The sequence below is a fragment of the Anopheles merus genome, unplaced genomic scaffold (genome assembly GCF_017562075.2).
Source record: "Anopheles merus strain MAF unplaced genomic scaffold, AmerM5.1 LNR4000089, whole genome shotgun sequence".
Lineage (NCBI taxonomy): Eukaryota > Metazoa > Arthropoda > Insecta > Diptera > Culicidae > Anopheles > Anopheles merus.
The window spans coordinates 36,811-91,683 of record NW_024427669.1 but is presented as its reverse complement, the minus strand read 5'-3'; the positions used below and the strand labels follow the sequence as shown (position 1 = coordinate 91,683).

General features: G+C 42.9%; 7 protein-coding genes across 7 annotated transcripts; 6 read left to right on the top strand and 1 right to left on the bottom strand.

Moving 5' to 3' along the window:
• Positions 1 to 23,370: 23,370 nt before the first annotated feature.
• Positions 23,371 to 24,649, bottom strand: LOC121601423 (PSME3-interacting protein-like). The gene is made up of 4 exons (XM_041930239.1): positions 24,425 to 24,649; positions 24,250 to 24,348; positions 24,020 to 24,180; positions 23,371 to 23,943 (listed from the first exon to the last, which is right to left on the bottom strand). The coding sequence occupies exons 1-4, from the start codon at positions 24,519 to 24,521 to the stop codon at positions 23,533 to 23,535; spliced, it is 768 nt and encodes a 255-aa protein (XP_041786173.1). The 5' UTR covers positions 24,522 to 24,649; the 3' UTR covers positions 23,371 to 23,532.
• Positions 24,650 to 24,777: 128 nt separating this feature from the next.
• LOC121601424 (probable glucosamine 6-phosphate N-acetyltransferase) lies at positions 24,778 to 26,678 on the top strand. Its single transcript, XM_041930240.1, has 4 exons — positions 24,778 to 25,220; positions 25,458 to 25,668; positions 25,781 to 25,970; positions 26,042 to 26,678. Exons 1-4 carry the CDS (start codon positions 25,200 to 25,202, stop codon positions 26,259 to 26,261), a joined length of 642 nt encoding a protein of 213 aa, XP_041786174.1. The 5' UTR covers positions 24,778 to 25,199; the 3' UTR covers positions 26,262 to 26,678.
• A 1,225-nt stretch (positions 26,679 to 27,903) lies between these two features.
• Positions 27,904 to 30,500, top strand: LOC121601425 (tubulin-specific chaperone E-like). The gene is made up of 5 exons (XM_041930241.1): positions 27,904 to 28,259; positions 28,367 to 28,467; positions 28,646 to 29,020; positions 29,088 to 29,797; positions 29,887 to 30,500. Exons 1-5 carry the CDS (start codon positions 28,179 to 28,181, stop codon positions 30,180 to 30,182), a joined length of 1,563 nt encoding a protein of 520 aa, XP_041786175.1. The 5' UTR covers positions 27,904 to 28,178; the 3' UTR covers positions 30,183 to 30,500.
• Positions 30,501 to 35,969: 5,469 nt separating this feature from the next.
• On the top strand, positions 35,970 to 36,904 carry LOC121601421 (ficolin-1-like). Its single transcript, XM_041930238.1, has one exon. The coding sequence runs from the start codon at positions 36,005 to 36,007 to the stop codon at positions 36,818 to 36,820; it is 816 nt and encodes a 271-aa protein (XP_041786172.1). The 5' UTR covers positions 35,970 to 36,004; the 3' UTR covers positions 36,821 to 36,904.
• A 1,832-nt stretch (positions 36,905 to 38,736) lies between these two features.
• On the top strand, positions 38,737 to 40,799 carry LOC121601427 (techylectin-5B-like). Its single transcript, XM_041930244.1, has one exon. The coding sequence runs from the start codon at positions 38,766 to 38,768 to the stop codon at positions 40,278 to 40,280; it is 1,515 nt and encodes a 504-aa protein (XP_041786178.1). The 5' UTR covers positions 38,737 to 38,765; the 3' UTR covers positions 40,281 to 40,799.
• A 1,079-nt stretch (positions 40,800 to 41,878) lies between these two features.
• On the top strand, positions 41,879 to 42,923 carry LOC121601420 (ficolin-3-like). The gene has a single exon (XM_041930237.1). The coding sequence runs from the start codon at positions 41,913 to 41,915 to the stop codon at positions 42,873 to 42,875; it is 963 nt and encodes a 320-aa protein (XP_041786171.1). The 5' UTR covers positions 41,879 to 41,912; the 3' UTR covers positions 42,876 to 42,923.
• Positions 42,924 to 43,830: 907 nt separating this feature from the next.
• Positions 43,831 to 44,861, top strand: LOC121601419 (fibrinogen-like protein A). The gene has a single exon (XM_041930236.1). It carries the CDS (start codon positions 43,859 to 43,861, stop codon positions 44,825 to 44,827), a length of 969 nt encoding a protein of 322 aa, XP_041786170.1. The 5' UTR covers positions 43,831 to 43,858; the 3' UTR covers positions 44,828 to 44,861.
• The last annotated feature ends 10,012 nt before the right edge of the window (positions 44,862 to 54,873 follow it).

Sequence of the window (54,873 nt, the reverse complement as noted above, 5' to 3'; positions counted from 1 at the left end):
GGGCGATACAGGCGGCTAGTATAGTGCAAAAGACATAAACATAAAGTTTGCCCGCAACGACTGCACAAACAAATAACGATAAAGTTGCACGAAAAACGTATTAAATTGCGCTTTTGACGTGCGAGCGGATTGGGGCATGGAGTTGTCAATTTTTTCCTTGTTCCCGTTTAGCTACTTCAGTGTATAATGTAGCAAAATATACTTTACCAAGCTTTATTTGTTTTTAGTTCAACTATCACACTCTTGCATTAAATGTTCATCATTTAATCAACGCTAAACTCAATTTAAAAGACGAGATTTATCGTCTATCCTCTTTAAAGGCGTCTCCAAAAAACCCAGTTTGAATGCCACACGTGTCGGTGGTCACGGGAACAAACACCGTTTTCGCAGGGAACATAAAAATCTAGCCCAACAGCGAGGTAACCCAATTTAGTTCCGCTCACATTTATTACCCGCCAGAGAGCATCTTTTCATAACAAACCTTCTAGGTAAGTAAGAAAATCTTACACTCCATAAAAAAACTACTCAAAACACAGCACCACACACATACACAATGCTAACGAATCACAGCGAATAATTTACAGCACTGGAAAGAGCTGCCAAGGGAACTTTCCTTGCCATTCCCTTGCTGATGTTCGTAATTCGTCTTCTTCCCCCTCGCCTCTCTCTCTCTCTCCTCTCATCCCCTTTCTATCTCTTGTCCCGTTTTTCATCAACTTTTTTTTCACCAGTTTCCGATATCTCCGGTGGGAGCAATTTCTACACGGCAGCGGATGAAAGACACGAACGTTTCTACAAGGATAACGAGAGGACGACAACACTGGGACGCCTATAACACGCACCAGCCCTGGCGGCGGTTGCTGGTTGGCTAGAGGCTCCGTTACGGCAGGTTTTTATGAGCGGAATTTATGGTCACCCCCCTTCCGCTTTCCTTTTTAGTGAGCTGTTAGTAGAATGTGGAGAGCCGAAAGAAAAACAGAGCTGATTATCACCCTCCGCTCAGTGTCCTTTTGCTCTTTTCGGGTTTGCTTGCCAATGGTGGGAAGAAGGGGTAGTTGTTGTGGTAGTGCTAATTGAACACAAAATCATCAATATTTTGTCTAGCTCTTCCTCCATAGTACAATTCACTTTCATTTGCGGTCATTGGGGACAGTTTGGGATGGAAAACTACTAATAGAACAAAAATTATGGTAAAATTGATATTTTTATAGCAATTCATTTTATGGCAACTGAAATTTGCCGGAGTTTAAACCGCAAATAAGGACTCAACTTCCTCAACTTTCAACTTTTCGAGTCAATAATGACAAAGGGGTAAATAGACTTTGCCATAAAATCTAAGCATAAAAGAAATGATGAAACACGCATCATCATCGTCATTTGTTGACATAAAATGACAGATGATGCTGCTGAGAGTGGAAACACATACCCACACACACATACAAAACAGTGTGTATTCAAAATTCTCGATACACAGTACCGATACAAGCCGGCTAGAAACAGCAACAAGCATGCGCACCACGACGAGGATGCATTTTTTATCTTCCTCCTTCTTTTTAAAAATGTTGACATACGCGATTTGCGGCCAAAATTTCCCCTTACGAAGCCGGTAACCGTTTGGCGGTTATCCTGGTGTCTCATCATCATCATCATCATCGTCAATGTGATTGGTCGCTTCTCTCGCTCACTCACCGGTAGCATGCGTACTTCTTCACCCTCCCCAAAATGCGACCGGTTTTAGTTTCGATTGTTGACAAATATGTAGCCGGTCTATCCGCCTTCACGTGGTGACTCTCGTTTCCTATAAAACATGACATACCATTTTAGATACACCAAGAGAGAGAGAGAGAGAGAGAGAGAGAGAGAGAGAGAGATACTTTTTACTTTCTAATTTGCTTCCTATCGATGGTCACATCCCGGGCCGCGATTCACTTCTTTGCGGTCGTGGTGTACGGTTCTCTCGTACCTGCCTGTAGCACACCATCCCCCACGATCGTGTCTCATCCATTGCATTTCAGTGCAAGTAAAGTAACACGACCGTTCACCGTGTCCGTCATATGTGAATGGCAGTTTTTTTCAGTGTGTTATGGCCGTTGGCTTTGATTTGGAATTGATTTTACGTTCTTACACGGTTTCTGCCACGGTCTAAAAATATTTCACACCCCAATAAACCACCGGCTCTCGTGTGGCATCATACGGGCAGCAAGGCAAGCCGTTTTTCCATACACTGTGTGGTGTGTGTGTGTGTGTGTGTGTGTGTGTGTGTGTGTGTGTGTGTGTACGATCTAAAATATTTATTGCGACTTTTGCATTGACCGGAACCAACGGCATCGACACCGAGGACTGGTTGTGGACTGTTTTCCACCCGGCGGACGGTCAAGACTTTATTGCTCGTGTGCACGCTGTGGAATGAAAACCTAACAAGGGGCATTTAAGGTTTTCAAGAACAGTTTTCAATTTAGCATTTAAAATGAGCTGTTAAAATGTGAGTTTCAACGTGCAATCGCAAAACGACGTTTTTAACTAAAGCACACAGCATTTCTGGAAGTGTGTCAATAGGCCAATGTCGCTACTAAATATTTTACATGCCGCAAAGACGATCAGAGACGTCCAATGAACGATCTAGAAACACGTGTAGGAACTCTATACAAAGAAGCCAAGTAAAGGCGAGGCATGATGAATTTCGGACATCAAAGGTCGAAATAGTCTAATCAGCTGTGGACAAAAAAGTCACATAAAACAGAAGACTGTGATAAGAGCGTTGATTAAAAGCTGAGTTCGTGAACAAACAAAAAATGGAATTCTTCGCTCTTTCAATCAAAAGCTGGAAATAGTAGCAATTCAAACTGCAAACATGCTCTGTCTCCCTTTCCCAAAGCCGTAAAGGATTCTTTCTTGCTCCGCACTGTCATTTTTCATACAGCTCGTCAGATGAAATTATGAAATAATTATCTTCTTGTAGATGGAAAACCAACAGAAAAAAGAGAAAACATGATTCCAACTACCAAACACACGACCGACCAACACCGGTGGCTGCGTAAATGAGTGTAGCAGCAGCTTTTCGTTTGCTTTACGAAATGATTAAACGCCATGTGTCACAAACACACCTCCTCTCTCTTCTTGTCCACCTTTATCGTGAAACAAATGAAATCCAGCACTACACGCTGTTTATACCACCACTAAGAGGGCAACTTTTCTACACCATGGCCGGCGCCGGCGTCGCCGACCGCGTACGGAATTCGTGTCATTTCGCGGCCAACATAAAGCTTAACAACTCTCTCAAAACAAACGGCAAAGGTGACAACGGAGCACAACAACGAGAAGTAAAAAACGGGGACAGCAGGCACACTAGGTATCATCGTCTAACATACTGCCAGCACACACACACACACACACAAGCACGCAGGGAAGGTGTCATATGCTTTAGGGTTGGTTTTAGATTTTCTTTTGGGTTTACTAGGGTTCCTTCTCTCCCCGGTCTGCCGGTTGATGACTAAGGCCACACATTCCGGGAAGAGCACCATTTACCAACACGAGCACGGATGCCACCTACGACAACACGCGTGGCAAGAGTCGGTGGGATGTTACCACCTGCATATTTGTATCAACGATCGCTGTCGCTGTTGGATGACGAACTGCTCTCCCCCTCGTTCGAGTGCACTCGGCTGTTTCGCCGTCCACCAGCACCCTCCGCAAAACTTCCAAACGGATAACCAACAACACTTGGCGAGAGGGTTTTTGTGCACATTTTGCACAACCGACTTGAAAATGAAAACACTAATGTGCGATTTGTGGCTAAGTGTATGTGTGTGCGATGGAACCAAACAGAGCAATGCGAAAAGCGAAAACATTGTTTCGAACTAGCAAGAAACATAAAAATGAGAGTATAGCGTTCGTTGCCGTTGTTTGAAACACACCGGAGTAGATGTGTGTGTAGGTGTCACTCCCTGTTATTGTGTTTCGTTAGCACTGCTAATTTTATTTTTGTTGGCGAAAATTGAACGATGCAACTTGAGAAATCACAAGTCTTCAAGTTAAAATCCAATATCATGATAATTATCACAAACAGACTATCGAACCCTACAAAAGTCTTCAAATCGAGTTCGACAAGTTTCAGTGATAAAGATTTTCTAGATCCTACACCAGGGGTCTCCAAACTACGGCCCTCAATAGCTTGTAATGCGGCCCGCGACGACTTGGTAGTGTTAAAATAAATAGTTTATTTTGTTTACTAATTAATCAAAAAATATTGTTTTTTTACTTTTGAAAGACGAAAATTAAGATTTCATACGACGCTTTCTACGAGAAAAAGCTGTAGACATTTGATATATTCAGTAAGTATTTTCTAATCAAATCATGATTTGAACAATCACTCTTTCTAAAGGTAACGTCAAAACGGCCCTCCACAATGTTATTTGTGACGCAATGCGGCCCACGAACTGAAAAGTTTGGAGGCCCCAGTCTTACACCAAAACACAGAATTCGGTTACATCTTTCCATTTACAATATCGTTGGTTCCAACTTCTGCACTGAACTCGCAATACATCAGTAAACATCACAGAGATATATTCTATCCAGCTACGAATTCTAGTCACTTCACTGTTTTTTTTTTCAAAATCCTCGTGTTCAGATAGCTTAGTCGGATATCTTAGGATTACACACAATTAAGTAAATCATTCTAGGAATTTCACAGTTTTCTTCTAAGTCCTGGTGCCTGGCTATCTTAGTTGGCTATCTTTTTTTTTCAGGAGGAAGGTTAGATGATTATGAACGATCATGTTAGGCATTCTAGGCATTTCACTTTTTGTATAGGTCCTCTAGAATTGTTCGGAATTCAGAAATTTGCAGGTTATTTAACAATAAATATCTTAGCAACATAACAAAACAGAAATTATACTCAAACTTATAGCATTTTCGCAAATCCCCATCTCAAGACTGGCGCATGCTTCTTGGTTCCTGATTCTGAATGGAAATCGCAAACCATCAATAAACATTTTTGGGGCCAACTTAATAATTTTGGTAATTTCATAAATGTCTTAAAGGTCCTCATGACAGGAACTAGGCATCATCAGACATTCGTTGCAGAGATCCAGTCAGGCACGAAAACGAAATGATCTAACAAGAATCAAAGTAGATGACTCCGTAGCTTGCTTCATTCAAAAATCACAAAAAAATGACCATTTTTCTGCTTCCGATGAACTGATAAGCTTCCGGGACTTGCACATACACGATTGGCTGGCTGTGTTCATCGCCTCTTTGCAGCACGTTTCCGCATTGCCCGGCTTGCTTATCAAAATTCGCACTGTTCGCCGTTTGCTTGGTTGCCCTCTCTCGTGCTCAAGCCACACATCCCGACTCCCTTCCTTACACTCATCGACGATTCGTCCCGCAAGTCAAGTCAGCACATTTCACCCCTCCATTGCCGTTTTCTTTTCCACGCTGGAATTTGAAAACACTGTACTACTACACCACGCATCGCCACGCAGCAGCAGCACAACACAACCACACATACTTGCTTTTCCCGTCCCACACACAAAGAGACACACACCGCTGCACGGCTCTATTGGAATGTCGCCGTGTTCGCGCGCACAGTGTGTGTTTAGTTTAGTTTTTTTTTTGCGTGCGCGAGCCAAAGGTTTCTTCCCCTTCCTCGAGAAGAATTGAAAGATGGGGCCAATATAATACCAACCCGAGCGGGAAGATGATAGCAGAGCTGTAATGGTGCAGCATAAACGACTTCGATCACACACCAACAACCAAACGGACAACAACAGAAAAAAAACAGCGGAGAGAGTTCGCCACAGCGCGTCGTTGGGTATTGTGGGGCATCATCTCCACCGGCGGGACACGCATACATGTGGAGAAGGTGTGTGCAAAAAAAATCCAAAAACGGGGACAACATACTTCGAGGCTTGATTGTTATTTCCCCCTTTTCTTTGCTCGCTCTCACGCGCAAATCTCGCGACGTTCTCGCGCCGAGATCGAGTCTAATTTCTTTTGTTTCATCTTCCAACTGGGGAGGGATTATTGTGGTGGTGTGTGAAACTCGAGAGACAAGTCTCCTTTTGCACAACAACGTCATTTGAAAGGCTCTGCGCGCAGCAAGCTCTGTACGATAACTCTTTGGAGCATCCAACCTTCTCGATGCGGTGTGGCTATTTAAAAACAAAAAAAAACTCCCTTTTCTCAGAGATTTTGATGCATCACACACACACACATACACACACACGCGCACATGATTGTGTCTCTTTCGCTCCGTGTCGCAAAGTGAAGGCCCATCCAGAATCGAGGGCTTAAAATGGGAGCCACAATGCATGACACATGACATCAACAGAAGTCCTACAGTGTGCCTCCCTGATACGGCTCAAGCCAAGAGAGATCAAAGCAGCACACGGAGGATGAGAGAAATGGAATGTATTTAGACAAGAAAAAAAGCAAACTCCAACAACACACTCACCATTTCTCTCTCTCTCTCTTTCTCTTTACATTAAACAAAACCTCCCAACGCTGCGGCGAGCGTTTCGCGATCTTGTAACGCGATCGCGCACGCGAATGTATGCGTCAATCTTCAATCATTGTCATGCTCTCTCTCTCCCTCTCGTTGACTCTCTTTCTTTCTCACACATACACACATAGACGTGGCAGTGCAAATGCACGATGATTCCGGACAGTGCTGGTGACGGATGACGCCATCGGCCACCGTTGAACAACCTCTGCCTTACCTCTGTAATCCGCCGATTGGTTGGCCAAGAGCATGGACATGAAAAATACACACACACTCAGACAGACACAGCTGGCTTGCTTCCACGTTTTCTGCGGGTCAAGTGCTGTCCTCTGCTTCTACACGCTTCTCTTTATCAACCCCCTTTTCCCACCCAAAGTGACCACGCATTGTTTATAGTGGACACAACATTCCAATAGTGTGTTTTTTTCTAATGTTTCTAAATTTCCAGCACTCCGGTGCTGGTGAACGGTGGAGAGCATTATCGCTACGCAAGTAATTCGTCTTGAGTAGAAAATGCAGCTGACACACCAACTAAAGGTGTTGGACGCTATCACCAAGAGCATCTTATCTAAACAATGAGAGGTTCTTTTTTATTTACCAAATGAGACTCAATATAGGATTAAAAGTTTTCTCCCAGTTTGCACCGCATTCATTAATTTTGTTTTCAAATTAAATAACACAGTGAGAAAAAAAAGGAAAATCACACCTTATCTCTCTGCAGTGAGAAAATGGATTTCCATTTCATCTAGCAAAGAAAAGATAATTGAAAGCAATAAGCATTAGATAATGTTTTATTTACGAGTTGAGAGCTAGCTTTCCACAGCTTAAATAAAGCTTTTGAGCAACCGGAAGCAGGTAAGCTTTGTGGTGTAGTCGACAGCGTGCATGTTAAAAGTTACCGCTACTAGAACCGACCTAGGCTCTAAACTCAAACGATGATATGATATTTTCACAAATAGATTTTGGAGGCAGTTTTTCCAGCGGTAGAAAGTTAATCGAGAAAATCAAGCAATCAATTATACGTGTAAAAACTACTTCTTATCGTAAGAAGCCAATATAAAACGAAGAGAATCCATCTTGAATCTGCTACACACTCGGTTATACCTAGGTTTATGACCGGATGTAGATAAGCTTCTCAAACTGCTGCAAACATTTATTACTGAAATGCCGATACCCCCGGCCCCATACACACTTGATGTGAAATATTGCACTTATAACTGACCATGGTAACATTACAATTGCACACGAAGCGTAACGGACAGAGATACACAGGCGTGTAACGGACTGTGTAATATGCAAACGCTCGGTGATGTTTTCCCCCTCTCCTATTTCCTATCTACCCTTGCTTGCCTAGATGACATATAGATTAATAGAAGAATTGTGTCTGAATGACTAACGAGAGACGATTTTCAGATAGATGGGCACGACGACGACGACGTCGACGGCGATGGTGTGTTGCAATCTGTTGAGAAGAATTAAACGCTCCACATCCCAACGCGATCGTGTCACCGTTGACAATGTGTGTAACCCGCGGCTCCATCTTGGAAGATGATTATGTCACTTGGCTTGGTGTCGCCGACAACGGCGTATCCAATTGCCCCCGTTTAGATGATGAGCAGTGCTTACCGTTTTTTCCCCTTTTATCTGATACTAAGAACCATGCTGCTGGATATTCCGTTGTTTAGTATTGGGTGAAGTGGGTTTTTAAACATCTTCCCTTTGTTATTTGCTTATTTATTTGCTCTTCCCAGAGTTACATTTGATTATGCTTTTTTTGTTTCACATGGTTTGTGCCTGCTTGGAATTTTATATCTCCTCGAGGTCTGAATCCAAGTAAAAGACATTATGACTCATATAGAAATTCATGGGTGACATAATCTCTTTATAAACATCTGCTTTAAGAGAATAATGGTAGTTACATTTTAACATCTAAAATTGATTTAAAAATGTTAATTATTAGTTATTTAGCGCACCAAGGCATATTCATGCTGTAGGCTGGGTATGATACACCGAAAATTCTTAGTATGTCTAAAGGCCGGCTACATTGATCGTACTCCGCAGTGTAATTTCGATTTTCACTAGCGCATCTGGCGGCGGCTGACCGAAGCATTTTGCCAAACAATTTGGGACTGCTCCAGAAAATACGTTATTTTTCCATGTTTTTCACTTAAATCGGAGAAAAGTTTCGTAAAACGTAGATACACATGTTTTGCACGCATTGCATCCATTTTTGCAATGGAAAGCGATGGAAAATCACTTAAATTTGAGATCCGGCACGACCATTCCCCCGACGACCAAAAAAAGCTTCCACCAGCCGCCGCCAGATGCGCTAGTGAAAATCAAAATTACACTACGGAGTACGATCAATGTAGCCCGGCCTTAATGTGTTAACTTTTGTTACTATGGTGCCAATTGCCAAGATTTCAGCAATGTCCTTAAGGTTGAAGTTGAATATCCCAACATTGGACACAACAAAATTGGAACATTGCAGCATTTAATCATTATTTTAAGGTCTACTGCATTCTCTTAGAACCCTTTTTTACACTCCGAAAAAAAAATGAAATCGATCGACTCCCTCGCCACCTTTTAATATAACACACGCACACACAGAGTAATTGATGCGAGATATTTGACCCATAATGAACCTCATTTGAAGCGGAAGGAAGCGAGCATAAAATATCCCTCCACTATACACCTCAGGGTGTTCTCGCCCACTCCCTCTACCGTCTCTTTATATTGCTTTCCCTTTTCGCGATAGGGAACCGTGCACAGACCTCGGTCGGCGAACTGGGTGTGGTTGAGAGATAATGGCATGTGCTGCTGCTGCTGCTGCTGCTGCTGCCGTTGTGCGATGTTTTCCCAGAAACAAACGTCCATCGTCCTACATCGATACACTCATACACACCTAACGAACTTCCCTTTTCCACGTGGTTGGCGAGGGCCACCTGCTTTTCCACCCTCTTCAACCACTGAACCAAGGCAAAGTTGGAAATGGGGCACCCGCACTATCTAGCCCACCATTTGTCACTCCAGGAGAATGGCCCGTTTTTCGGCTATTACTGGTGCCTGCATTTTTTGTTTGTTTTTGGTTTGGTTTGCACGGGAGGGGGATTAGAGAGTGGGTGTCCAATGGCTCAATATATATATTCGGACGGTTCGATGGGCACCTGTACTAGGCGTTAGGGCCAAAATTAGGCTCACGGCGGTGCCATACGTTACGATGGACGCACACGCACCCGTAGGTTGCCAGGCAAGGTTACTCTTTGCGTCTAGTATCCGACGGTAGATATTGGAGATTGGAGAATCGAAAATTTTGTAGAGAGAAGGAAAGCCAAACGGGACAATTGTTACTTGCTTTTACAGTAATAAAAAGGAATTTAATGTGAAACAATTGTTTCAATTCTAGTGCGTCACATTGATATCAAAGCGTTTCATACTGTTTTCACACCTTCATGCAGTGCTGACACCTTCATCACTGCTAGTGCAAAGTATTAGCACCACATTATGGTGTCCTTTGGCGTGCTTGAGCGATGGCGTGAGCTTGTGCAAAACAACAAATATATGCTTACAGGGGACCTTGGTGTGATTGCTGGCTGTATTTCAATCAGTGCTGCCTGGCATGATTCATCATCTGGCCGCAAGCCTCAATCAATTCCTTCATTAAATGCACCCACCCCAAGTGTCTCCAATGCATACGGGCAACGGTATAGCGGAGTACAATATGACACCACAATAGAATGAGGAAGAGAAACTTAGACCACCGCACATCAACACACATCAGCACACATCGAAGTGCCGATTGTGACCTTATTTTGCATTCCTTTTTTGCTGGGTCGGTTGCTGGGTTAGGGCAAGAGAGTGTCGACAAAGAGGGGCTGGCAGTTTCTTTGTGCCTTGCCGCACAAGCCGCTGCGCGACGGGCACACTACTGGTGACGGTGGTGTGCGGCTGGAGAGGAACTTTAAAAACAATAACATAACTCATTTGCCGACACACTGCCGACGAATGGTGAGCACAGTAAGGGGCACCCCACACACGTGTAATTGGCATTGGAGGAGTGTTGAAACTGACCACGCGTTCCAACGTTCTAGATCGGAATGATAAGGAGAAGCTTATAGCCCTTCCCCAGACACTTACTGCTTGGGGCTGCAATTTTTAATACAAATATATAGTTCCAAATGGTTCCAAACAATGAGATAAACGTTGTGTAATGTAATGTTCAACAAATGTCTTCAATCACTATTTATTCCATCGAAGTTACAGCCTCTCTTGGTGCTTTTGGAAAAGCTACAAGCTTCGCTTTAAGACGTCAGCTGTTTGGAGACCGAACAAGGTGCGACCTGCCCCCTTCGTTTTTTATTACCATATTGCTAATTAATCTTCCATGTAACTTCCAGCAGCCACTGTAAGCTTACCGTTTCTACCCTACTTACCCTTTTCCAACACACCAGACACACAATCGATTAACACACCATGAACAAGGCAAGCAGAACCGGGCGCGCGCGATCATAATTGCCACTCTACTCTATCTCTCCCTTGCTCTCTTTTTCTCTCTCTCTCTCTCTCTCTCTCTCCCAGCCTCTATCGTCCGAGGGATCGTGTTCGGTGATGCATTTGTTTAACGTTTGCTCACGTTTTGCGCGGAATCACCAGTCCGCGAAATGGACCGTTCGTCGTCAGGCGTACATAACTTGCGTCTTCTTCTCAGCTCAGCGAAATGTCGCCACGCACACGTACGTCCATGGGGGAGCCCCCACATTCCGACCAACAGTGCTCAGTAATATCTGAACGAATCAGAGCCTCGCGGAGCGGAAGTGTCGCTGTAACTCGAATCGGTTGGTGCTGCTTTTCCTGCGCCAAAAGACAAGACAAGAATCTGATGACTCGGGCAAACAACAGGCACCGGCGGCAGTGATCGAATGTTTAATTCACAGCGAAAAAATTGGCTTGTTTGCACAAAAAGGGGTTGGGTGCCGTTGAACACATACTACCGAATAAATATTTGCACTTGCACCAGCTTCCTTCTTTCCGGTTGGGGCAATTCCAGAGCGCACAATGAAGAATTATGCATTTTTGATCGGCATAAAATAGCTCCCTAGGCCACATATTGGTGTGTGCTTAGTACACAGATTTTTCAGGCATTTTCTTGTCATTATGCTACAGTTTTTGGGATCGTTTTCTCCTTTTTTTTAAATGGAAATAAATACTACGTGTAAGTGAAAAAGAAATTTTACACTTTTTGGCTGACAATTCTTTAAAAAAAAATGCGCAAGTATTATGTTTTATCTACCATACTTGGGGGTTATTGTATTCTCTCGAATGAATAGATATTGTTTTCGAACTAAATAAATGCTTCACATGAAATGTTGTAGTCATTTTACAATAAATTTACACAAGCGACCGAGGTAAAATAATTATGCAATATGTAAGATCAGCTTTTATTTTCCTGAAAATGGAGTTTATCCAATAACCTATCGTTTTAAAACATTTTCACTCAGCCTCTAATCGTAGAGAAACTGAAGTGCGCTTTCGACATGAAAGCTCCAATCCATTAGGAAGGAAAAATTAGGTTAAGAATACAGCAGCAGACACATTAAAACCCTTTTCCAATAACGTACAGGCACACCAAACAACGTGAAGTCATAGTCCTAGAGGATTTTTATTTGCTTTTCGAACTTTCCAGCAAACATGACACAAATCGCCTCAAACTGAGCGGATGATCTCAGAGACAGAGTGAAACGGTGAGGCCACTACTACACACAATAAATCTTTACATTATATCACCATTCTTGAATTGTTCACCTTTTTGTTGTGAAGAAGAAAACAGAAAAAAAGTGCGTGATGGGAGCTGAGCGATAGTGCGCGCGATCCGATTTGGTGGTCATTTTTTTATTGACATAAACGCTGCTGCTTTTTGCGGTCAACCGATCTTGACACAGCGATTTGTGTGACTCATAGCGTGATGGTGGATTGGCTCTTTCCGCAAAAGAAACACACACAGCTCGAATCAATACACATTTTCGAATTAATGTTTTTTAGAGAATCTTTAAAGCTCCCCTTGCAAGAGCCTTCGAGATTTTGAAGAATTTGCCATACCGGGTAAGAGGTTAATCCACTCTATTGCTTTGCAACACACTTTACCCTCGGATGACTCGTTTTGAGCCCCCACGTTACTCACATTTTAGTTGCGTAAAAGGCGCAAGAATGTAAAATTAAACAGAAACAAGGTGTGATAACTACGCACACCAACGGTGAGTGAGCGAACGCACCATCGTCATCATTACTATCGCCATCAAAAAGCTCAGATTTTAATCGCTCCCGTTAGGGGTATCGTTACGAAACGGTCCGAGCAGGCCACTCTGCGGGGCTGTGTTGATGGTGGCCTTATCGGTGGCGATTGTAACGGACAATGGTTGTTTGTGGATTTGGAGGGAGGAGCATGGTGTAAAAAAAAAACTATAACAAGCAATGCGTAAGGGTTTTACATAAGGTATTATCTTATCGTGTACTGTGCCGAACGAGCGAGCGCCTGCACAATGCCTATTTGTCGATTGATCAACATCAATTTCACAAGTTTACCATTTCATGACGCCGTTTGAGTTTTTTTTTTGTATTTGCAACTACTACAGAGGATAGGGACAGTACAAGTTTAAATTTATTAGAAGAGTAGAGAAGTTTTAGATGGGTTTGAATTGAAGATCGGAACACCTCACAATATATTGAATAGAGCTTTAGATGCACAGCTCAGACATTGAGTTGTGAGAACTTATGAAAATCAACGAGTTTGTGGATCCTCGAAATTCATCTATGTGCAAAAGTCTTCAAACAGGAATTTGAACAGAAATGACATTGATATCAATCTTAATACAATAGATGTTCAGGACATGTGAAGCTCCTTTACTCTGAAACTTGCAGAGATTTACAGCTCTTAGAACATCGAGACAAGTTTGCCGACGTATCCAGAAATTGGTAGTTGATGAACCTATGAAATTCTGCTAAAAGGTAATGCAATGGCTCAAAGTTCTCATACATATTCAAAGACAATCTGGAACCTAAATATATTAATCCCTGGATCATGTTTAAGAGGGTACCAAAGCAATTATTATGGGTGTTAAAGCAATTCTAGGTACTTGCGCATTTAAAGAGTACCTGAGACCTCAAGATCATTGCCTGGATCTTAATCCAAGGTCTAGAATTGATTCTTATCAATGCGCGAATTCGGTTCCATGTATATGAGAGAGCAATGGCGTAATTCTGATACAGTAGATATTCAGGACATTAGGATCTCTACTATGCTCAGTTGACTCTGACAATTTCGGAACATCAAAACATATTGGACGAAGTTTCCAGTATCCCCAATTTAAGATCTCTTCTTCGACACGCGAATACAATGACAGTAGCAGATACCATGTACTAGTCCAGCTTCGTATGTTGTGCTATTTCTTCTAAAAAGCTCTCACTGACCTTGCTCGTTTTGTTAACTGAAGAAGTTGATGGATTGAAATGCTGAGCTTATCATCCTAAATAACTACTACACTATTAGCAACAGTAAAGAAATACATTATCTACGTAAGAAAAGTGCTTTTGTGCTAAAGTGCCTTAAAGCTGAAGAGGGCCAATGGCCAAAGTCCAAAAGAATGTTAACAGAGGGACGGGATAGGATATCAAAGCAATACAAACAAAACATGTACCTTTCAGGCGGTCCAGCGTTGGATGACAGATTGTTCTCCATGAAGCCTGCGCTCGCGGAAGACGCACCAATCCACACGGAGTTCGCACGGATTGTGTGGGCCCTTACGGGGTATGTTGACTCCCTTAATCTCACTCGCTTCCTCTGTTTCCCTCCGGTATAATCTCTAATTTCCGGTGTTGCTTTGCTTTGCTTTGGTTTTGTCAGTTCCTTTGGGGAAGAAGTTCGTGTTCCTTCCCTTCCTGACAAAAACACTCCCACCGAAAGGGCGGGGTGAAAGAGTTGGCTGGGGCGGCTTGCCTACCCAAGCGTACTCATGCGTCGTTTCGCGCGCGACACACACTCCCCGCCACTTCCACACATTCATGCACTGTTCCTCCCCGTCCGTCACTGTGTGGCATTCGCTGGCAACACTGGTTGAAACGGGAGGGGAAACAAAACCACCCCCTGCTTCATATGCGGGCGGTAGTCACTCATTCACGCACTTTACTGTACTGTACGATTTGCTCAAAGACACACACACACACTGACACAAACACCTGGATACCTGCAACAATTGGGAGGACACAAGAGAAATATTAGGATTACGCATACTTGGGTAAGAAATTAACATTTAAACACATTGATCATTCATGTTTTCGTGCTTCTCTTTTTGTCACTTCCGATCGCTCTTCCATCTGTCACTTTTGACAGTCACTGTCACACAAACCGGTGCACAAACACACATTGGAGGGAATTTCTTCTCCATCATAGGAAGAAGAGGCGACAGCACACACACACACACCCTCCAGCGCCTACTTCGATCTGCACACAAATACACACGGGGAACACTCAGACACGATCGGTGGTCGTCGGGGGGCTGTCTAATTTCACCTCCAGGGGCCACAGCTACTTTCGATTTCTCACCAGCACCATTCGACAGATTTCCATCTTAATCACATTTAATTTTTCACACTCACAGGGAAGGGGGGGGGGTGAAGCATGGGATGTTTTTCCCCTGGGAGAAAGAAGGAAAGGGAGGGTGAAAAACAAATACGCCTTTTCACTATCAGTACACACACACACCGACACATACAGTTTTAAGCGAAAACGTACAACACAACGCAACAATTTTGTTTTAATGGAAAACGTTCGCTGAGATGAGGTGGTGAAAAAGTGGGTGAGGAAAAGGAGGGGGTGAGGTTGTATCACTTTCCATTGCATTCGGGTGTAGTGGGGGGAGAGGCAGTAAAAAACGTTTGCCTCGCAGCACGCACGCACGCACTTTTCCAGCCTCGTTTCCCTCAAAGTCTCTCTCCCTCTCTCTCTCTGTCTATCTGTCAGCCTCTATTGATGTTGTTGCAAATATGCGGCGCACAAAACCAACCCCCCCCCCCCTCATCCCTCCTTCCCTTGCCATCTACGGCTTTGAATTTGCACCCGATTGGCAGCAAACCACTCCCTCCCTCCGTCACTCCTTCCCGGTGATGGGAGTTCAAACTCATATGCACACAATTGCCCGGCTGATGCTCTGGGCCTGCAAAAAGGAGGTGAAGACCCACAGATGACCCTGGGCGGTGATGTGTGTGTGTGTGGTATTATTTCTTTTCACCGAGGAGGTGTAGTTTTTTGCGGTTTGTGCAGTTTTTTTTCGCTGTTGTTTGCGCTTTATCTCAAGCCTACTACTAGACTTTCACCTTTGGCGTCATCAGCATTATCATCGTCATCGTCGTCGTTGTGTCTTGGGCGACGGTATATGATAGTGGATTCGGACCCAAATGGACAAGGGAAAGAGAGAGACAAGGAGAGAGATTGCGGGGAAAGACGCAGACAAGCAGGAACAGAGATTAGAAGAAGCAATTATTTTCACAAATGGTCGACGACGATGACCTCTCCGCTGCTGCTGATGATGACCGGTTGATCCGAACCGAGGGGCCATCTAATCTAATTTAATGTTTTTTTTTACTCCCGCGTGCCCAACCCCACCCCGCTTCAAGGTTTCTAATACACTATCAATCGAAAAGGAGAGACTGCTCGGGCGGTGGGGGGGAAGGGGCTATTAATTGCCACCCGTGCTGCTCTTCCGTCCCACTCATCCCACTCAAGCTCACCCTCACTTCATTTCACCACAGCGCGCGATCACTGTGATGACGTCTGATGAATGCTTTTTTTGTATAATTTTAACCACCAAAAAAAACCCTCTTTCGGTGGTCGGTGAGGGTGTTATTAATTATTTTTGCTTTGGAAGCAACTTTTCCATAAAAAACAGGAAAAAAAGTTAATATACGCAACAACCAACCAATGGCGCCGGTCACCAGTGAGGGTGAAAATTATGTGTGAATGAAAGCGTTTGCATTTGCATTTGCAGGTGAAGTAGAGATTATCGCATTTGCGTCGGTAATTTGGTATAATATTAATAACCTGCCCATAATAACGCACTCAGCGCTACTGCTGCTAAAGGTGTTCGCTTTAAGTGGGTCTTTTTGTAGCTCTATATGCATGTTTACTGAGGTATTAGGGCGAGAAATTGTTTGATGGAGATTTATTTGCTTATTACAAAGGCACAAAGGGAAAGAGGTGTATCCATAAAAATGGAATAAAAATAATTTAAGTAATTATCTTAATGAAGAAGTCGTTTAAAATGCTTCAGTGCAAAAATTCATTCAGAAGAATATCAAAATACTGAATTTAAAGAGTCGCCACCGTGGGGACAGAAGATATAAAGGTTCAATTAACACACCCAACGTGATGATTGCCTCGTGGTACCACGATAAGTGTCAAGTGTAATACGGTCCCAGCAGTGAGATCGAATCCTGGTGTGTGTGTTTTAGTAGCAGCACCAATTCCAAACGAAAAAAATTTACAGAATACATCCATCATTGAACAATGCAAATAGAGCCTTTTGGTGCAATAGGTATAACAATGATTTTAGATTTTATATTTGTCTTTAACAAAATTCAAAAATGTATTTTAACAAAATCAACAATTCTAAAATACATTTTTAGGATTTCAATTACACTGCCAAATGACATTGAAACAAAAATGCATTAATGTAGATCCTTTCGGACCCTTTTTTATACTTCTTTCAAACTTATGAGACGTATTAAATCTTCGCAATTAGTTACATCCAAAAACCCTCACATAACATAACAACTCAAGGCTGTGTAATGAAGTGTCTGTAATCTGCTGTAAAGCAGACATTTTCTATCGGTCTATTCTTTCTATCTTTTTGTTCCCGTTCGTTTAGACTGTAAAACCGTAATCTATCTCGCTTAAAATATGTTCAACCATTTAGCCCACATATGCATATTTTAAGGCAATTGCTTAGGGCACAGTTTCCTATTCCACATCCCAACCGCCACCCGCTGCGGGGGCAAGGGATCGTGTTCTGGGTGGCACGGCATGGCTGCAGCATATGTATCTCGAGGTTTTTTTCCCCCGGGGTCCCGGGGTGCTAAATTCGTATCCAATTTGCATACACGATCTTTGTCGTGCTAGGGCCGGAAGGAACGCACACAGTGGTGTGTGTGTATGTGTGGTATGTCTTTCCAGTGTGTCTTGTTTGCTGTGCGTGCTGTGCAGTCATAGTGTGAGGAGAAACATTATTTTAAAGACTACAAAAACGATCGTTCGCAAATAACATCAAAAAATATAACAAAAAAACATGAGAAGCTATTATTTTGCTTTCCACGTCAAGGACAAACCTCACAAACGATTGAGATTCAATTAGAAAGATTAAAGATCGTGCGAAAAAATGCACAACAGCACAACAAAACAGCTACCATATGCACCACACACACTCACACACATACAGACAAGCAGACGGTGCATAACAAAGTCCACCAGTTCGGTCCAGCAGTCACTTTATAGCCCTTTTGTGCTTGCTTGCTGGTGTGCGCCACCAGGAAGGAAGGGCTGAAAGCCGGAGAATAGAACTGCGCGCTAGATTGTGCAGCAACCGTGCTACACACACAGCCAAACATGGGCCTTTACGCAAAACAAACACAACGACACAACACCATGGAGAGGGAAACATGGACATGATCGGCGGGTTGTTTTAAATGTAATAAAAAAGGAGAATTAACCGTAGTAGCACACAATATCAAATACGATTCGCGAATCAGACAAAGAGAAGCAATTTTATGTGTTAATAGTTTGGTGTTTTTTATGCATATTCGAATAAGTAAATATTAGGTCATATAAAAAGAAAATAGCACACCACCAAGCACCACGCGAGATAATGCCCAGCGCGTTTGAGGGCTGATAAAACGCTCAAAGTGAATCATTCCCCATGCATCGGTTGCTTCTGTTTGTTTCCATTAACTTATGTTCTGTTCGAAGTTTTGTGAATTGTAATAATGTGTTTATATTGGTCTCTTTTTATAATTATGGTTATGTTTTCCATTCAAGTAAATTTAACTAGTAACAACAGAATAATTTAAAATTCATCATTCGATTATTCTTCATATTTTGGTAGCAATTTTACTATCGTGGTTTAATTTGTTTCAATAGTTTTGATTCGTCCAATCGAAGGAAAAAAATTTAAATATGGTTTAATTGATCAGTCGTCTCAAAGAATACTAGTTTAAAACAAGTAACTAAAAATATTCAAAAAGCTGTAACTATCCTTAGAGCACCTGGAGTCTTTCTGCATGCATTTTAGGTTTCTCAGTACAATTCATATGAATGTTGCACTCTTCTCAATGTCCCAAAGATAAAATCTTACTAAAATTACCGAAATGTTGCACAACAAAAAAATTAAAATAAAAAATACCTTATTCAAATACGTAAATCAGATCAAACAAAAACAAACAAAAACCTACGATCAAATGAAGACCAATCGATGCTAGGCGACAATAATACGTAATTTGATGGCAGTAAGTCAAACCACCAGTAAGCCATCCCAAGTATAGTAAGTAATTGAACTTGAACTTAAAAAAATAAACTGATCGTGATTTAAGGTTAACGTGATTTTAATCGATCAAACATTGAACTGAAAAACATTTTGCGTCGAACGAGTGTTTCGGGCTACTGGCTGGCAGGAAGTTTGTCTTTCCATCGATTCGCGCGCAAGTACGATGATCTAAACATTTCTGAAACATAAACCAGCAGCCACAGCCAGGCCAGGCCAGCCAGCATTACGCGCTGGTTGGAATCTTAAACACATCACGCAGATGGAAGCAGCAGCAACAAAAAAACATACAATCATCAAACATCAATGAGAACATCGTGTGACCGTGTGCTAGTGTGTGATTGTGTGGGTGAGTTCACTACACTAAGCTCGACACACACACACACACACACACACACACACATTGCCCTTCCGAAGCTGGGAAGATGTGGTGGTAGTAGTAGTAAAAACGACTCCATCCACTTTCGCAAACGGGGATTAGTGTGTAAACCCCTCTAACAAGCATCATAAACGCAGTTTGATCGATTCATGATCGAAATCGGTTGCCAAAATGTCAAACACCCCTACGGTGGTGATAGGAACGGGAAAGAGGACACGGTTTCTCCAATTCCAACTGTCTCCATGTTTGCGTATACGGGCGCGTGCGTGTGTGTGTGTGTGTTGATAGCTCCACACAAGGGCGGCCTGCTGACGATGATGATGATGATGATGATGATGATGGTCAACAGTACTCGACAGAACGCGCGCACACACAACCAAACCGCGTTGGTGGCGTTGGAGAATGTGTGTGTGTGAGAGAGAAAGAGATGCTAAACCGTGCAGTATAAGCTAAAACAGAGCAACAAATACCAGCAGCAGCATTCCCACACGTCTTATCCCACACACTCAAGGAAACAAACAACCACACACACACACACACACACACACACCACAGCATTGCGCACATGAAACTCCACAATAGATGGCGGCTAATACACTGCACGCATACAGACACTATACACACAACGCAGCAACGCAACGTTTCCATCGTCATGGGACATCACACGCTCGCGCGCTCGCTCTCTTTCTCGCTAGGTGCTTGCGCTCACTGTCTCGCTCAAGCTCCCACACAAGGCGACGAAATCCAAGCTGCTGCTGCTGCTGCTGCTGCTTTCTACGCTACCGATCACGGGAAGACATTTTAATTGAAGTGTTTTTTTTTTTTGTAAAAACCTGTCTCTCCTTTTATCACTCACTAACTACTGGAAGACCCGCTTTTAGTGTCACAAAAGGTTTTTTTTTATATTTCAAGCACAGAATCCATTCCCGTTCAAGCAAACCCAATGCTTCTATGAAGCTACTAATACACACACAGTCACACATTCACACACCTACGAAAGAGCACACAGAGGCACGTGAGAACTGATTTCACCTTTCGTCGCCCGTGCGCAGTGTCCTGCAACTACTTTCTTGTTCTTTAACACACTCCTCGTTCCCCCTACCACACCACACAAACTACCCCATCCTTCTTTTACCCCTGCCAGCCTTACCCTACAACCCAAAAAAAAGCAAAAACGGGGCTTATTAAATTGTGTAAAACTCAGCCAAGCTCTTCTCATCCTATCACACACACTCCATGTTTTCTCACGCACTGCTGCTCCAGCCAACCGAGTGTGAGAAGAAGCGCGATCCTCACGCCGTTCTACTCACGCCTCACTTGGGCCGATGAGCGAGAGACGATCACCACCGCCACACACACACACACACACACACCCACCACCATCTCTCTTCCACAACCCTTTCCATGGGAGATGGTGAAGAAGATCGCGCAATTATGATCGAACGGAGATTGGCCTCTGAACTTTTGCGTTTAAAATTGCTTCCATCCAAGGAGAGAGAGAGAGAGATGGGAAGCAAGGCAGGCAAACCAAACACTAAAGTAGGGAAAAGAGGTATTAACATTTTCACTCGTTACTCTTTAAATCCTAGAAGGAAAGTTAATAAGAGGGGGGAATAAATAAATTTAAAAAAAAACTTTCTTCATCGTCTCCAACTCGTACACACACACACACACACAACAACGCACAAAGAATGGAGCCACCACTACACCACCACCACACACCATCCATCGGCACAGTACCAGCAATCTGAGAACACTTTCGTAAACACCTTTTTTATTTTCTATTTAATTAATTAACCATAATTTTGTTATTTTGTCAAATTAATGAAATAGATGGAATTTTAATTCACTTTTTTAAGCTGAATGCACTTTTGCAAACATCTCTCTCGCTCTCTCCAGCCAGTAGTAGCAGTAGCAGGACAGACACACAGAGCAGGCACAGACAGCATCGACTGACACACACACCACGGATTGCTTGGATTGGGTTGGTAGGCGTTGCCTTCTTACAGTCGCCGCCGGAATTCACGGTTTTCACGACGAATTGCAGTACGCATACCACGATACACACACACACACGCGACGTTTGCTGCTTCCTGCGTGCCTGCCCCGCCGAAACACGCACACACAGCACGGATTAATGAAAGGGGTAAACGAAGGGAGAGGGAGGGGGTGAAGACCATGCTACGCTACCACGTTCATCATTCATTTGGGGCATACAATACAACACACAAATAAAAAAATAAAACACCGCTTACGGAGAAACTATAAACACACACCTACACAAACACACAGTTACAGACTTAAGGGACTTTTGGGGGAAAACCGTTTTTCCAGCTTCTCGTTTACCTTCCCGTTTTTTCACCCCGCAAGCAACTTTGTGGACACAGCTAACACACCAACAAATCGTTTCACACACGCGCGCGCACACACACACGCGCACACGCCCAACCACGGGGCCACGGAGAACGGAAACGGGATGATGTCAATATTATAAAAGAAACCTTTATACCTTCGCCTCTATCTTTACTCACACAGAAACACATACACACACAAACACGATTGGGGGATATGTGTAAACCAACGAGCACAACGGCAGCAGGCACGCACGCACAAATTGTGTGTATTGGGTGAACAATAGGGGAACAAACAACTGAAACTCGGCGGCAGGGCTGGTGCACGCACGGCTGCGATGCATTCGATCGCAACTCGCTTCGCTCACTGTGTCTGCTTAGTTGTCTCTATGTGTGTACCGTAGAAGATGTGCGTGAAGCAGCCCACTAGCAGCGACAGTGTGTACACGTCCTACCCGCTCGCGTGGTGCTGGGAAAATAACGGCGAGAAAAAGACAGCACCAGCGCCGGGCCCGATTCCGTCGTGCGCTCCGCGTGTTTCTTCTTCTTCTTGTTGGGTTTGCTTTTGCACAAGTCGCTTGCTATGCTACACAGGGAGTGAGAGCGAGAAAGAGAGAAAGAAAGAGAGAGAGAGAAAGAAAGAGAGAGAGAGAAAGATAATGAGAGAGAGAGAGAGAGAAACTGATGGGCAGATGTCGATGGGTTGGTGTTGGTGAACGCCGCCCGATGCCCATGATTGGACAGGTTTCGTTAAATACCCAAGCAGCGGAATTGCTTCACTTGACGAAGATTTACTTTTCAAAGCGAAGATTGTTTAATTTCTGTACCGTGGAGGGTTGTAAAAATTAAATTGAAGCTTTGGCTTTTTTTCTATTGCTAAACTGATGGTTGGAACAACTTTGGACAATAATTCATGAGAATAAAATGTTATATTTTAAATAAATTTTTATAAATTTACTAAAAACTCTCTATTCATATGTGATATATAAACGCCTCATTTTGGTGGCAAACATCAGAAAAAACAACAATGCAACACATTTAATGTAAAATATAATACTATGAAAACGTGTAAAAAATAATAATAAAATAGAATTCTCTTGTTCGGCCCATTTTTCATAGACGACGTTGTGCACTAAGGGTTACACATTCGTAGATTTATTAATTTAAAAAAACACTTCTATTCGATTTTGTATCATTCTTAGCCATTTACAGGTAGTCCCTGAGATACACGATACCTCTTATACCCGTTTTTCTAAATTTGACAGTTCTTTGAGTAAATTGTACTAATTTGACACATCAATTGTCAAATGTCAAAAATTTCCCTTTTGATCGAATGTTAAAAACCATTTCAAAAGGTTTAAAAGGTTTAAATTCAGTCAGAATCAAATCAAATAATTAAATAAGTGGCAAAAACCACCCCCAACTTGCAAAATTACACAAACATTAGTGATATTTAGGCTGGAAATCACGAGATTCGACTTACGCGGTATTTTGTGGCCGTTTTCAGTCCCCATTAACCTTGAGGACCACCTGTGCATGGAATTTACAACACAAACAGACGATACAATTGAACATTTATTGTTTAATCAACTGGAACCCGCGTGCTCGAAAAGGGATCTTTTAATAGGATAAGAACCTCACAATAATCCTTCCGCAAGCGCAACGCAAAACAAAATCCCCGGGATTTTTTTTAAATTTCAAGCTTCCCTCCCCTTACAATCATTTCCCATCGCAAGTCTTGCGGGTAATCTTTCGCCCTATCCAATCGTACTCCTGGCTGTTGTCTAGCTCGGAATCCTCCGAACTGTTGTCCGAGTCGGAATCATCCTCATCGTACGAGCCCATGCCCGGCAGTATCCCGATTACCCGCATGGCCAGGTTCGGGCCCTTCTTTGCAATGCTCGTTGTGGTGGTTGGGCTGGACGTTTCCTTTTCTTCCGGTGCTCCTACACCGTTGGTTGTGGTCGGTGCCGGTACTGGCAGCTTCTCGGCCGGCTCCTCCTTCGGTTCGTTGTCCGGTTCCGCCTTCCGCTTGCGCACCACGCCGGCTAGTATTTGCTTCTGGCTGAGCCGTGTGCTGCTGATCGGTGCTTTGGCGGGTTTCGGTTTCGACACTTGCTGCTGTATTTGCTGAAAAATCGAGGGCAAAGCATATGTTACACTCGAAACTCGGAAATTAAATTATAGCATTGATGCCCTGCTTTACCTCGTCTAACCGTTTTTCCTGCAGCGTGGCAACCTTGGCCCGAAACTCGTTCAGCTCTTTCTGTTCCTCCAGGTGGGCCTGCCGTTCCGCTTGCATTCGATTTTTGTCCACCAAATCTAGAAACTCCACCTCATCGTCGTCTAACCCTTTGATCATGTTCTCTGTAGAAGGAAAAAAATGGATATTCGTTCAAATTGCAGCCCCAATCTCCAATGCCAAACGTGACTTACTGAGTTTGTGCGCTTCCTCGAACTCGCTGTCTTTCTTTTGTTTCTGCTCCTGCAGCCTTTCGTACAGTGACCGCGGGTCATACTCATCCTCGGGAGCCTCTGCCGAATTTGGGGGGAATGGTGCCAAATGAAAATGTAATCCGAACAATCATCCACCACCAACCACAACACATACCTTCGGGCTGATCGGCTGTCCTAACCTTTTCCCATTCCTCTTGCCGTTTGCGACGTGCTTCGGCCAGCTCCGTCTCGGTCACGAATCCACTCGCCATGGTAGAATGCAGGGCAGATGAAAGGGTTTAGGCGAAAAAAACGGTGGAATAAAGCAGCACTAAATCCGGAGCAGCAGAGGGAAAGATGGACAGCAATCGATCGATTTGTTTATGTTTATCCCCAAGCAGCGGAGGACGGGACCCTGATTGACATGCGAAAACGTCAAACAAAGCGTTTCGTCAAACGTCACCAAATCTGCTACTTGGGACGTAAATGTAAACAAACTGAATAAGTTGCTTATCTTTCTACTGCAGGTTCTAGTTTCTGCGGTGATATTGTATTTTTAAGGAGAAAGATTATCATTGATTAGTCGAAACGGTTCCTGTTGTTGCATTCAACACAACATCACAAGACCACCCACCTTTAAACGAACGGTTACGTGGTTGACAAGCCGAGAACGGCATTCCATACCTGTCAGTCAGTGTCGGCTTCAGCCAAAGAGAAAGTTGTTTTGCAAGCCCAGTGCTAGCAAGCCGATTGGCCATTCTCTGCCCAAGTCGCGCTCACAGCACAGCGCATTCCACGCTGGCAACATATTAAGGCGGAAGTATCTGTGGCCGTAGAAAAACGGGAACCATTGTGTTGCCATCAAGCAAACCATGCTCTTCAAGTGAACGTGAACAACGTGGTTTGCCAGACATTTGCGCTTCGTAGTTTGAACCACGTTCTGCTCAACGATGGGTGGTCCGGTGGGTGAGGTGAGTGTAGCCCAGCAGTACGTGGCACCAAATGAAACCAAACATTAGCGAAAGTCACCAGCAACGTGATCCGGTCAAGGTCAAGCGAATAACTTCCCGGTTCAGTGGCCATCATGTTGTGGCTGGGTGCTCTTACTGTTATCTAAACAATGCCAGTTATCTCTAAACAATGCGTCTCATACGTATTTATGTATCTGTGTGTGTCTGTTTTCTCTCTTACTCTTCCCTTTTTTTTAGGAGGAACTGTCCCTGTACGATCCGGCACTGCTGCTCAGCCTAAACTTCTTCGATTCGCCCGCTAACTTTAACCCGCGCATCTCGGCGGCCGCACCGGGCGAAGTTTGGCTGAAGGTGCGACCCCTGCAAACTGGCGATTTCCATCGCGGCTTCCTGCAAATTCTGTCCCAGCTGACGAAAGTGGGCGATGTTTCGCTTACACAATTTCTCAGTAAGTGAAAGGGGGAACAACAGCAGCAGCAGCAGCAGCAGCAACTGTTGTTTCGTGATCATGACATTAAACTGTTTTGCTTCCTTCCTTCCTTTCTCCTTTTTTTGCACAGATCGCTTTGCACAAATGCGTGCCAGCGGCGACTACTACGTAACGGTGATTGTCGACACGCGGTACGACAAAATCATTGGCAGTGCAACGCTGGTGCTCGAGCGGAAGTTTATACACGGCTGTGCAACCCGGGGCCGGCTCGAGGATGTCGTTGTGGACGATACGTACCGTGGCAAGCAGCTGGGAAAATTGTAATTGCGCTTATACAGATGATTAATGTGCTAAGATTAATGTGTGTCTTCTTTCCATTTCAAATCCACAGAATTGTGGTCACGGTCAGCCTGCTGGCCAAGGAGCTCGGCTGCTACAAGATGTCGCTGGACTGCAAGGACAAGCTCATACCTTTCTACAAATCGATCGGCTACACGCTGGAACCGGGCAATGCCAACACGATGAACATCCGGTACGAGGCGACCACGCGAAGCATCGGGCGCAATGCAGCGGCCGCGGGCAACCAGCCCGAAGACACGGAACCATCCTGACAATTAGCCGCCAGTGCTGCTACCCCAAGTAAATCCAAGCTCTAGATTGCACCTGGTCGCGCTTTAGTTAAACATGGTTGTGTGTTTGCTTTGTCTGCACTTTGCCCGGTAGGGTGTGACATGTTTTGCTTTTGTACTTGCAATTGGATTTACTTTCGTACGGAGGGGAAGCGCATCGCTTGCTTGCTTGCTTGATTTAGCGCAAGGTTTTGTTACATTCTTTAAAAAGGATTTTAAAGAAACGTTATTAAAACGCTTTGTGCTGAGCAGCAAGTGCCCCTCGTAGCAGCATCTGGTACATAACACGGATTTGTTTTTAAATTTTTTTTTATCGTCTCATTTTATGTATTCTTTTCGGTGCTTGGGTTTCTGGGTAGTCAAATAAAAAAAGCTTTAAAAGCTGCTTTACACTTATAATTATGTTTGCTTTTACATTGAAGGGAAATGTGTCCAATTTGTTGGTTGTTTGGCTCTCTGATAGATTTCTTAGTAGAGAAAATTCCATTAGAAACTTGGCTTTCTTTCCAGCATATACCAATCATTAATAATATTATTTTCCAAGTTTTTTTAAATTGTTTTTTTTTGTCCATTTGTCTACGTCTTCGTCGTCATATATTTTTCATTCCTTGTCATTTGGTTGAGTTCAACGATGTTAGACAGATCACTGTTATCAATTTGAATTACTTTATGAATGAAGTCTTTATGGATCTTTAAGATCGATTCGCTAGCGAAAAGTGTGATGAAGTTGTTTAATTTTTTGCTAATAGTTTTTCAAAAGTAATCAATTTTGCTCAGACACAATGCTGCGCAATCAAATTTTAAGGATTCCCTCATACTAGTCGTGGAATTGATTCTGAACCCATATTGGTCCACGAACCATTTACGAACCAAAACCGATCCTTGAACTGATCACGAGCCTTTACCGGTCGTAGAACAGATCATTGGAACTGATATTGAACCTATACCTGCCGTCGAACCAATCTCGAACCCATACCAGTCATATAAGAACCAGTTATATAATTGAAACCGAATCCATACTGATTCTGGAACTGTTAACAAACCTATACGCTACTGGAACCGATCGAACAGATCACGAATTCATAGATGTCCTGGAACGGATACTAAACTCATGCCTGTCTTGGAACCAATCACCAAAAAATCCAATCGGCCTTGGAACTGATACTGAATCCACATCGGTATTGAAATAGTCCTCGATTTTATTACTTCCAAGCGTGAACCAGTTTCGATCCTGAAATCGGTACAGTTCGTGTACCGATCCATTTACTGATTCCATAGCAATTTTTCTTCCTCTTGAACTACAAGTTGTAGGGAAGAGAGAGAATTTTCATAATGCGAATAATTGTATCAGAAAAAATAAATATACATATATAGGCAAATATTTATTTAAAAAATTTTTATTTTACCTTTTTTGCCAGTAAAAGTATGCAAAAGAAAGAAAACAAATTCGTTTTTAAATCGATTCATTTTTGCAACCTTTCCCAGATTGTCCGAAACACACTGCGCTATCAAAACAGTAGCAAATTTGTTACTTGGGCGATAGTTGCACAATGTCAACTTGACAGCACACAGCCTGTCTCGCTCTATCAACCCTACAGCATATCGTTCTGCTCGCTCCGACATACGGGCCAGTTCGCCTTGACTGCAACGAAAACAATTCCTCGCGCCTGCCTCTTATTCCTTCCCTTTACTCGTCTCTTCCATCATTCAACACAACCATCCATTCCGTCATTGTGTTGATTGCTCCACTCACAACAGAGTAAAAGTCATCGTCGCGCCGTGGTGCAGCGGAGCAAACGATAGATTTGGTGTTTTTCCCCAGCAAGTGCACCAACAAATTTCCTCCGTGCACTAGTCGCACGGCTCTGTGAAGTACAAATTCAGGTTGTCCCGGCCGCCATGATACTGCAGAATCATCTCGAGCACGGCGTGCGCGTTAAAGTGGGCCAGCACTTCGGAACGGTTCGATACGTGGGCGAGGTAAGCAACAATCCATCCCCCCCGTGCAGTGTGTGAAGCAACACACGGAAAATTTGCAGATGTGTACAAGTTTCCGTTTTTCTCGGTCCATTTTCACCCCAACACAGGTGCCAAACACGGAAGGCGAATGGATTGGCATCGAATGGGACGATCCGGAGCGGGGTAAACACTCGGGCTCGGTCAACGGGGTGCAGTACTTCCAGACGAGGTAGCGTATGGGGCGACGGTGGTGGTGACTCATCGACGTCACCATACTGTAGCCATCGACCCGTAACCATTGGTGACGGGTTGATCAAGCGTAAACATTTGCGACGGTGAACTTGATACAGCGTTTGTTTTTCTCATCCATCTCCCTTATATGGCTCCGGGTTTTTTTTTATGGTCAGATCTCCCAAGGCAGGCTCGATGATCCGCAGCGAGAAGCTCGCCAAATTCCAAACGCTCGAGCAAGCCATCACGGAGAAGTACATCAGCACGGAGGACACGCTGCGGCTCGACTCGGAGATGATCCGGGCGGTGCAGAAGCAACTCCATGCACCGCTGTTCGAGATCGTCGGCATGGAGAAGGTGGGCGGTAAGCAGAGCAATCTGCAGCAGCTGGTTGACGTCTCGGTGCGCTACTGTCCGGTGAATGCGGCCGGCGATCTGAGCAGCTTCGTCAACCTGCAGATGCTGGACGTGTCGTCGACGCTCCTGTGGAACTGGACCGTCGTGGCGAGCATTGCCGAGCAGATACCGACCCTGCAGGAACTAAATCTATCGTGAGTGAAGGAAGCCTTAGCCGTGTAGTGCAATATTAACAAAATTTCGTTTTCGATCGGCCCGCAGGAACAACCGGTTTGTCGATCCGTACGAGGAGCAGATCAGCATGTTGGCGCAGAAGTTTCAAAACATTCGCAAAATCATTCTACGCAGCTGTGCGCTTGGATCGTGGAGTGAGGTCGTACGGCTGGCACGCATGTGGCCCGCGATCGAGTACCTTTCGCTCGAGCAGAACGAGATCGGGTACGTCGAGGACGAGGCACCGTACATTGTAGCGCTCAGCCGGCTGAAGCATCTGGATCTGCAGAACAACTCGGTGTGTGACGTCGAGTCGGTACGCAATCTGGGCAAACTGCCCGCCCTCGAGGAGCTGCTGCTGAACGGGAACGGTATCCGGGAGGTGCGCTTCTCCGAGGACTGTCCGCACAACGAGAAGGTGGACCTGTTTCGGCAGCTGCGCACGATCTATCTGCGGGAAAATCCGCTCCAGGACCAGTGCAGCACGTTCAACGAGCTCGATAAGCTGGCCCGCCTCGAGCACGTCACGCTCGATCCCGATCCGTCCGTCAGCTACGAGGAGACGGTGGCCCGCATCGTCGGCTCGATCGCTGGCCTGTGCATGTTCAACCGGTCCACGATCAGCGAAAAGCTGCGCCGCGACTCCGAGTGCGACATGTGGAAGCTGTACGCGAACCAGTGGGCGGAGGTGCGCAACGATGCGCAGCGGCTGAAGGCGTTCTTCAAATCGCACCGCATGTATCCGCGCGTGATGGAGCGTAAGTGATTTTTGATTTTCCTTTCCTTTTTTATCAACAACCACCGGAAACAATCGATTCACCATTTTTGTTGTTGTTTTGCTTTTCAGGGCTGGGCAGTCCGGAGCAGTTTCTACCCGACACGCGCAAGGTTACGAACATGATCCATCTGCAGCTGCTGAACGAAACGACGGCCGAGCGGCGGGACAAGAAGGTGCCGAAGCGCATCAACCTGCACACGCTGCAGAATCTGATCGTGAAGCTGTTCGGGCTGCCGGACAGTACGTCCTCGCTGCGGCTGTACCTGCTCGACCGGAAGCGGAAGGTGCGCATACCGCTCGAAAACCATGGCAAAAGTTTGGACTTTTACTCGGTGGAGGACAACGATACGATCGTGTTTGAGTAGATTGTCGAATCTGTGTTGTTCTCTCGTGGCGTCTCTGACGCTGCAAACACTCCTTTCTGATAGTCTGTTTTTGATGTACCGTCTTTTTTTTACACATATATGTTATCTTTGCTCGTCACGTTTAAATGCTGTTAAACACACTCACTCACTCAAATTGTGTCCTGCGCTCGTTTGGCAGGATGCGCTTACCGTTTTTAACGTAGAATGCAAACGGTTCTTCTATTCAAACAGCCCTTTTTTTATTTAACTCTAATAAAAATGCGCGCACACACACAGCTGCTTATTCAGTGTGATGTGTAAGTTATGTTTAAAACAGGATCGATAGTACTTATTGTAACGAAACGGGACGAAAGAAACATTGTTTACTTCTTAGTAAATTTGCGTAGCTTGCATAAATCTCTCTCAAATCCAAATGATGGTTTTCAATCATCATATTTTCGATTTTATGGACGCTTTACCATACAAATAATGAAGGAAGTCACTTGATGCTGCAAAAACTGCTCCAAAGGCAGTAACGAAAGATTATGGAATGGCAACAAATAACCTGATACGGTACAATTCTGTTACAGAAAAAGTTAAGGTTTAAAAGATCAATCTTAATCACTCAATCGTTTGTAAATCTGTTTGCACCGGGAGGGAAATTTCTATTTCGTGGTAACGAGTTGTTTGAATGAATTAGTGATAAAGAAAAGCATATGCAATCACGGTTTAAAACCGTCTTATCACCAACAAATCAATTAGCTGCCTAGATCTTTTTCATTGATGAAGATTGATCAAACCGCTGGATGCGGCAAAGTACTAAAATTTCACTCGTAGCGAGATGGTAGTGTCTAAGGAGGTAGTTGAGCTTACTACACGGGGGGATTAATGAGGTACAGCATCGCTACGGATGCGTTGCGGCTTTAAGAAATGTTGCATTCATGCAGAAATTTGTTTGTATAGGGTGGAAAATCCACTATATATTTTGACGAATCATTTTGACAGCACTAGAGCATAGATCATTTCAATAACCAAGAATAGTGAGATCTTTGTGAGATTGCCTTTACTGTATAGACTTTTTTCAAAGAGATTTTGCCTTTAGAGCTGTTGGCGAATTAGTATTTACGAATATTAATCATGATTTTGATGTAATCAGTAATCATTGCATCATGAAAGTCTTTAGCAACAATAATAATAATAAATCTGATAAGTTCTTCGTTCGTTGTTTTTTCTACAAGTTCTTCTACTCTAAGCTAGTTCAATATAAAAGCAAGGCAAGGCTGGCTGTTTCCCAGTATCAGTATGATACTCTGTGTGAACTAGTTATCAACTTAGGTCTTGAGTTTTGTTCGAGATGATCATGTGTACAACTTTGTTATACGTTGCTGTGCTATTGATATTCCATGTGGAAACTGATGCTCAAAACGTTACAGTACCTTCTCGAGATAGAGTTGAACACCGGACAAAGGAAGTCTGGCTGCAACAACTACTGTTACGAACTTACAAGATCAAACAGAAACAGTCCTATATTACTGAGATCATTAACCAAATATTGCAGCAAATGAAACGCAATCAAGAGTCCATCGAAAAGAAATTTACATACAAGGAGAGGCTATCGAAGAGATTACAAATGACCATAAGCCTACTGAGGGATATGATAGGCCAGAATCTTACCGCTCTGGAAATTCAATCAAATCTCGCGAAAAAGAATGTTGAACCAATGATCGACAAGAAGGAGCATTCAGAAGGAATAACATCAACCATCATCCGTAGCATCAGTCATCACAGCGAGGCTTTGGCTCATAAACGTGCCTCGCTGCAGAGTTATTCGTCTACCATCCTGAAGGAAAGACAGTCCCTCGATCACCAGTTATCACACCTGGAGGAGCAGTCAGAAGGGTCAACATCAAGTATCAGCGAAAGCATCAATCATCAGAGTAAATTTTTGGCTCATAACAGCGCCACGCTGAAGAGTCGTTCGTCTACCATCCTGAAGGAAAGACAGTCTCTTGATCACCAGCTATCACACCTGGAGGAGCAGTCAGAAGGAATAACATCAACCATCAGTCATCAGAGTGAGACTTTGGCGCATGACCGTGCCACGCTGCAGAGTTATTCGTCTACCATCCTGAAGGAAAGACAGTCTCTTGATCACCAGCTATCACACCTGGAGTAGCAGTCAGAAGGGTCAACATCAAGTATCAGCGAAAGCATCAATCATCAGAGTAAATCTTTGGCTCATAACAGTGCCACGCTGAAGAGTCGTTCGTCTACCATCCTGAAGGAAAGACAGTCTCTTGATCACCAGCTATCACACCTGGAGGAGCAGTTAGAAAGATCAACATCAACCATCAGTCATCAGAGTGAGACTTTGGCGCATGATCGTGCTACGCTGCAGAGTTATTCGTCTACCGTCTTGAAGGAAAGACAGTCTCTTGATCACCAGCTATCACACCTGGAGTAGCAGTCAGAAGGGTCAACATCAAGCATCAGTCATCAGAGTAAATCTTTGGCTCATAACAGCGCCACGCTGAAGAGTCGTTCGTCTACCATCCTGAAGGAAAGACAGTCTCTTGATCACCAGCTATCACACCTGGAGGAGCAGTCAGAAAGATCAACATCAAGCATCAGTGATCAGAGTGAGACTTTGGCGCATGATCGTGCTACGCTGCAGAGTCATTCGTCTACCGTCCTGAAGGAAAGACAGTCCCTCGATCACCAGCTATCACACCTGGAGGAGCAGTCAGAAGGGTCAACATCAAGCATCAGTCATCAGAGTGAGACTTTGGCGCATGACCGTGCCACGCTGCAGAGTTATTCGTCTACCGTCTTGAAGGAACTAGAGTCTGTAGATCACCACCATTTGTCCCTGAAGTACCATTCAGAAGGGTCAACATCAAGCATCCGCCGACGCGTCAATCTGCAGAGTGAAACTATGACTAAGACACAGGAGAGTCAATCGTCTACCGTAATGAAGGAACGACCGTCCGTCTATCAGCAGCTATCACAGTTGAGAGAACTATCACAAGAGTCAACATCAAGCATCAGTCGAAGTATTTTCCGAAAGAATGAAACTATCGCTCAAAACCTTCCAACGCTACAGAGTCAATCAGTGTCAACCAGCTGAGTGAAATTTTGAATCAAACCCATACAGAGCTACAGGCACAAATGCTGCTATGATATGAAGTGAAGGCCATTGCTAGCGTCACTTTCATGCATTCACCCAAAACAATCTCTATAGGTATGGTCACATCTATCATGCTCAAGAATGATTATTAGCATCCTGAAAATTGTTTACCAACAAAAGAAATAAAAGTCGATTAAAAGAGATTTGAGGGGTTGGAATGGTTGATTTCTCAGACAACGTTTACTATTATCACATGCATGGTAATTTTTTAGCGTTCTCACTGGTCACTACCGCAGTTGTCCATGCAAACACTTGATTAATTAAATTCAATCATTGTTTGGAGAAACGTTAGGGTAAATTGGTATTGAACAATCAAATTTCATCAAATCTTCCAAAAGCAGAAGTAAAAGAAGAAGAAGAAGATGATGATGATGAATAAGTAAGGCAAAAACGTCCTTTCGAGGTTGACACTTACACATTTGATTGTACATTAGTACTATTCAGTTGAATGCGACTTCTTGTAGAAGTGATAGCAATTCTGCAAGGTATACCTTTAAATAAATAAATAAATAAATGTTTATCTATTTATTTAATTTTGTAGATTGTCCGCCTAAGGGTTAACAATTTTTGGCTTAAAAAACTAAGTAGAGGAAGGAATGTCCGGGTTAACGAATTATGGAGTGGGACGGATGATAGTGTTGAGAATGAGGAGCAGAAACGGAAAGGTGGGATATGGTAGTCGAAGAGATCGGAGTGGTCATTTTGGCCGTAACGGGCTCGGCGAAATTCAATGTAGAGGGGAGCTCTGGAGCGTAAGGGCCGAGACGGAACATAAAGCGAGGTATAAGCGACAAGAGTTAGGGGTTATCGCAAGGAGATCCAAATAATTCAAGTTTAAAGGAAGTTGTTTCACGACAAACGAACCAGCACGGGTAAGCCTGGTAATAGAGTATTTTTAACCTTTATCTCTGCGACCGGATACCCGTGTATGATTTTCATTTTCAAACTGATATAACTTTTTATTGAAAAATGGTAGCTACCTTTTCTTTGACGTATCTTTAGGAAACAAAATGTTTATAAAGAGAATAGAATAAACATATTTTGTAAAAAATCCAAAATATATATATATTTTTTTATATTTTTTATATCCCTCATCTGGACGACCGGCATACCCCGAGTATCCTATACATTTTGTATGGGAAGTGATAGCTATTCATTTTAAAGTTCAATAATTTTTAATGTAATGAATATCAAATAAAAAAAATAATGGCATTACTTTAATTTTTTTATTATTAACTTTATTTCATAAAATAAAACATGAAACGTATAAAATACTGCGTATTTTATTTAATTATACATTATGTTCTACTTTTTACTCAAATGTGCTTATCTTCTTATCATATTTCAATTATGAAAAAAATATCAACAGAGAAAGTGTTGTATTGTTTATGTAATTCTTCTTCTTCTTCTTTTTTTTCTCAACAACCGTTGTCGGTCAAGGTCTGCCTGTATTACTTATGGGGTTGGCTTTCAATGATTTTTGGATTACCCCCCCCCCTCCACAGCAGGGTAGTCAGTCCTACATATGGCCGCACGGTATATTTGGGGCTTGAACCCATGACGGGCATGTTGTTAAGTCGTACGAGTTGACGACTGCACCATGAGACCGGCTAGATGTATGTAATGTAATTCTATGTTTATGAAATTGTACATTCTAAGCATATATTTTGTATAGTATTAACTTTAAAACAATATAAGACAATTAAAAAATGAATATTTAATTAAAAATCGCCTGAAATATGAATGGAAAAATGTACTTTCACTGTATTTTACAAAGAACAGCAGAAAAAAACATCCATTTAACAAGCGGATTGTCAAACTAAAAATATATATGTTAAATAGTAAACGAGAATTAAAAACAATCCCATTTCTTCACTTACGTAAATAAGATTAATGTACCTAACCTTTGTAACATTTTTGAAATTTCAACTTTCAATACAACAAAAGTTATTAAAGTTTTAGTTTGAAAAAATAATTACTTCTCTTACAAAATGTATGGCATACATTTGTATGCCGGTCGTAGAGATGAAGGTGTAAATTTGGTCATAGAGACAACGGTTAAATGTTCGCCACCAGCCTTCCTGCTCATAGCTCTCGCAAGTAAGCACACCGAGGACTTACTGACGTGCAGTCAAGGTACAATTTTGTTACATATGGAGTATGGCTTTACGAGATAATTTAATCCATCGCTTAGTAGCTTGATTCGTGCGGGAATTTCCTATTTCTTGTTTACGTGTCGAGCGAAGTTGAGAGATAGTGCTATAGACAAAGGCGCAGAGATATGGGGTAAAGTTTCTTGTACAAGATGGGCGGTACCTTTATAATTTAATTCCTGCATCTGCATGCAACGAGCGGGAATTCCATGCCCGTTGTTGATGATTTAGTGTTGACGAATTTCGATCGCAATAGTGATACGCTTGCAATGTTTAGCACATTTGTTGCCTAAACTGATATTTGATGTAATCAGTGTTATATTTTACTAACTGCTGTAACTAACTGCTTGTTATAAAACCGACTAGCTCTTCTGCCCTTGTTTAAAATTGTAAAGTAATCTACTCCAGACTGGACATCTATAAAAGTAAGCAGCATTAACCGTTGCTCAGTATTATTGGTAGGAACTAGTGAATAGAAACGTTGTGCATTATTTTAGTTTACAATGAACGTGTGCGAAGCTTTATTGTACATGGCGGTTGTAATGATATGTACGCAAGGAACGCAGGTTGTTTGTTACGGAAAATCCGTTAGATATTCGTTTCTGCCAAGTGTTGAGTACCACCTGATAGTATCCAGGTTGGTCAATTTCTATAAAATACTTGAGGTACTAGAATCAGGAATGAAGAAAAGTGTTGCGTTTGAGTCGTGCAAAGAGATTCTATCGAAGCGATCGGGCAAATACCTAATAAAGCCTAGAAAAAACGATGAACCTTTCCTGGGATATTGCCAACAGACTGCTTTCGGAGGAGGATGGTTAGTGTTCCAGCATCGTTACGACGGATCGGTTGACTTTTACCGCAACTGGACCGAGTATCGGAATGGGTTTGGCAGCATGGATGGAGAGTTCTGGCTTGGGTTGGAGCATTTACATCGCATGACATCGGCACGAAAGCACGAGCTGCTGGTAGAGCTAAAAGACTTTGATGGAAACTATAAGTACGCACGGTATGATGAGTTCGCGATCGGGAGTGAGGCTGAACAATATCCGTTGGTGAAGCTGGGATCGTACACGGGAACAGCCGAAGACGCTTTGACTTTCCACAAGGACGATACGTTCTCCACGAAGGATCGGGACAATGATAGCTGGGTCGGTGGAAACTGTGCAACCATTTGGAAGGGAGCATGGTGGTACAACAAATGCGGTCATTCTAATCTTAACGGAGTTTATGTCAATAGTTATAAGAAAGAATCCATGCATTGGTCCCTAAAACATTTTACAGGAATGGCGTACACAAGAATGATGATACGCGAAATTTAGCGACCGGAGCAATGTAATTTGTATCAATAAATGAAATCGAAAAAAAATCGATTGAATTAAACTACGTAATAAGATTTTAATAGTTTTGAGACGTTTAATACAAAGTGTATCAGCAAAAGATGCGAAGCATTTCAGTACCTCGAATCATTTGATTGTTTGGTTGTTTATTGATTATTATCATCCGCCTGACGGTTTAACAACATTCTTATCCTACACGGAAACCTAAGCTATACCTGACGAAAGACCTTAAATAAATTACCACAATGCCTGTACTAGGAAGCGGACAAGGAAGAAGATTGAATAGAATGTAAGATTAGCGAACGGAAGGATAACAAAGAAGAGTTGTAGTCAAATAAGTGCTATAAGCTATTGTAACGACGTAACGCCATAATTAACTCAAGAGTGTTGCTTACTTGGGCGGTCCCGTGGTACAGTCGTCAACTCGAACGACTCAATAACACGCTCGTAATGGGTTCAAGCCCGGAATGGACCCGTCTCCCCGAAGTAAGGACTGACTATCACGCTACGTGGTATTTTGAATAAAGTATTGAAAGCCTGTATAGGCCGGCATGTCCGCGTAGGACGTTTACGCCAAATAGAAGAAAAAGTGTTGCTTACTTAATGTGATTGTTTCACTTCTCATAAACTGGTAACTGCAAGACTTTTGATAGACTTTTAATCGTTAGTGTTAAACTGAGTTGTTACGTTGTATTGTGTGTGGTTTATTATTTGGGAAATTATAAATGATTATTTTACGTTAAAATAGAGCTGGTCCTGATGTACAATCAAGTTGCAAAACTTAACAACATATCTGTCTTGGGATCAGGTCTAGAATGGATCGTCGAAAGCACATATACGCCGTCATTTCCACGTGGGACGTCAAATATCGGAGCACCACCCAATCCAATTATTATTCAGTAAAAAAAAACACACAACGACTACAGTACGATCGCCTAGCCTTGTAGACTGGTGAGGTACAACTTTATTGCATACTACATGTTTTACCCAGTTTCACACGGGATTGCATAACTTTCTCGTTTTACCCATGCACCAGGATAAACGGTCTTGACGGTCAAGGACCCAATTCATTCATTATTTTGATAAAAAAAGAAAAAAATGAAACGCATCAATTCAAGATGGTTCTTTTTCAAAGTTTTTTGTGTTCTTTAGTACTGTTTCTTTTTCATTAACGCATTAAAATATCAATTATAACAATTAAATATGACACGTTAAAAGGTGGTCTGTTCTGTCCGAACGGACAACGATCAAGAACCCTCTAGAAAAAGGAAAGGGAAGGAGCGGAAAAGGGTGTATGGGTAAAAGGAGCTCAAAAAATCATTGTCTATGTGCTAAATTTGGTTCAAACCAACACTGTAGTTATTGCGTGATGCAAAACTGTATATGCGGACAAATACAATACAAAACAACCGCTCATTTTTATTTATAAACGAAGAATAAAAATAAGAAGAAGAAGAAGATGTGATGTAGCATAAAGATCATCGTTCATAAATCTGTTTACATTCCGCGGGAATTTCCTATTCGTTGATGACCTTTCGTCGAATAGACAAATTTAATCATACAAGAGAAAGAAAGAGCGAGAGAGTTTCATTTTCTTTACCTGATGAGCTTTGATTTTAAGAGATTTCGTACTGCTCTTCCATCTACATGAATCGAGTTGGAATTCCCTTCCCTGTGTTGACGATTTAGTATTGACGAACTTCAATCGTAATTATGATACGCTTGCAATCTTGAGTACAGCGGTTGTCTAAACTGGTATTTGATGTAATCAGTAATCAAATTGATAACCTGTTTTATTTTGTTGTTTTGCATAAAGATTATCTAGTTCAGGCACAACTATTATAAATACGAGTGGCGAGAGTCGTTTCTTAGTATCAACTAGTGCTTTGAATGAACAAGTCATCTCAGGTTTAGTGATTAGATCACGATGATCGTTTGTAACACTATTGTATATGTTGTTGTGCTATTGGTATTCACAGTGAAGGCTGATGGTGATGAACAAAACGTTACTATTCCCTCTTTTGCCGACGAGGAGTACCGCACAAAGGAAACCTCGCTGGAACAGTTGCTGTTAAGAACTAACGAGATCGAGCAGAAGCAGTCCGACGTTACTGAGATGATCAACAATATGTTACAGAACATGGAACACATTCGAGAGTCGATTGACGAGAAACTTGCCTTTCAGGCGATCCTATCCGATCGTTTACAGCTGACTATCAGTCAGATGGGGGATATGATAGGCTTGAATCTCACCGCTCTGCAGATTCAGTCCAGTATCGCGATAAAGAAGGTTCAAGAAACAATCAGCCAGAAGATGTTGCACCAGCAGAAGTTATTCGAAGGGTTACCGGCAAGCATCAACCAGCTGAGTGAAACATTGGCTCAAAACCTTACTGCGCTACAGATTCAGTCGTCTACCATAATGAAGGATCGAGAGTCAATCGATCAAAAGCTATCACATCTGGAGAAGCTGTTTGAAGAGTTACCGTCAACCATCAATGGAAGCGTCAACCAATTGAGTAAAACTTTGGATCAAAACTTTACTGCGCTACAGGCACAGGTTAATGCCACCATAAAGCAGGATCGAGAGTCAACCGATCAGATGCTGACTGAGATTAGTGGTGCCATTAAACAACTAGTTAAAACTATAAACCAGAACTACATGACGCTGGAGACTCGGCTGAATAAACTACAGTCTGAACAAAACGCCAGCAAAAAATATGCGCAGATGCAGCTGGAGATACAACAACAAGAATCAAAGACAGATTTAGAAATGTTAGTGCTAAAATCTGGCTTGAATCTTCAAGGTATTTCGTTTCGTTCGTGTTATGAGAATCCATCAAAGCGATCGGGAAAATATGTTATACAGCCAAGTAACAACGATGAGCCATTTCTGGGATATTGCGAGCAGGCTGCTTTCGGAGGAGGTTGGCTAGTGATCCAGTATCGTTGCGATGGATCGGTGGACTTTTTCCGCAACTGGGCCGAGTATCGGCACGGATTTGGCAGCATGGATGGAGAGTTCTGGCTTGGGCTGGAGCATTTGTATCAGTTGACCTCTTTGCGAAAGCACGAACTGCTGGTGGAGCTGAAAGACTTCGATGGAAACTACAAGTACGCGCGGTATAGTGAATTTGCCATCGGCAGTGAGGAAGAGCAATACCCGCTAACGAAGCTGGGATCGTACACGGGAACGGCAGGAGACTCATTGTTGTATCACAAGGGCAAGAAGTTTTCGACGAAGGATCGGGACAATGATCCATGGCAAACTACGGATTGTGCTAACCAGTGTCAAGGAGGATGGTGGTACGGGTTCTGTGCGCATACAAATCTTAACGGAATGCGTATAGATAATGTGACTGAAGAGTCAATGACCTGGTTCCACTACAATAAATCTTGGCAGGGTATGGCACACTCAAGAATGCTCATCCGCGAAACATAGCGATTTATGTACCGGATATTTGCGTACCGTATGCGTTAGTTAATCCACAAGACTTACGACTTGAATAAGCTTGATGTTAAAACGTCTGTTGTTATGTTTTGCGGACAAAATAATTCATTGCGAAAGCTTTGAAATGTGGGGAGGGGGAAGTAGGTGTAAATTATTTGCCAGCCTCGGGGTCTCAACGTCCACCCTTCCGGAGTCCCTTCGAGCTGTCACTCTCTGTCCACTTTTATACACACAACATACTATAGACTACCGATTTACGGGGCCCCAGGCGATCGTCTAGTCCGCCTACCGTTAGATCCTCCTCAGTTAATGATGTATGATCCAATCTACAATTGTGTTCGCAGTTTCCTATAACAACAGTCGAGGTTACATACTAAATATTTTATCTCTCTGGCTTGTATTAACTCTTCTTTCACTTTCACCCTCTCTAATTTGAATCTCCCTCTTATTTGAAAGTCCAATCGGCTCTCCACAATATTTAGGAATAAAAAAATAAAAGGACAGAAGAAAATTTATCGTTAACGAATACAGGATGAGATGTTTGTTCTTTAAAATAAAAAAAAATAAAAAAAATAGGAACAGAGTAACAGTTGCAAAAAAGGGTGTATTTTAGCGAATTTTAAGGAAACCATTGAATGAAAGCGCTTGAAATGAAACTGCGCTGGATGTTTACACATCCCACTTTGCATACATTTTGGGGGACGATTTGGGGCCCCATGTCGAACCTCCGCTTAGGGGCCCGAGATGGATAAATCCACTACTAGCGTCACAGGCAGGCCTTGACCGGAATCGAATGTTCTGCCCAAAAGAAGAAGAAGCTGAAGGTCATTTGAAAAGAATAAAAATTATATTCTAGTAACTAACGTAAAAGACCGTTAGGCCGGTCTCGTAGTACAGTCGTCAACTCGTGCGACTTAACAACATGCCCGTCATGGGTTCAATCCCCAAATGGACCGTGCCGCCATACGTAGGACTGACTATCCTGCTATGGGGGGAAATCAATTAGTCACTGAAAGCCAAACCCACAAGTGGTGCAGGCAGGCCTTGACCGACAACGGTTGTTGAGCCAAAGAAGAAGAAGAAGAACTAACGTAAAAAGTAAGCTAACTAAATCATACGCCATGTCATTATAGCGGTATTATCGAGCTAATTGTGTGTGTTTAGTGTTTTCGAATAAACCTCATTCCACATTTTAGAAGTCCCATTCCACATTTTAGAATTCTTTGGGGGCTTGGTTGTTATGTTTTGATTTGCAAGTGGTATGGGGCAGGGGTGAAAAAAAACTACCTTTTTTAAAAAATAACTGTACTGACCTCTAGCGTGGGAATTTCCAAAAATAAAAATAAAACATCACGAAAAAAAATGAAACCGTTCCATTTGCATCAAGATCGATTTGGTACAGTACTGTGGATCATACTTTTTTTTCTTTTTGTTTCACGTTCACTGTTTCATTTTGTTTGGTAGGTAATGGAAATGTGTTTTTTTTGCTACCATCACTTGCATCACATGCAATACCGATAAGCACTTTTGCTGCCCCACTTGGCCAGTATAAAAGAAAGCTTCATTAATCGTTGCATCGCGGAGTTATTCTATAGACAGTGAAGCAATCGGCGGTTGAGCAAGATGAACGTTTTGAAGGTGATTATACCAGTAATGTGGGTGCTTCTTACATCTACAGTCCAAGGCGACGATCATCATAACGCCACAGATAGGTTCCTCCCAGGGTTTGCATACGAGATGATTGCAAACAAATTGGAGTACCTACAGCACAAACTGCACGAAATGGAATCTACTATAAATGAGGATCGCAAGTTCTTCGCTCGACAGATTCAGTCAAATATGGCGCTCATTGAGGCAGCGTACGCTAACCACGTAAAACTGAGGGAGGAGATCCAACTGCTCGCGTCAAAGAAAGATCTTGCACGATTTGTGACTATTTCCGGCGTGGATCTTCAGAGCATCTCGTTTGAATCGTGCAAGGAAATTCTATCGAAGCGATCGAGAAAATACCAATTACAGCTTAGCAAAAACGATAAACCTTTCCCGGTATATTGCGAACAGACTGCTTTCGGAGGAGGTTGGTTAGTGTTCCAGTATCGTTACGATGGATCGGTGGACTTTTTCCGCAACTGGGCCGAGTATCGGCACGGGTTTGGCAGCATGGATGGAGAGTTTTGGCTTGGGCTGGAACGCTTGCATCAGTTGACATCAGCGAGAAAGTATGAGTTGGTTGTAGAACTGAAAGACTTCGATGGAAACTACAAATATGCACGGTATAATGAGTTTATGATCGGTAGTGAGGCAGAACAATATCCGCTAGCAAAGCTGGGATCGTACACGGGAACGGCAGGAGACTCATTGATTGGCCACAAGGGCCACAAGTTTTCGACTAAGGATCGGGACAATGATTTTGGAGGTGGAAACTGTGCTGCATATTGGGAGGGAGCTTGGTGGTACGACAAATGTTTCAGCTCCACTCTGAATGGACTTCGTAAAAACAATGTGAGTGAAGGAACTATGCTTTGGGGTGGCTACAAGCCAAAATCTGGACTGGCATACTCAAGAATGATGATTCGTGAGACGTAACGGTGATGAATTATAGTTTCCATTAAATAAACGCACTCGCACGCATGAGCAAAATTTTGATTCTATGTTCAATTCTCTATTCTCGTTGTTTCTATGTTAACAACGATTCGATGCCGGTAACGAAGAGTTTGTGTACACTTAATTTGTTTTTATGCACCACTTTGGTACGATGTTGCAACTCCAACCACAAAACTGACACTCATTTCCCCCAGATGGCTCATACAGATGGCTGCTAGTTGCTGCTCAAACAACAAACAAAAAAAAAATGCGTTGCAGAACCAGCAGATAACAAGCTAGCACAAAACGTTTCGGCACACGCGATTTGTCGAAAATGCACGAGCATCTAGCTCCATTTCACTAATCTTTAATTGCTGCACGCGACTGATACGCGTTAGGCTTTCGTTGGTTTTGGTGGTTGTGTTTTGATTTGCAACTTTAACGCAAGCGATAGGGAGTATGAATGGAAAAAAGGAACATTTCGAATTACAAATAACATTATTGACCTTTAACATGGGAAACCCCAGAAAGAAAAAAAACACGAAAGAAATATGATGACTCAACCGTTCTATTTGCTAGAAGTTCGACATGGTGTAAAAAAAGATTTATTTGAATTACAAATAACTTTATTGACCTTTGACATCGATGAACCCATAAATCATCACGAATAGCATGATGATGATTTATGATTTATTTATTTATATTTATTCGTTTTTATTTTCAGTCAGTTCAACTTGAAACACTATTGAGAATAAGTGCTCTTTATTATTTTACTTTTTTTTAATTCTTTTGGTTCTATTTATTGGCAATGTTCATCTTTGTACATGGAAATGCTATTTTATGTTGCTTGCATGGTTTGCATCACTTGCAATACTGATAAGCATTTCTTCCCATGACTTTCTCGTGTTTACAGTATAAAGGAAGCTGCATTAATCGGCTCATTAAAGTCATTCCATAGATAGCGTGGCGATTGGTACTTGTGCAAGATGTGCGTTTCGAAGGTGATTATGCCGTTACTGCTGGTTTTGTTCCTTTCGCAAACAAGTCGCGGCGACAATCATCACAACGTCAAAGGTAGGAATGAATCAAGTTTTACATACGAGCTGATTGCAAAACAAATGGAGTACCTGGAGCAAAAGCTGGACGAAATGGAATCCGCCATGAAGGAGGATCGGAAGCTCATCGATCTCCAGGCTCGATCGAACAGAGCGCTTACGGAAGCACTTAACGCCAATAACACACACATGAGGAAGGAAATGCAACTGCTAGCATCAAAGAAAGATCTTGCTCGGTACATGACCATTTCCGGCTTAGATTTTCAAAGTATTTCGTTTGAATCGTGCAAAGAAAATCTATCGAAACGATCGGGCAAATACCTAATACAACCTACCGAGAATGATGAACCATTTCTGGGATATTGCGCACAGACTGCCTTCGGAGGAGGATGGCTAGTGATTCAGTATCGTTACGATGGATCGGTGGACTTTTTCCGCAACTGGACCGAGTATAGGAACGGGTTCGGAAGTATGTATAGAGAGTTTTGGCTCGGGCTGGAGCATTTGCATCGCGTGACGACAGCCCGAAAGCACGAGCTGATGGTGGAGCTGAAAGACTTTGATGGAAACTACATGTACGCACGGTACGATGAGTTCGCGATCGGCAGTGAGGAGGAACAATATCCACTAACGAAGCTCGGATCGTACATGGGAACGGCAGGAGATGCATTGAATTACCACAAGGATATGAAGTTTTCAACGGTGGATCGGGATAATGACGTTTCAACTACACACTGTGCTAGATATTGGAAGGGCGCTTGGTGGTACAAAGGATGTCATAATTCAAATCTGAATGGAATCTACAAAAACAGCGTGCAAGGAGAAAATATTGTTTGGAACACTTACAAAAGATACTGGGGTTTGGCATACTCAAGAATGATGATCCGTGAAACCAAATGAGAATCTTTTGGTAATAAAATAAAGTAACGGTACACATGCAAGTAATTTGTGGTTTAAGGTATTCTATCTGAATGTTACCGATAATATCACATGTATCTGGCAATATCTATCCGTATTCGTCAATAGGCTATCCGTCGGCTGAAAAATAACAAGGCACCCGGAACCGACCGAATTGCAGCCGAACTGGTCAAGAATGGAGGTGCACGACTAGAAAACGAGATTCATCAAATTGTTACTGAGGTGTGGGATAGCGAATCGATGCCTTGTGATTGGAATCTCGGCATCATCTACCCCATATACAAGAAGGGAGATAGGTTGGATTGCAACAACTACAGGGGTATTACGGTGTTGAATACCGCCTATAAAATATTCTCCCTGATCCTTCAGGATCGTCTTGTCCCGCACGTCGAAGAGATAGTCGGAAACTATCAAAGAGGATTCCGAAACGGAAAATCTACCACTGATCAGATCTTCACCATGCGGCAGATCTTGGAGAAGATGGCTGAATACAGACACGACACATACCATCTCTTCATTGACTTCAAAGCCGCATATGATAGCATAGCCAGGGTAAAACTGTATGACGCTATGAGCTCTTTTGGAATCCCGGCCAAACTTATAAGGCTAGTTAGAATGACTATGACCAACGTCACATGCCAGGTGAGGGTGGATGGAAAACTCTCAGGACCTTTTGCTACCACCAAAGGTCTGCGCCAGGGGGACGGGCTTGCTTGTCTCTTATTCAACCTGGCGCTAGAGAGAGCCATCCGTGACTCGAGGGTGGAGACTACGGGAACCATCTTCTATAAGTCAACCCAGATCCGGGCATACGCTGATGATATAGACATCATTGGTCTGCGGCTCTCCTATGTAGCAGAAGCCTACCAAGGGATCGAGCAGGCGGCAGAGAACCTCGGATTGCAGATAAACGAGGCAAAGACCAAACTGATGGTGGCAACATCAGCGGACCTACCAATAAATAATCCGAATCTACGTAGGCGTGACGTACAGATAGGTGAACGCACTTTTGAAGTCGTCCCAGAATTCACCTATCTTGGGTCAAAGGTCAGCAACGACAATAGCATGGAAGCTGAGTTGCGCGCAAGGATGCTGGCTGCCAACCGGTCATTCTACAGCCTGAAAAAGCAGTTTACCTCAAAGAACCTGTCGCGACGGACGAAGCTGGGACTATATAGTACCTATATAGTACCAGTACTCACATACGCCTCTGAGGCATGGACACTGTCCAAATCTGACGAAACCCTCTTAGCCGCGTTCGAGAGGAAGATGCTCAGAAGGATACTTGGCCCCGTATGTGTGGAAGGACAATGGAGGAGCCGCTATAATGACGAGCTATACGAGATGTACGGCGACCTCACTGTCGTACAGCGTATAAAGCTCGCCAGGCTCCGGTGGGCTGGCCATGTTGTACGCATGGAAACGGACGACCCACCCCTAAAGTCTTTTTAGGCCGTCCACAAGGACAGAGGAGGCGTGGTAGGCCCAAATTGAGGTGGCAAGATGGCGTGGAGGCGTCCGCCATTAAGGCCGGGATAACGGACTGGCAGACGAAGGCGCGAGACCGTGAGCGGTTTCGGACACTCCTGAGGCAGGCCAAGACCGCAAAGCGGTTGTAGCGCCGGATAAGTAAAGTAAGTATCTGGCAATATGTTACAGTTATTGCTGCTGAACGCTGCCAAATAGGATACCATTTAAGGACAATGTATATCATTGTATGTAGGAATGTGTATGATTATAATTATATGTTCCCCTACCCACCGAAATTCACACCAAGTCACATTCTGCTGGATTCTTGGTCACACAGGTATCCAGGGAAACGAAGCAGCAGACCGACTAGCCAACGCAGGACGTAATAACCCGGCCTGCTGTCATAACACTCTCCCACGCGGTGACTTCATTCGCCTTAGCAAAACCATTATCGCTAATATCGCCAATATCGCGCACCAGACAGGGAGTGTCAGCGATTGTCAGCGAAAACTTTTAAAAATGCTTTGTATTCTTCTACTAACCTTTATAAAGAACTCTAACCAAAACCGCATGTGTAACAGACAAATATTTTTAATAAAATCAACGGATAGCTTTAAGTAAACTGAGACTACCCGGTGTAAGGTAATTGCAAGCTACAAATGGCTTGCAAAAAACAATGTTAGATTTTAAGTTTAGAGTTAATTCACTAATTAAAAGAGGCTGAAGGAATGATGCGCGGTGGGCTCAGTACTTTGATGTATTACTCAACGACCAGGTTAACGAACAGCTAGAAGCGCCACTAGCAGATAGTGTCATGCTACTGCCACCTAGCATAGAAGAAACACGAAAGGTTATCCGTCGGCTGAAAAATAACAAGGCACCCGGAACCGACGAAATTGCAGCTGAACGGTCAAGAATGGAGGTGCACGACTAGAAAACGAGATTCATCAAATCGTTACTGAGGTGTGGGATAGCGAATCGATGCCTTGTGACTGGAATCTCGGCATCATCTACCCCATATAAAAGAAGGGAGACAGGTTGGACTGCAACAACTACAGGGGTATTACGGTGTTGAATACCGCCTATAAAATATTCTCCCTGATCCTTCAGGATCGCCTTGTCCCGCACGTCGAAGAGATAGTAGGAAACTATCAAAGAAGAAGGTGCAGTGTAATTTCCATAAAAACAAGTCATAGAACACAACTGTCCATCCCGATGTCAGAGTGTTTTAGACAGTTCAGTACAACTGTCCAGTTGAAGAAGGTCATCGTTTTGTCGAAAAAGGCAGAACTGAGGTAGATAGTGTTTCGAAGTGGACTTATCGGCACTTGAACGTTCAGGTGATTATGGAAACCCTTAAGGCCTGGGTCTATGAGCTTGTTGGAACATTGTTCAAAGACAACATTTCGGAATATTTCTTATTATTTAAAAAAAAACTGTGCAAATATTTGCTCAAAAAATGTTTTTAAATTAAGTTGATAATGTTTTGTGTTCCTTGTGGTATGCAAAAGCAACGGAAAATGTTGCAATAAATAAAAGAGAAACGTCCGGATAAACAGCTGGAAACATAAGTCACAACGGGAAGTAATAAAAGGAAAATACGTTTTGTTCAAGATTGACGAAGAAAAGTTGTGTATCAAGTCGATGTCATAAAATTACTAAAACAAGCAAAACAACTATTACAGGAAACCAGTACTTCCCGTTATTATCGTACCGGTCAGCAGTAGTTTTACATTATTATTCCACAGTCTAATTTATTAACCTATCCACTACAAACTGGAGCTGTAATTAGGCCTTTAGAAGTTGGTGCTTACAAATGTCCGTTCCAACATTTAAAATTGTGATGAAATGTAAAATTTAAAACAGCCTTCTAAGTCGCTGATAAGATAAAATGCAATGAAATCAGCACTGTGCGTGACTATTTATAATCGATGATTAAAAATCAACGCTCGCATGTTGATAACCAAAGGTAACACCACAAATGACTTTCATGCATCATCAGAAGAATCCATAAAAAAAAATCTGGCAAAACATTGACGCAGCTTACCGAGAGTGATGAACCTATTCTGTGATATTGCGAACAAACTGCGTTTCTTCTTCTTTGGCATAGCAACTGTTGTCATTCAAGACCTGTCCATACGACTAATGGGTTTAGCTTTCATTGACTTATTGATTACCTATAAACAGGATAGTCAGTCCTACGTATGGCAGAACGGTCCATTCGAGGCTTCAACCCATGACGAACATCTTGTTAAATCGTACGAGTTGACGACTGCACCAAGAGACCGGCAACTGCGTTGGGATCGATGGATATTTAGAATACCAAGTCTCTTATCATCCCATCGCTTTACTTGTTTAATTGTTTTAGTTCCGGAATATTAAGTAAGTATCAAAAAGTAGCAAAAAATGACGAAACGAAAACACACTACTACCATCGGTGAACTTCATACGTTTCATGCGTTTTATATATTCACTAGTTAAGGCCCGGTAAAATCTACCGGATGTCCTCAAATTTCGAATTATTTTCAAACTCTACACGTTGCAACATCCATAACTCCTATTTTTCCTATTTGTTCTTATGCGTTAATGCATTTGTAGCGACAAATGTGTTAACCTTGTAACATCCAGGACAGTTCTTACTGTACTTTGCAGAACCGTTAATAGCGATGAGGCTACTTTTACTTTTTTACTTTTTTTTTAGTAGTAACCTCAACAACGTGTTCATTGAATAACGTATTGATGTGCAGTGGGTTAAAAATTAGGGTGCCGCTAATACATATACAATATGTTTAGATCCAATCCCAATTACGTACCTAAAACATACGATTTTGAAATGCTCACTTTTGCTTCAATCCATTTTGTGTTTTTTGTGCCCCTTAACTGTAAGATTGATCTATAAAAATATGATATCGCACATGGTTCGAATTCCATTCTACTCTTTTTTTCGATTTATGTTTCATACGTTAGGTAATAAGTAATAGATTCTTAGAACATTTTCTATGTAAATTTTCCCGGTCGCAAATTTCAAAAAGGTTTCCAAAAACGCCGTCAAAATTTCATTTTATTATCCTGAAACTGGTTTTGAAGTATTGAATGGAATTTGTATTTGTGTATGAGACAATTGTTATTGTTGCACCAAATATCAAATTTTAATAGTGAACATATACCCTCATATAACCATTCCAAATGTGTAGTTCTAATATTCCGATCTATATTGTTATAGAAAAGAATGGTTCAACACTGTTATAGCCTTTCTTGATCAATTTACTAAATTAACGTTTACTTGTAAACTACTTTATTTACTCTTCCCGCCACACATTTTTCAGATTTTGCTTCTAATTTGACGTGTCCTTAATTATAACGTGGTTGTTCTTAATCAACACCATAGTACGGTGATAGCATCACATGGTAGATATAGCCATCACTCTTGATAGATACAGTCAGAATCTTTTCAGCCCTCTGGGCACGTTACAGTAACCATAGTTTCATTGTGGATCATTCTGCAGTTGATGCTGATCCGGCTGAATGCAGTGCGCACGGTTGTCTCACCTAACGCGCAGTATGTTGCAGTTATGTTGCGCAATGAACCATCTTTCCCTTTAGTGCTTTGTTCCGGAAGGACATCTTTAAATAAGTAGTTCTTCCCGCACGCGAGCAAATCGTTACAAATTCAATTTTCACTCTCAAGCCATCAACATCCGCCGCTTTCTTGCTCTGAATTTCAGCAAGGCTTTTAGCATATGGCCGCTTAGGGTCTCTCGGCTACATCCACCTCTTATTGCCATGCGTTTTCCTTGTCCCGACTCAGCCAATATTGCGGAGTAGTAGATTTGAGGGAGTAGTAGATTTGGGGCGGTCCCGTGGTACGTGGTCATCAACTCGAACGACTCAATAACATGCCCGTCATGGGTTCAAGCCCATGGACCGTCCCCCCATAGCAAGGATTGACTATCCGGCTACGTGATAATGAATTAAGTCTCGAAAGGCTATACTATACGGCATGTCCGCATAGGATGTTACGCCAAATAGAAGAAGATTTGAGGGAGTGTACATGTTCGACGTCCTGGGTATAGCAACCCGTTTTACAGGATATTCTGTACCACACTTATCTGCTGCTGACGACGGTGTATGTAGTATTCGAGGTGCTTAAGCACCAATAATGAGTATGGTTGGCATTATTAACGATTCAATGAATTGGAATATCAACCATTTCACAATTAAGCTATTTTGCATAGTTTTCAAACATGTTTTTTAAATATTGCCTTGAATATCTTGATTTATAATGGGAAGGGGTATGAGATGAGACACGTTATCATCAGGTGGCTATTTTGCAACTTTAATTATTTAATCGGGCCGGTCTGGTGGTACAGTCGTCAACTCATACGACGTAACAACAAGCCCGTCATGGGTTCAAGTTCCGAATAGACCGTGCCTCCATACGTAGGACTGACTATCTTGCTATGGTAACAATAAGTCACTGAAAGCCAAGCTCACTTAACTAGTGGGTACAGGCAAGCATTGACCGACAACGGTTGTTGTGCCATTGAATAAGATAATTATTTGAAAAAATTCATTATATCCAATACCATGTGTTTTCAAATCGGTTTGTGTAAACAAAAAATCTAAGTAACCATTGCCCTCATTACCCGCGGGCTGGCAGTGTGGCATGGAGCAAGTCCTTTCGCAGCAACGCGCGTTGCTAAGAGAGCTATGCTCTCACCGCTCTCTCTCTCTCGCTATATGTTTACTCTCACGTCATTGTGGCGATTTTCGATTTTATATATAGTGAGATTTGTTGGGTTTGTGGCTGTACAGACGTTTCTGGTAAAATTTGACTGTAACTCAGCTATTTTTGTTCATAGGGCACTAATTATTGATTGCAGGTCACAATTTTTTTGTCAATGGCTTTGTACATAACATTGAAGCTAAGGTCAGACTGTTGAGACGTTATCAGCAGGATTCTTTCTTTCACCCGAAATATGAAAGACAAGCGGTTTTTAAGCAACGTTAATTTATTCTTTCAGGCTAACAATTCAGTCGCTTAGCTCGGGGATACGTGAAAGCATGGCTCAAGATCGTAACCTTTGCCGCAATCAGAAATTGTCGTGCAATCGAGACGACTGGCCCGATCGATATCAGCAGTTGTCCACACGACTCCACTTCGATAGCGTCCTTTATCGGGATTGTTGTAAAACACTAATGTGCCATTGGATTGAGCGTTAATAGGGTAAATCTACCAATAGTGGTGCAATTTGTGGTGGTACAGATGTATTTTAATGGTGTTGTGGACAGACCGCTGCCTCATCCTGAGGGCTCACTGTTGACAGCAGGGCTGTCATCCTGTGACGTCCTCAGTGAGGATCGCGGCGCGAGAAGGACCAGCCGTCTTCTCCCCGCATTGCGTGTTATTGTGTGGTATTATTTATTTTTGTAAACAGTTGAACATATACCAAAGATAGTGAATAAATACATATTCTGTTTGTGCCGTACACCACCGTCTTCATGTTTGTTTTGTGCGGACACAACAGTGGCGACGAGGATGGGATCCTCCTCGCGTAGGGGGGATCCTACAACGAACCGACGCAGCACGAAGGTCACCATCGCACAACCGCCATCGCGCAGGATGGGCTCGCTCGAGCTTGCGCGAAGCCCCAGGATCCTCACTCCGCTGCAGCACTATACCGGACAAAGCGAGGGGACATTCCGCTTTGGACCGTCGTCACACGGCATCACCGCCGCCCGCTGCAGCGTCATCGGACACACTGGTGCAGTATTGTCGTGCGCGGCATCAGGGCCGCCCTTGCTGCACCAGCATCATCGTCGAGCCCGGTGAGCAGGCACAGTGCTGAGGCATATCGGCTACCCCCTGTGTATCTTCATGGCCGGCGCTTTAGCTGCACAGGTGCATCTCGACGGCGACACCCCTGTCGCCCCTGTGCAGCAACATCGTATGTGTCCCGGGTCACAGTCGTCGTGCGCGGCATCACGGTCGCCCCTGTGTACCCTCATCATCATAGTCAACGTCATCATCATCCTGCGCGCCCTGCACAGCAGTTCACCGGGAGCGACATCACGGTCGCCCCTGTGCAGCGGTTCCGGCTGAGCGGTCGAAAGCGCGCGGCACCACGGCCGCCCCCTGCTCAGCCGCACAGTGACGCCCCATCGGCAGCAGCATCCGGGAGAGCTGCCCCATCATCATCGGCGTCAGGTGTAACAGGCATCGACAGCGGCAGGATTATCCGCTACTGTTGCACCATCAACAACAACACCAGCAACAACGCAACAACACCAACAACACCACAGCGGCTGCAACGGAACGAGCGAGCGCGGCACATCGGCTGCCCCCTGTTGCAGCCCGCAACGCTCATCCCATTTGAGCGTATGGCATGGGGGCCGGTCTGCACTCTCCCCCGTTACATAGCGTCCCATGAGCCGTACGCTTGCCACGCCGGTTTTATTTCAATAAAACCGCTGCGTCGGCTTAAGCCGTACCGGCTTAATTAAAACGGGGAGATGTTGTGGACAGACCGCTGCCTCATCCTGAGGGCTCACTGTTGACAGCAGGGCTGTCATCCTGTGACGTCCTCAGTGAGGATCGCGGCGCGAGAAGGACCAGCCGTCTTCTCCCCGCATTGCGTGTTATTGTGTGGTATTATTTATTTTTGTAAACAGTTGAACATATACCAAGATAGTGAATAAATACATATTGTTTGTGCCGTACACCACCGTCTTCATGTTTGTTTTGTGCGGACACAACAAATGGATTTAAAGTGTGAGGTAGGACAATTTCTGAATATTTTAACACATAACAGTTGGAATATGTTTTATCATCGCAATCACAACCATTTTTACCATGAAACACATAAATTTTACGAAAAAAATACATATTTTTGTGACTGCTTCGGTGTACCTATAATGATGGTATGGTTCCTATAGTCATCGTATTGTGTTCCTATAGTGGTGGTAAACAAAGATGCCTTAAAAACAGTGTATAATATCAATGGAACTTAGTTTTGAAGCTGTTTTCGTATGAATAGCAAGGATTACCGCGATAATAATGATTTCTTTCGTAATTTGATTGTAAAAAATGTATGAATTTGGTTGATGAAAATATCGGCCAAATAAGCGAATTTTGGCCGTTGTTTGGTAAATTACTTACAGAAAATTCATTTTTGTTGCTTATTTTAATGAAAACAGTATGACATGTCAAAAGGTCGTCGAAAGAAATCTAAAATTACCTGTTTTTATTAAATCTAAAATTAGTTTAAATCTAAAATTACCTGTGGCACTATCGTAAAAAACACTTAAAAATACGTAAATATGGTGTAGCATATCTGCTATACAGAACTTATTATAATACACACTATCAGCTATAGACACATTGTAACACACTTCGGGAAGCCAAATCACACCATTGCAACACATTCATTATAACACATCAGCAAATCAATCCACACCTTAGCAACACACCCAGACCATACCGTTCATTGAAAAAACAATTGAAAGACTTTTATCGAAAACAACCGAAACGCGCAACCAAAGCAATTCAAGCGTTACTGTAGCAAAATAGACAAACTGAGAACGCATAGCAACTTAACGCTAAAAGCGCTGCGTAGGCAAAGATCGACCAACGCACTCGTTCCTTGGTTAGAACAGTTTATACTTTCCAGAACCTTCGTAAAAACACTGTAAGCGCAGCCTAGGCACAAATTGACAGACACCTCAATCCAATATAATGTATAAATTGCAACTCATATCAATAACCTTTAATTAGGACAAAACACATTCCAAGACCAAATGTACGAAACTTATTGAGTATAAATAAAACCAATTCCGACCGTGGCAGGTCAGATTCGTTAGGACTGCCAAGACGGGACGTTACGCTTCCTAATACTTCGCCTTCTAACTTATTTCAAGAGTTTAGTTATGTCCCCCTACCCAAGGTAAGGCTTCTAAACTCCAACGTTTCCAGTAAGGGAAACCTCCTAAAGGTTTCTATGATCGCCTGGACGATCAAGTGTTGAGAAGTCCGCTTCGAACAAAGTGCTATTCCACCTCGGCTCATGTCAGTAAAAACTGACCTACCGCGACGATACTTGAGGTACAGCTGTACGCTCATCATATGGCGACCGTTGCTATCGCTTCTCTGCAATCGTCGGGTAGAAGTTAAAGTAAAAAAAAAAGAAAAATGTGATACGTATAACGGTAACGTAAAGCGCAAGTTAACTCGTCGAAAGTCATGTGAGTAGTGTCGCGTAGACACATGAACAAAAGTTTGAAATGTGCATTTTTTTACGGAAATTTAATCATGGAAATAGCACAAGTGACCTACATGTAAACAATAACGGTGTATGAACTGCCAGAAACAAGTGCAGTGCAGAAAGAAAAATAAAAACATTTAGTGCAGTGTAGTGCAAAATGAATTAATGAACAAACATTCCCCGTACACACTGTTGTGAGAACCTATCCCAATGTGTAAAAACATATGAACTCCAATGCGATAGATTTACCAATACAGCACATATTTATAAAATGGGTAACGACGCATCAAACCCCTA

Coding starts and splice junctions, on each gene's coding strand:
- LOC121601423 (XM_041930239.1), bottom strand. CDS start 24,521: ATGGCGAGTGGATTCGTGACCGAGACGGAGCTGGCCGAAGCACGTCGC. Junction 24,349..24,424: donor GACAGCCGATCAGCCCGAAG/GTATGTGTTGTG, acceptor CAAATTCGGCAG/AGGCTCCCGAGGATGAGTAT. Junction 24,181..24,249: donor CGAGGAAGCGCACAAACTCA/GTAAGTCACGTT, acceptor TTCCTTCTACAG/AGAACATGATCAAAGGGTTA.
- LOC121601424 (XM_041930240.1), top strand. CDS start 25,200: ATGGGTGGTCCGGTGGGTGAG. Junction 25,669..25,780: donor TTCGCTTACACAATTTCTCA/GTAAGTGAAAGG, acceptor TTTTTTGCACAG/ATCGCTTTGCACAAATGCGT. Junction 25,971..26,041: donor GGCAAGCAGCTGGGAAAATT/GTAATTGCGCTT, acceptor TCAAATCCACAG/AATTGTGGTCACGGTCAGCC.
- LOC121601425 (XM_041930241.1), top strand. CDS start 28,179: ATGATACTGCAGAATCATCTCGAGCACGGCGTGCGCGTTAAAGTGGGC. Junction 28,260..28,366: donor CGGTTCGATACGTGGGCGAG/GTAAGCAACAAT, acceptor ACCCCAACACAG/GTGCCAAACACGGAAGGCGA. Junction 29,021..29,087: donor CTGCAGGAACTAAATCTATC/GTGAGTGAAGGA, acceptor ATCGGCCCGCAG/GAACAACCGGTTTGTCGATC.
- LOC121601421 (XM_041930238.1), top strand. CDS start 36,005: ATGAACGTGTGCGAAGCTTTATTGTACATGGCGGTTGTAATGATATGT.
- LOC121601427 (XM_041930244.1), top strand. CDS start 38,766: ATGATCGTTTGTAACACTATTGTATATGTTGTTGTGCTATTGGTATTC.
- LOC121601420 (XM_041930237.1), top strand. CDS start 41,913: ATGAACGTTTTGAAGGTGATTATACCAGTAATGTGGGTGCTTCTTACA.
- LOC121601419 (XM_041930236.1), top strand. CDS start 43,859: ATGTGCGTTTCGAAGGTGATTATGCCGTTACTGCTGGTTTTGTTCCTT.